General features: G+C 38.2%; 1 long non-coding RNA gene across 1 annotated transcript; it reads right to left on the bottom strand.

Annotated features, from left to right (window-relative positions):
* Nucleotides 1-30,127: 30,127 nt before the first annotated feature.
* LOC106027078 (uncharacterized) lies at nt 30,128-70,154 on the bottom strand. Its single transcript, XR_010045831.1, has 10 exons — nt 69,590-70,154; nt 69,268-69,398; nt 67,491-67,690; nt 65,240-65,417; nt 61,585-63,257; nt 59,349-59,427; nt 53,032-57,751; nt 50,555-50,625; nt 45,177-45,303; nt 30,128-32,177 (listed from the first exon to the last, which is right to left on the bottom strand). It is a non-coding gene; the product is annotated as an uncharacterized LOC106027078 (long non-coding RNA).
* Nucleotides 70,155-72,089: the final 1,935 nt, after the last annotated feature.

Raw genomic sequence — 72,089 nt, 5'->3', positions numbered from 1 at the left:
ATTCTTGTCAAAATACCACTGATATTTTCCTAGAAATCAAAATACCACTGGTATTTTCCTAGAAATCAAAAACACTGTATGAAAATTCACAAGGAAGTACAAAGTGTCATCCTCTAGCCATGTAAAGTACATTAAACATAGAAGCACAAAATCCCTGTTTTCCAAATATATTATAAAGTGACAGCAGTCAAAAGGGTCTTATACTGAAAGAATAGGACCACAGATTAAAGTGACTAGCCCAGAGACAAACCAACTCATAGAGTCACCAGGAATTTGGATTTGTTTCTTCATTCCATTCCTGTCCTTTCCTATATTTTCCTTTGCTTTTTCTTTCCAGGTTCTCCCTCTGTTGATCTGCCCTGAGCTGAAATCAGAGTGTGTTGCAGGCTTGTTTGGAACTCCCGGTAATCTTGCTGCCTCAGCGGCCTGAATGCTGACATTGCAGGTATTTTCACCATTCCTTGCTCAGCCAGTGAGTTTTTAATAGCACCATAATGAAACCACGTCTCTTGGTGTGTCTTGTAATCCTATCACTCTGGAAGGCTGAGGCAGGAACATCTTAAATTCAAGGATAGACTCACCAACTTAGCAACTTATTGAGAAACTCCTCAAAAAAGGAAGACTTTTGGGGCTGGGGATTTAGTTCAGTGGCATAAGCACTTGCCTTGCAAGCAGGCCTTCATGGTTTTATCCCTGTTACCGATAAAAACAAAAAAGACCAAAAGGAAAACTTTTAAAAGTGGAATGTAATGGAGCTAAATGCAAAAGCTCTGTATTCAGTCTCTAGAAACTGAATGGAAAACCTAAACCATACCCAAAACAAAACCTTGGAAAGTAGAAGGGAAGGCAATAATGTTTTATCCTGGCCTGGCCTTCTGGAGGGCAGTGCATCCCAAGTAGCTTTAACCTTCACATCTTTCTTGGGATTTGACCCCAATCATCAATTTCCATGAGTGATCAGAGAAAAAGAGAAAGTGCTTTGGGGATACCAAGCCTCAGTCCCCCAGAAGAAGGCATTTGGAGTGATATTCTTAAGCGCATGGTGACCACAGTTACAGTTAAAAAGCAGTGACCCTACCAATATTGTTAATAGGATATTCAGTCCTACTCATTGTAAAAGAAACTACAGATTAGGAAGGTGGTAAATAGCTTAACTAGATGGATTCTTTCTACAGAGAGTTTAAAGATCAAATTCAAATATTTTATTCCATGAATACACAAAATTACTGCGAATTGCTGACTCAGGATAATATGTACACCTGTAATCCCAGCCCTCTGAGAGGGTGAAGAAGGATGATGAAGGATTTATGCCTAGCATGGGAAATGGAGAAAATTGGTGAGACCTTGTCTTAAAATCTGTAAAAATATATTACAAATGTATGAATTTATTGATCATTAAGTAATCCTAGATATCACTGTGCAAGGTACATTAACCACTGTTATTCTACAATTATTTTTATCTTTCCATAGACTTAAGAAGAGTATCTTTTGTATGGTCCTTATAATTATTTTTAAAATAATAGTAATCTCTTGATCAACACTAAATATAAATATAGGAGAGGTAAAAAAAAAGCAATGATCACACTTTTTTCATACTGAACTACCCAAATCCTAAGAAGGTATATTCAGTAGCATATCTGCAGTCATTTGGTAAAACATTTGAAAAAAATGAAACAATGCAAACTGGCAGCACATCAATGTCTACATGATGGTAAACCTTATGCTAGGTGCACTGACTAAAGTACACTTGCAAGAAAAACTCACATATGTTTTTATTCTGAATTCACAGATGATATTTGACTTTGTATTTTTAATCTTTTTTATTTTTCTCTTCTTTTCTTTTTCTCTTTCTTTCATTCTTTTTTTCTTGAGATTGGGTTCTGCTATGCAGTTGAGGCTGGCCTTGATCTTCCCTTGCAGCCCAGGATGACCTCAAACTTACAACAATCCCTTGCCTCAACCTCTGAGTACTGAAATGAAAGGTATGTAGCAACACCGCTGACTGTGTTTTTCTTTTTAAATTTTCTCCAAAAAAAAACTTACTCAGAGTTATGTAATATTCTTTTATTTTCTCAGGTTGAATATACAAAATCAAATCAGAAACCACAGAAAATACAGTTTCAAAATTCTCACCAACATATATCACAATGTAACATAACATAGCATAGCACAGTATACCATAATAAAACAAAACAAAAAGCAACCACCTAATACTGCTTTAAACAACTGCTTCCATAGATACTTTAAGAATTTCTAAGTTATCCATAAACCAGTAATATGATCTAGTAATTTCACATTTAAGTAGATTTTCTTTAAAATGAAAGTCTGCATCCACTCAAGCCCATGTAAAAGAATGGCTGTGGCAGTTTGCTTTCAAGGGTTGACCCAGAAACAGAAGAAATGGCCATCAGCAGATGGGTGAGGGGTGCACGAACAAGTCAAAATTGATTTCATTCAGGCCCCAATGGCATGTGGTGGCAGCACACTGGGAGCCCAGCATGGAGACTCTGCTTGAAGGAGACCAACCAAAGAGCAGTTTACCTGATCAGCCTCAGGCCATCACCTCTAGGAAAGGCAAACTATCCAGCAGGGACACAAAGGCCATGGTCTATTTGGGATGGGAGGACAGGAAGTGATAGCAATGGCTATGAGACAAGTTCCCCAGGAGTGATATGTGTCCTTCCTCAGCATGGGGTGATGATGTCTATGGCCTTGGAAAGCCCCCCATTGCAATCACCACCTGCTCTCCCCTCCACAGGATGTCAGAGTATGGAGCTACAGTATGTGGCTGAGTTAAACATCTAAGGATGAATAAGTAATCACTCATAGGCCCATGAGAGTACAACTTGTTAGGAATCCTCATTCCCAGAACATGAGGAAGTTAGAAAATGAAACATTCACATCCTTCAAGGAAAATTATTATGGGTATTCTGGGGACATCTCCATACTTCTTAATGGAATTGAAAGGAAACTACCATAAGACCAGGAAAGAAACTCATCCTAAGATTTGACACATCTCTAAGTAAAGCCTAATTCTCAATGAAAAGAACTTTTTGGATGGAAATGCGCACTTGACAACCAGCCTGCCACTTCTTAAGCATCTCCATGTTTGTTGTAGTAAAAATTTCAAAGTGAAGAAAAGTGTAAAAACACACTCCATTTTCTAGTTTTTCACTTGCCATTTCTTTTGTGTGTGTGTGTGTGTTTTTCATCTTTATCGCTACCAGGGATTGAACTCATGACCCCCTGCTTGCAAGACAGGTGCTTATGCCACTGAGCTAAATCCCCAGCCCCCCACTTGACATTTCTTAGAAATACAAATTTGTTCCACAATAAAAAGGGGGCACTGAAGGGGGCAGCCCAGCTATGGACCCCAGCACATGACACAACTTCCTTGGCAACAGCTCTAAACAGAACTTTGATGAAGGTTCTGGTCACCAGGCACCTTTGTCTGGTAACAGTTGACCTTCACAGGCACTTGGCTCATGAGAGTGAGCAGTAAACATTCTGTACTTCTTTCTGAGGCCTTGAAGCCCCCGCCTCAAGATCCTGTATGGGAAAACCACGTGGGAATGATTGAAAGGAATATTCACTGGGCCAAGATGCTTCAGGATGCTGACAAGGAACCACTTAAAGTCAAGGGCAGCACAGGGCAGGGCTCACGAGCCCCAACCCCCAAGAGACCAGTAACAAGAGGGAGCCCAAGACAGGTGTCCCTATGCTCAGCCACCAGCCACTCAGAGACACCAACTAGAGGATAGTACATTAAGGCCTGGCCACCTCTGTAAGTTCTCCTAAACAAATCCCATCCTAAATCATCAGTGTAAGGGCTCTGAGGACAGGCAGTGAGGGCAGATGCTCTGGGGCAGGGGCAGGTGCTGAGAAGGGTGAGCCTGTGTTCCTGTCATGTTCCCACCGAGTACAGGGCTGGCAGGAGGAGAAGGGCAGTGCTCACGTGTATCCAAAGCCTCCAGAGTCATCTCCTCTCCTCCTGAGTAGAAGTATGGGACAGAGCTGTTAGTCTTTGAGGAACATAAGGTTATCTGAGTTCACAAACTGAAACCTGTGGTGTCTCAGAGTCTCAGGCTTCCTGTTGGCTGCTGGGCACTACCCCAACCATGCTGCACACAGGACATTGGTGTGGAGGTGGATGCTGGGCCCTGTGTACCACATCCCTGCTCGAGGGAATGGACCCACAATAACAATAGGTGTGTCAGCAGAAGGGACTGTATGGAGGCCCACACATGACTGAGAGGAACTTTGGATCTGATTAACCCTTCCAACACCTCCCTCCAGGGCTTGTCAGACACTGGGCCCATGGTCTTGCTCCAAAGGAATCTGGACTGCAAGTGCTAAACTACCATATTCTCTCTACTAAGCCTCTACCTTGTCATAGGTGAGATCACTGTACACATATTGGTGGGAGAAGGGGAAAGGGAACAGACACAAAGTCATTTCATTTCTTGTCATTATTAAAATCCTCCATTGTACCTCATTGTCAGTACTGGGCCTTGTGTCTAAGACCATTAGTGAGCTGTCTTCCCCCCCTGTCCCCAGCTCCTGCACAACATCACCTCACCAGAGATGTGCTCACCTCAAATGTCAGTCCACTCTGTCCATTTCTCTGGCACTTGTCTCACAGGAGTTTTTCAGGTACTGCAGTTCCTATTGCAGGAGCTTCTGGGGTAGCTGAGCACAAGAAGAGAGCAATGAACACAGTGGCTCAGCCTTCCATGGCTATGGAAGAGGATCTTAATTCCTTCCAAGGACTTTTCATCAGAAGCCTGGGAACATTCTGGGAACATTCCTCATTAATGGACCTGGACATCCAGAATGAGCCTCCTTTTCTCATCTCTAAAATGGGGGCCCGTCTTAGGACTTATAGGTTTTGTTCATGAATAGACTTCTATTCAATCTCTCTATTGAGGATATCTGAGCACGCTAGTATTCTTAAGTGTCCCTTGTGAAATGTAACTTTTAGTATGAGAATTCATTTTCTGCAGGGGGCCTCCTGTGAGCCCTTTACCATGAGCCTCTGTGGGCCAATTGGAGTGTGGGCTTTGCTTCAGCCCCAAACCCTCCTGAGAAGCCATGTGAAGGACACCAATTCCATGTCTACACACAGCCTCAGAAGTCAGGCAGCAGAGAGCCTGGCAGAGGTCTATACAGGAAGCACGGTACAGGTAGATGGACCACACAGCCTGAAAGAGCCTATGGAGCTGGCCTTCTGGATTGCTCCCCCAGGCATAGCCACTCCTCCCTGGACTCCTCCAGGGCTGACATCTCTACTCTATAGGCACCATAGCTGAGAAGGGGAGTTTTACCTTAGCCCAGTGGGACTTGGCCACTTGTGTATTCAGGTCCTGGCCATATACAAGGGCCTCACTCAACCCTACTTTACATTGCTGAATGGGTTGGGACTGGGTGGATTGAGAACTTATGATCACTGAGGATGAAATGGGGGCTCCATGCCAAATGGTTAGCTGTGTCCTTGGCCCCATGAAGACCTACTGTAGAGGCTGGGATGATTCTGGTGGATGATCTTTGATCCCACTCACTGACTAACACTTAGTGAAAGCAATTCTGTTCATTGGAAAGGAGATGGGAGAGTCACTCTGTGGAATTCATGGTTTGTTCAACACAGAAAATCTGCAGAATAGCAAATTGTCCATGGCTGTCAGATGTCATGGAAGAGCAGATAGGTGTCATAAACCCACAAACATACATTAAGACACACTGTGTGCAGATACTTTACTGGGTATTCACCATGATTCTGTCAGCAGAGCCAGTGCAACCACTGCCCTTTTGAGTTTCAATGTTCTTTGGAGGCAACAGTGTCACCCTTGGCAGAAGAAAAAAATGTAGCTCACCTCAAGGCCATTATTGTGGTCCTAATCCCTCCCTAGATGTGGGGACAGACCATGCACAAGGAGTTTTGCAGAGGTAAAGAGGACTGTGCAATGCCTCATTGCCTGAGCTAGGGACTGCACAGACACAGGACAGACACTGATTGATCCCTGACTTCTCAGATATTCATGGAATGGCAGGCCTGAGCCCTTGAGTGCAAAGACAGGGCAAATTCCAGTCTCTGCCTTCTCCAAGCTGACTTGCACTGGGGAGGGGCAGGGAGATACTGTGTCAGGATTCCCTGAAGAAGGCAGAGGTGTGATACAATTAAGCAAGGTCTCCTTCCCACTGAGACTTCTTTCAGCCTATAAGGGCTCCTTGGGCCCTCATTGCCCAATTGTGGTGGGTGAGGTTGGCCCTGGACATTGTACAGAGTGGGAAGGAGGTCCAGGAACCCCTCTCTACAAGTGAACAGTGAAGGGATTTTGGGAGACCTCACTCTTCTGTCTCCCTTTCTACCCCAGGTCTTCTGTGCTTGGTGCCACATTGGAAATTTATTCCCATGTGGATCCCCAGGATGAGCTTCTCCTGGACCAGCAGGAGCCCCAGAGACTGAGCCCCAGGGTAAGTATCCCTGGAGTATGGGATGTGGTCTTGTGGGGAGGTGATTGACTTTGTGTTCAGCAAAGTGCCCAGATGCTGGGTGACCCAGGAGCATGAGACCCCCAGCAGTTAGTGTGGGGATGCACTCCAGGAGGCTTTTCTGGAGCTGTATTGGTGCACATAGCTGCCTCTGACAGGCAGCGAGAAGGTTCTGCCCCGGAAGCCCATGGACAGCTGGCGATCTTTTCACTTACTACAACTGCAGGGCCAGGTTCAGACCATGGAGAAGTTGTACCTGCAGACCTTGTGCCAGCTCCACCTGCAGCTCCATCACCATCTATGATCTCAGAGCAAGAGCCAGCACCTTGATTCCTTTGTCCAGCAGCTGGAGATCAGAGCCTCCTGGTGTCTCCACTCAGGAGTCATCTCTTGAGCTTTACCTGCAGGCAGCTCTTGACCCACACCTGCCATTCCCCTCTCTTCCAGGTTTACTTATTATTGTATTGACTGTTACATTTACTTACCAGAGATATGTTAGTGATAGAACAAATATAGATAAAATTTAAGATTTTAGTGTTGTTTAAAATAATCAGCTTGCTGGCATTCAGTGCATTCTTAATGTTGAGCAAATTTCCCCAAGTCCACTTCAAGAATATACTCCTCACATTTTTACACAACAGTGTATTCTTTTCTTTCCTCTTTTGCTCCATCCCAGCAACCACTGATTGAATGTTCTCATAAGTAACCTATGTTACATTTTCCACATCAATGTCATAAAGTTTTCTTTGGCCAGAGAATGTTGGTAGCGACTTTTAGGATTAGAGTTAGGTTTAGGGGTTAACGTTAGTGTTAGGGTTAGGGTTAGGCTAAGTTCCCAAATTGCATCATTATCCACTGTATTGGTCATAAAGAAAGGACAATCAAGACAAAACAGCACCTTGTGCTGGCAATGTCTTGGCCCTGATCTGTGTGCTCAATCCAGAAAATTTTGAGAACAGTCACTGGTTGTTGGAATGCTCCATTGTGCATGAGATAGGGCCCAGTTTCCATTCTATGCATCACATGTGCCATGGACATATCACCAACATAATCAGTATACAGCAATTAATAAATAGTAAATAGCTACTAATATAAAACATTCAATAATCTGTCAACAACACACAAAAAAAGAAAATCTAATTCTAACATGTGGGGAGAAAAAATGCAAATGATTAAAAAACTCACACAGGAAGGACACGCTCTACCTGGCCAGCAGTGGGTCCTTCATGCAGACACAAACATGAAGAGCAAAGCATCAGCTGTCTTCAATCTAAGGCCTCTCTAATGGAATTTCGAGGGCCAATTTTTCTATCAGAGGAGCATCAGTTATATACTTTGCTCTACCCAATCCTAACAGAGACACAGGCAAATCTTCTGGAGGTGCCCTCAGTCTGGCTCCCAAGCCTTGCCTCTGTAGCTCTGCTCAGATTCCTGATTTCTAGCAAAGTGATCAAAAGTGCTGTCCCCTGTCTGGCCTCTGGATACAGACTCATTAATGGGTCTAACAGTGACAGCTGGACATGCTCTTTGCTTCTCTGTAACTGCTGTCTTGGAGGAGAAAGCCTTTGTCTTCCTCCACTTTCCTCCCCTGCCTCTCCCACTAAGTTTCAAATGCTGAGCTGCTGTCCCATGGTCTCAGTGAAGAAGCTCAGCAGGGCCTTCAACATACTTTTGTATGTGATATTCTGACAGCTTTCCAGAAAATGGTCATGAGATGGAAAGATGTAGTAAAAAGTGACAGCCAAGTGGAAGGAACCCTCCTCTATACATCAAGATGCCAACATCAATGTGGTGGGGAAGGACATTTATGGGATTCTTGCCCCACTCCACAGCCACTCAAAACACTGCTGGCCCATTGCTGATCGCAAGGACTCTTGCCTCACCCCACCACATTAGGGTCAACCCTCACTGACACCAGGACCCGAACACTAGGTATTTGCCTCTGGAGCCAATGGGCAGGAAAGTGAGAACACAGAGCCACCTGGCAACTAGCTGGCCAGACTTAAAAAGGAAATGACAGTGGCCATGAAGACCTTACCTGCAGGTTGGTCACTGAGACAGTGGCACATTACACACAGGTGAGCCTTGGTTCATTTCTTTTCCAGGTTCTGTCCACCCTTGAGAGGCCCAGAGACATACGAATAGCAGGGTGATGAAATTTCCAGGCCTTATAACACAGTCAGTTGGTCTTTGGACAAAGCAGAGGTGCATAGTAACAGTTGGGAAGAATTCGTCCCCAGACACAGTTGGCCTGGGGCACCCTTATTTCCCTTCCTTCCAATGTGTGGTCCAGATCTCAGGGCCCTCCTTCAAAGTCCGGTGCACATAGCCTTTGTTCCTTCACCAGATCCAATTCTGCCATCCCACAGAAGCCATTTCAAAGTTACTGTTTCTACTTGGATTGTGCCAGAAAGGAGCATCTGAATTTGTCTCCCACATATCCAGATACACATGCATCACATGGTAACCCACAGCTTAGAGCAGCTCCTTTAGATGCTCCACAGATAGGGGTTTCCAGACTGACCTTGAGACCTCACTTCTAAGCACTATGTTCTGAGGGGAACGTCTAGAGCTGGAACTAAAATTAGGGGATCCTAGTAACCTCAATCCCAGGCCCTGGCCTAAACACAACACAGGTTGGATTAAGTTTTTTCTAGCTGATATCCAATCAGCCATACCTGTGGGAAAGGATTCTCTCTGGGACAGAAAGGGATAGGAGGGGCACAGAGAAGCCCCAAGGCCAGCCAAGGCTAGCACAAGCCCAGCTGTGTGCTCTTAGAGAACAGAGTATAGCAGGAGGAGGGAGGGATGCCTGAGGAAGGAGGGAATGGAAGATGGAAGAAGAGTACAAAAAGGCCCCAAGCTACTCAATGAAGGACACCTGATTTTGTTACCCCCCATACTTTTTGGGTGACTCCAGACAACAGTTACACTGGACTTTGGGCAGCTACATGTGCAGTGCCTCCCGCTGTGATTCTATTCAAAGGTCCAGGGTAGATTGGAGTGGACAAGGGGAGCCCTGGGTAGAGAAATCTTGTAGGGCAACAACAAAACAATGACAGTTTGGGGGGATGTCCTGGGCATGTGGCAGTGGTACATGCTCTGTGTTGCCCAACGTGGCTGCCAGACACAGCCAGTGTCCACTGACCCAAAACCACCCTGACCAAAAATCACCAGCCAGAGATCACCCTAGCTCAAATTAAGAGGGAAATCTTTATATCTTGACAGGCACGGGGGTCTACACTCATCTGAGAAGGCCTGCCCACCTCTGTGGGTTCCATAGCACCTGCTCCTGCCCTTGTTCTGCACTCTTCCTCATGGCAATCAGTTCCAACATGGTGCCACATGTTAAGAACGATGGCTTGCAAAGTACATGGGGAGCCACCTTCAGGAGGGATTGTGCTGGGCATGGGTTCTCCCTACCACGCATTAATGCTGTGCCTGGTTTTAACACACTATGACACACAGGAAAAGTGAGTCCCCATGGGTTCAGGGATCAAGGGAGGCTAAGATATTCTGGTAAGAAGCTCCACTGTGTGAGAGTGGGGCCAACAGACACTATAGTCCTTGGCCTACAGCCTGGGACTGACTCACCTCAGACCATAGTCTGACCAGTCTGCTTGAGGACTGCACGTCTGCTGCTTGGGGAGCTGTGTTCCAGGTCCAGGTCCAAAAATCTGAGAACTTTAGTGCCCTGTGGCGTACAGAAGAGGGATGGAAGTGGGGCAAATGTCCATCACAGGGCTTAGGAAGTGATCACCAAAGTACAGGCATAAAACTCGGTCTCCTTTCTAAAGCTGTACCCCAACACAGATTTGGTCTTTAGGATGTGATCCATGGCTTGGAATAGGGCAGAGGGACTTTAGTTTGTTTGGCTTTTTTTGTTGTTGTTGTTTTGTTTTGTTTCTTTTTTTATCGGTACCAGGGATCGAACTCACGACTGCCTGCTTGCAAGTCAGGCGCTTATGCTGCTGAGCTAAATCCCCAGCCCCGAGAATTTAGTTTTGTGGGGCATTAAAGTGCCCTTTGTCTGTGGTATGAGATTTTCTCAGAGTTAAGGATGTGAGTGGGTATTTTAGTGCATAAGATCCCAAGTGAGAAGAAACCACACTGAGCCAACATTAGCAACAGTAGTAAACAAGGGTCTTTATTATCCAACCTGCATATATCAGCCATCATCAGGCATTACATTCTTGCATAGTGTCACAAGCCTGAGCACATCCACGGCTGTCCATGTTATCTCATGCTTATATAACTACGTCCATGGTGTGCACAGGCTAATCAGTTGTGTCAGGTCCTACAGGTCCTCATACCCTTTGGTGTTGAAGCAGTGTGCACTGGTTTCTCACATTCCACCACAACAAAGATCAGGGAAAATGTGCTTATTGTAAGTGACCCATAGAGTGGATTCATGCACATAAAGACCACAACAACAATAAATGTAAAGCATTCTACCACCAATCTCACCGCAGTGCAGCTTATGGCTACCCAGAGTCAGGTGGATGCCAAGGATTCCCACCACTGCATGAGCAGGTCCTGGTGCAAGACATTAAGGACACAAAATTCCACCTCCATTCCTTTTTTTAATTTTTTATTTAAAGAAAGAAAGCAAAAAGTTATAGAATATGAGACTCAAAAAATTAACATCATAAAATGACTAGTTGATACATTACTATTGTCATCTTAAAACTAGTTGTTAACCTCCCAAAAACAAAGCATAAAAATGGTTGAACACTGCAACACTGACATGCAAACCCTTCAGTTCAATGATCTAGCAGACATTTAGTAATATGGCCATCTATCTTAAACACTATATATACTGTTGTATCCTTTAGACCACTTTTCTTCCCTTTTTCTTTTACAGTATCTACTACACTTTTTTGGATCCCATTACTTTGTCAGTTTTTATTGTTTTTTACTCTAGATAGACAATGTGATATTTACTAATGTGAGTCTTATTTATTTTACTAATGAGGATATTCTCAAGTTACATTCATTTACCTATAAAGGCCTCAAGATCATCCTTTACTATACCTGAGTAGTATTCCATTTTGTAAAAACACAATTTTTTTCATCCCCTTGCGGTTGATGGGCAGTTTGGATGTTTCCAAGATTCAGCTATCTCAACTGTGCTACACATACAGGTGCACATATATCACTATAACATGATATTTTTAATTTTTCTTGGAAAATACCCAGGAGGCGAATAGCTGGATTGAATGAATCTTCCAATTCTATTTTTTGAGGAATTTCCACACTGATTTCCACAGTGCTTTCCCTGTCTGCATTCCCACTAACAGTGGACAAGTGTTCCTTTTCCCCTTCATGCTTGCCAATAAATTTTTCAGTTGATTACTTGAACACAGTTGTTCTTTCAGTAGTAAGATGAAATCTCAGTGTTGTCTTAATTTGCATTTATCAAAAGTCCAGTGATGGTGAACATTTCTTCATGTATTTATTTGCCATTTGTATATCTTCTCTGAGAACTGTGTGCTCATCTCTGACACCCATTTTTGGAAAGGGTCTTTGAATTTTGGGGCTAGATGTTTTTCAATTCTTTATATGTTCTGGATATAAGTTTTTTGCCTTATATCCAGATTCTTTCTCACTCTGTAGGTTTTTTTTCACTTTGTTTGATTTCTTTTGAAGTGCAAAAACTTTTCAGTAATGAGACCCCAGTTGTTGATTCTGTGAAGTATTTCCCATGTGGTTTGCATTTTATTCATGAATTCTCTGCCAGCCCTTATGTCTCTAAGATTTCTACCTAACTTGTCCTCCAGTGAATTTCTGTTCCTTTTTCAATATGTAGATTTGTGATCCACTTTGACTTTAGTTTAGTGTACAATGATAGGCATGGGTCTAGTTTCAGTCTTTGGCATGTAAAGTCAAGTTTGCAACACCATTTATTAAAGAGGTTATCTTTTTCCAGTGATCATGTTTAGCCCCTTTGACAAATATAAGGTGGATATATTTGTAGTAATTTTTGCATCTTCTAATCTGTTCTATTGATCCTTAGGTCTATTTCTCTGCCAGTATCATGCTGATTTTTATTATTGTGGCTTTGTAGTATAGTTTCAAGTCAGGAATTGAGATGTCTCCTGTCTTGCTTTTGTTGTCCAAAATCACCTTTGTTATTCTAGATTTCTTCTGTTACCAGATGAATTGTAGGAATATTTCCTCTAGATATGAATATATGTCAATGATATTTTGATTGGGATTGCACTGAATCTGTGCAACAGTTTGGGAGTATGGCCATTTCCACAATGTTGGCTCTTCCTAGCCAAGAGCAAGAAATGTCTTTCCATTTTCTAATATCCTCTTGAATCTCCATTTTCTGAGTAGTATAATTTTCAGCAAATAGGTCTTTTACATTCTTAAGTTGATTCCTAAGTATTTCATTTTTAGATGCTAGTGTGAGAGATTACATTTCCATAATTTCCTTCTCAGTGAGTTTTTGTTTGTGTACAGGATTGCTATTGATTTTTGAGTGTTGACTTTATATGCAGTTATGCTGCTGAATTTGTTTATTACCACTCCTAGTCTTTTAATGAGGTTTTTGTCATCTTGTATGCAGACTATCATGTCGTCTGCAAATAATCATAATTAAACTTCTTCCTTTTTTATTTTTATTTCTTTAATTTCTCCCTCTTATATGATTGCTCTGGCTAACATTTGCAAAACTATATCTAATAGGAATGGTGATAGTGGACATCATTGTCTTGTTCCTAATTTTAGTGTGAAGGTTTTCAGTTTTTGTCCATTTAGTTTTTAGTATAACATTGGCTGTAAGTTTGTCATAAATGGTCTTTATGATATTGAGGCACATAAAGTCTATTCTGAGTTACTGTAGGGTTTTTATCATGAACAGGTTCTGTACATTATCAAAAGCTTTTTTGCATGTATTGAGATGATCATGTGATTTTATTTTTGGCTCTGTTGATGTAGTGTATTACATTTATTGATTTGTATATGTTGAACCACCCCTACATTCCTGGAATAAATCCAACTTGATTATGTTGTATAATCTTCTTGATGATTTGCTGCACTCTACTTGCCAGTATTTTAATGAGATTCTTTGTGTAGTTCTGCTTTTTGGTTGGATCTTTTTCTTGTTTTGGTATCAGAGTGACACTTGTTTCTAAGAATGAAATAGGGAGGACTGCTTCTCTTTCAATTTCATTGAAGATTTTAAGGAGTATTGGAGTCAGATCTTCTCTGAATTTCTTATGGAATTCAGCTCTGAATCCAGCAGGATCTGGCCTTTATTTGTTGGTAAGTTTTGAATCATGTTTTTGATTAAAATAGCTGATATTGGGTTATTCAAAATTGGAATATCTTCTTGATTGAGTGTGAATAGTTCATGTGTTTCTAGAAATATATTTCCTCTTTTTTCCATCCTATGTGAGTAGAGATTTTCAAAGTAGGTGCTCATGATGTTTTGAATTTCCCTGGGATCTACAGCATTTTCTATCTTTTCAGTCCTTATTATTTAGTTTTTTTTTTCTTGATAAGCTTGGCTAGAGGTTTATTAGTTTTATTCTCTCAAAAAGCCAACTCTTTGATTCATTAATTCTTTCTATTGTATTTATACTTCCAATTCCTTTTATTTCTGCTCTAATCTTTAGAACTTCCACTTTTCTAGGAACTTTAGATTTGACTTACTCTTCCTTTTCTAGAAGCTTGAGATGTACCACTACATTATTTATTTGTGCTCATTCAATTTTCTTGATGGGACTACTTATTACTATGTATTTCCCACTTAGGACTGCTTTCATTGTGTCCCATAGGTTGTGATATGTTGTTTCTGCATTTTCATTGTATTGCAGGAATTGAGTTATTTCTTCTTTAATTTCTTCTGTAACCTACTTGTTGTCCAAGTAGGGTTTAATTTCCATGCATCTATGCAGGTTTTGCAGTTTTTTGCCATTGATTTCCAATTTTAGTGCACTATGGTCACATAATATGCATGGAATAATTTTGCTCCATTTGCATTTACTTAAGAATGTTTTATAGGATAATATGTGGTCTGTTTTGTAGAATGTCCCATGTGCAGCTGGGAAAACTGTATGTTCTGATGTGGTTGGGTGGAATACTATGCAAGCATCCACTAAGTCCATTTACTCACAGGTATTATTCAGTTCTGTTTTTTGTTTGCTGACTTTTTGTACCAGTTGACATATCTCTTTGTGACAGTGGGGTGTTCAGGCGTCCTATTACAATTGTGTTCATGTCCATTATTATTTGTCTTACACAGTTGGGTGCCCCTGAATTTGGTGCATATATATTTATAATTGTTAGTGCTTCCTTTTGTAGTTTTCCATGTATAAGTTTGTAGTGGCCTTCATTATCTCTTTTAATCATTTTAGGTTTGATGTTCACTTTGTCTGAAAACAGTATATCTAGCTCTGCTCTTTTCTGGGTTCCTGTTGTGTGGAAACTGTTTTCCATGCTTTGACTTTTAATCTGAATTTCTTTTTGAGTCGGATGTGTTTCTTGTATACGGCATACTGTGGGATCCTATTTCTTGATCCATTCTGTTAACCTGTTTCTTTTGATAGGTGAGTTGAGCACATTTACTTTTATGGATATCACTGATACTTACTGGCTTGATTTTGCCATGTTGTGTTTCTGTTGTTGGTTTCCTGCTTTGCTCCCTTGTTTAATTTCTTGTGGTTTCTTTCTGTTCTAGAGATTGTGGTCATTTCTATCTCTATCTAGCATGTCTTTCAGTACTTTTTCTATGATTAGTTTGGTGGACATGAATTGTTTCAGTTGTTCTTTGTCATGGAAGTATCTTGTTTCTCCATTAAATTTGAAGTAAAATTTTACTGGGTAAACTGGTCTGGGTTGAAAGTTGTTTTCTTTTAGGGCTTGAAATAATTCACTCCAAGCGTGTCATAACCTGAAGATTTGTGCTGAAAATTCTGCCGAGATACTAATGGACTTCTCTTGATGTGTGCATTGTGTCTTTTCTCTAAAAGCTTTCAGTATTCTGTTTTTATGCTGTATATCTCAGCTCTTAATTATTATATATCTGGGTGCAGATTTATGTTGCTTGTGATGGTTTGGCATTCTGTGTGTCTCACTTAATTGTATATCAGACTTTTCCTGCCTTTGGGAAATTTTCTGCTATTACTTCTTTAATAGTTTACTGATGGCATTAGTATTGGCTCCTGCATCTTCACGGTTGTCTACGACTCTTTTAATATTTCTCTTGGCATCCTCTTGAAGCTACTGAATTGTCATTTTATGTTACTTTATTATTTTTATAAGTTCTAAACTTTCATAATCACTATGTGCGACTCTATCCTCAAGCTATCCTCAGCTTCATTTAAATGGTTTTGTGAGCTTTCAATAGAATTTTTTTTTTTGTTTTGGATATTTCTTTGAATTTGTTTCATGGATTCTGCTTATTTTCTACATTGTTCATTCAAAATTTCAATCAATTTCCTATGCTCTTATGGTTTTTTTAATATCTATTTCTTCTCTAGCTATGCTGAGCAACTAGTTTAATAAGGTTGGTATTTCTGTCTTTACATGGGTGATTCTTTCTAATTTGATTTCTGCTACAGCCTCATGGATTTGTTTCTTTAGTTTAGTTGGTATCTTTTCAGAGATTCCTGGTGTATGACTTTAAGATCCTCTATTTCAGTGTTGCCTGTACTTGCTCCTGATGGACTATATGTTTGAGATTGCATTTTGCCAATTTGTTTTGTCATTTTCACTCTTTGGGTAAATATTTGGTCTTTCAGTTCCAACATAGTGTGAATTTTAGGGTCCTACTGTGTGGTTTATGCTTGTGCAATTGCTGGGTACCAAAATGAATAGGAGAGCCAGTCACCTGTATTTCTCCAGCAGGGCCTGTTTTGTGAGTCCTATATTCTTCTTGGGCTAATTAGCCTAGAAGTATTGATGTAGGTCCACTCTCAGTTCCTGCTATTCCTATGTATTCAGGTTGTTGCAGGTCACCAGATCTACTTGTCCACTGTATTTGTGTCAGCTGAGGCCCTACTGTGTCCTTGGTTGTTTTATGAGCTCTTTTAATTTTCTCTAAGTTGGAGGAGGCCTCATTGGCACACCACTCAATTTGTCTGATGTTCTCTATGTGGAGTGTTACTCACTCTCTTGCCAGGTTTCCCAAGGGCTTACAGTTGGAGGGAGCATCACTTCTGCTCCTACTACCCACTGCAGATCTCTATTTTAGGGATAAACTAACCAAACTGACTGGAGCCTGATGATGGTTTCTGTTTGCATGATGGGTTCCCGAATCTCTCATTGAGCCAGCATGGTAATCCCCTATAGTCCAAGGTTTTGGAAGAAAGGGTTGGGCCCAAAGATCAACTGCAATACTGAGTCCAGGAGGTGGGGGAGTTCTGCAAGGAGTGGTCCTGAGTGGTGGTCCAGGGTTTCCTAGGTTGCTGGTTCAATGGGCAGGCATATGGTGGCAGTTCAGGCTTCTCAGATGTACATCCATTTGTTGCAAGGCCTCTTGTTTCTGTCTCTGCTTGTCAGGGATATAAATGCCACATGCTACATGCAAGAGGATGCAAGGACCTCCTTGTGCTGTGATTCACAAATAAAGGCTCATGTGGTTTTGCAAAACCACCTTTCACATTTGAGAAGTTTCATCCATGAGCAACACAAAGGCTAGCAAGTGAGGCTCACAGCTTGGGTCCTTCATTGACAATAGTTTCAATCTGGAGTGTTAGGCCCATGATTCCTGCTTTTGGTAGCAACACAACCACCAGACAAAACTACCCAGCTACCTGTACAATATGGTGGCACCTGCTGAGTATTGTGGCACCTATAGAACTGTTTCAGAATATTGTGAGGTGTCCATAATGATGGGTTTGATGGTGTCCTGGATATATGGCAATCCCCAGGTTCAGTGTCCTGGTCATTGTGTGGATAGTTATTGTCAGCCCATTCTGACATAGACCTATGAGGCTTCCACAGTAAGCCAAGTGGTGGGCACCACCCTGGGGAGCTTGTTTGCCACCCCAAATGTTTGTAACATTTGTCAGTGATACACAGTTACACAAGTCAAGTGGTATCCACTCCATAATGGGGTTCCTCAATGCTGCATTTACCTGTTGAACACAAAGTGGGTCTGCACCCAGTTATGCTTCTTAGTTTCTGTTTATCCAACTCAAGACACTGTACATAACAGGGCCCAGTCCCTGTAGTGTGGTCATGTTCTCCAAATCAGCACCTTGATGCCCTGGCATCTCTGATCCCAGGGTGCTGCTATCAACAAGTTTATCAAATTCTGCCAACTGCTCACAGGCTGTCACTTGCACATTCTGTAGAACTTGCCACATAGAGGGAGTGCTGGCTGGAATAAATTTGGGACACCTCCTGTGGGCTCAACTTTGCGTTATCAGCCCCACTTTCCCAAAGCTATACCACCTATGTTGGGACAATTTCACTCACATTTTAATTCAACTGCTTTGCCAGCTCCCCTATTCCAGGGCTAAACAGATTTTATACATGTATTATGGGTAAAGAGGAGCTGTCCCTCAAGTCCCCATCTTTAGGCTAGGGGCTCCGCCTCCTCCACCTTCTGTCAAGTAGCAGGTCTGTCATGCAGTGCCCGGGAATGCTCACAGAGACTGTCCTGGTCATGGGACAGAAGGAGGTGGTGCTCCCTGGGTCATGCAGTATGACTTCAGCAGGAACCAGCAGTGGTTCCAAGGCCAACATGGGATTCATGTTTCTACCACTTTTAAAGCTTTCAACTTGCCCCTGGGAGTCAGATGGACCCTTAAAATTCTGTACATGTCTCTTATCATTATCAGTAATCAGGTAAGTGAATATTCATCACACAAGGAGAAACCCTGCTTATGTTTTGAGAACACTATGAGCAGACTTTGATTTTTAGGTCAAAGTACACTGGTGTTTGTGAGGAAGTGCAGGAAGGAGACTCCTTCTACCTTACTAATCATACATTCACTTCAGAAATCATTTTGGTAGTATGTTTAAGAGTAACACATCTGACTACCTTAACATTCTGTGCATCTAATCCTCTCTATGTCATGAAGAGAATTTTATAAGATATTCTAATCAATTTTGTTTTCATTAACTAAAAACTACCATGTGACTACCCAATAACACCTGAATGAATAAACAAACCACAGCAAGCTATGCATTGAAAGTTTGCTAAAAAAAACATAGAAAAACACTATATAATAACCTCAAAATGATTGATTGGTGAAAGAAGGCAGAGAGGTCAAATTTTGTCCAGTCATTACATATATTTTCAAAATATGACAAGACATATGTATGATAGAAGGCAGGTCAGTCTGTGCTTATCTGATACAAGAGATAACACTCTGTTCTATCAAGAGTTGCTGTGTATTAGGAATCCAGGAGGCTTTGTTGGGGCTGCTACCATAGTAGCTTGGTGCACATGGCTACACACTTAGTGAATATGCTACTAGGGCAGAATATACTCTCAGGCTTGGTCCCTTGCCTACAGGCAAGACTCAGGACAAAAGCCTCATGTCTCTTCTGTCTGTTTCCACTTTTCTTGCTCAATGTTCATCAGCCTCTCCTCAGTGAAACTGCAGAGATAGCAGTGACTTCTTCAGAGACAGAGATCCAGAGAAGGATAAAAAAAAGACAACCTAGGATACTAAGTAGAACACAGGAAAACATCAGGAGAGGTTGGTCAAAGTTATTTGTGTGAACCTTAGTAGACTATCACATAACCTCTGCCATATTCAGTTATTTAAGAGTGAGTCAGGAAGTGGGGAGAGAGCTCAGGATACACTTGCTTACCATGCATGAGGCTCTGGGCTCAATTTCAGCACTGCTAATGCAAAATAATAACACTAAATAATAATAAGCTAGTAAGTTAGGCCCATAATATAGGGAAAAGGCTTTTCAGGAAATGGGCACCAGAAGATGAGCTCTCAGCAATTGAGCAGGAACCTAGGTCATAGGCCTGGTGGCTCACACAGGTGTGAATACAGGAGCTATGGACATCGATTTGGGGGTGTAGCTCCATCCATAATGCTTGCTTAGCCTGTGTGTGAGGTACTGATTTGAGGCCCCAGCACCAATACATAGAAGAAATTGAGATGCTTAGGGAAAATAAGGATGGCTGAATCAAGGCACTTCCACCCCCTCATGAAGGCCCCAGGGAAGCATGTGCAGGAGGTAAGTCTCATTTCTACCACCACACAGCAGGAGCCAGCATTGTGTGCACTGTATTCTCCCTCTATCCTACCCTTTGCTGGATTTCACTTCTAATTCTGTGCTCTACATGTGACACCAGCCGACAGATTTTACAAATATCATCACACACCACTGATGATATCTCCAGGTCGTAGATGCCAGGATGAACTCCATAGAGCTGAGGAACACATTGGGAAGGTCCTGAGAGGCATGGTGTCTTGTGTAAAATTACACAGGAAGTCAGAAGGACAAGTTGAACCTAAACCCCTATCTCTTGCCTCAAAGCAAGACCCTGCCTGCACTGCTATTTTTTTCTCAGCCCTCAGAAAGCTTTGCATCCTGCCAAGGATCCACCACTTGGTTTAAGAAGCTGTTGTTTATTGTGAAGGACAATGGGGAGTCATTCTATGGGCTTCCATGTTATCCAGAGTAGGAATCTCTGCGATCTATCATGGAACCAGGTTCACAGAGAAATCATGGAGAGAGCTGGTGGGTGCCTTTAATCATCAGTTTACTAGGGTCTGACAGATGTAATGAACAGATTAAATATATACACTGCTCTCTTTTGCTTCAACATTGTGCAGGCCATGCAGTCACTCTAGAGAGCAGACCAAGTAATACCCACGCTACTGTGAATGTGCCTAACTTCCTGGCCTCTGTACATGTGAATGCATAACAGGGTAAGAGGAGTTCCTCTAAGACATACAGAATGGGGTGATGCATCATTATATAAACTGAAGATGGAGGAAAGGTAGGCAGAATCCACACTCTCTGCCCACTAACTTTGCAGATATTTATAGCACAGCATCCCTCTAGAGTGACTATGACTAGAGTAACAATACAGATACCACCCTGGATCACAGAGATGACAGGCCACAAGGGTTGGAAAGGGAGATGTATGTCAGGCTTCACTAAAGAATGGAGGAAAGGTGGTCACAGCACTATTAGGGACTTCTATCAGCACATGAGGACCACCTGGGCCAGCACTGCCCCATTCAAGGCCAAGAAAAGGCTGGGGCAGGGCTCTCTGCCACTGGATCAGGAGGTTGATGCCCAGCTCTATAAGATGCCCCGTTGAGTTGGACCAACCTGAGTTCACTGAAAATGAGTACTGCAGTCAGGGAGTTTGGCCTGGGTCTGTGGCCTTCTAGGGAGTGCATGGGACACTTTACACAGACAAAGACTCCAAGACTTGAGACCTCCTACAACACTGAGGCATGCACAAGTGAGTGGGTTGAAGAAGAATGGGAAGCTTTCCTGGGGTGGATTTGTGCACAGAACTGTCTGTGACAGGCACTGGGAAGTTCTAGGGCCTGCAAGGAACAAGGACAGTTGGTGATTTTTCTCTTTCTGCTGACACAGGGTAGTATCTAAATGAGCTCAATCCAACATACAGAGTTTATAGTAGATCCACCTCCAGTGACCTCACAAACTTTGGGATCAAAGTGAAAACTAAGGCCAGGTACTCTGTCTTGAGGAATTCTGGAGCTGAGGCTTTTACTGGCTCCACAGCAAGCATCCTGAGCTCCACTTAGGGCCAAGTCCTGCAAAGCACCTGCCTTTCTTTCCTCTTTCATTGCACTCCTGGTTTTATTTTCAGTTTTCATTTCTACTCATAAGTCTGTAATTCTTTTAAACATTAAATTCTAGGACAATTTAAAATAAAAGTTAAGATACCATTCATTTCATCATGTTCAATTCAGTAACATATAAGCACATCATCAATTTGTACAATTTCCACATCTGTTGAGTTCCAGCTTTCTGCTCAGTTTTGGACCCATCCATACCCCTGTCCTCTCCTGCTATACCCCACCCACCTCTGACCTTTTTTCACTGTGATTTAGTACTCTGGATCTTTAATAGTCATGCATTAGATTCTGTTCAGTCAAATTTTATTGGATGACACTGGCTGCTATTGCTCTTTGATAGAAGAGAGAACCCCAGATAGTCAAAATCTATCAGGAAAACATAGAGATCATTGTGTGTCTACTCATGTTTTCATGTTGGAAAAGCTTTCCCATGATTTCAGTGATAGAGCGGAGCTAGAAAGGTCTGATTCATTGCATTTGAAAAGCAGAAACAAGTATAATATAGAAATCACAAGAAAACTTTCCTTACAAGCCATATTCAGACAGATAGTTTGTGATACAGGTGTGAAAGAGGTGTCATGAGTCCATTCTGTGAGATGTGAAAAATTCTTGTAATTCAAAAGAGAATCACCACATGTGGCCAACAAATGCAGATAACACTAAGCCTCCCAAAACTGATTCATGCAGGCACACATCCCTGAGATGTGCTGTGTCTCCATGTGATGGCAGATTTTAAGGCAGGTGTTGAACAGCACTGGGGAGAATATGGAGGTGGAGCAGAGCCCTGTTCTGCAGCTCCCATCAGAGCACTACACAGTGTCCCTGGATCTGGCAGGATTAACAATAGAGGTTTATCCCTCACAGAGAGCTGCACAACTTTGCAAGATTTCTTTTCAAGAGTTTGATTCACAGCTGTTTGAAGAGGAAGGAATTGGGACCATCCCTATCTTCCATGTAAAGGGTGTGGGGCATCAGTGTGAGCCACAAGAACCAGGGAAAGAAGCTAAGGAATCTGATCATGAAATAATACATGGATGTGAGAACAGACTCGGTTTTGAAAGTGAAATGTCTCTGATATCAATGTGCATCCACACATAGACATGTAAGAATCTACAACCAAGACGGTGTCTCAGCAGTGTAGTTACTTATGATGACACTGGCTCAAAATAAAATAATTTTAGAAACAGAATTTAGCATTGTTCAGTGCAAGGCCCTTGTCATAGTTTATGTCTGTGGCCCCCAGGCCTCATGCCTTTACATTATGCATCTGTGACTGGTTCATTGTTTAGCATTTGGATTAGGGGTGTGAGTACTACACAGGCCTAGGCATGGAGCCAGAATGTGATATAATTGCAGGAAATAGGCCTGTCTTGCTCTTTTGCCTGTTTCCTCCTTGCTGTTTGCAGCCACCACGAACTGTGGCCCCGCCAGGCCAGCCTGCCTTGGAGCCAACTGAGTATGGACTGAAAACTCCAAATCTGTAAGGAGTAAACCTTTCCTTTCCCAACTTTTGGTATCAGGTATTTTTTCTCAGCAACCCATAAAGTGTAACCAAGACATCCCTGCATTGAATACCCAGAATTCTGTTAAGGAAAAAACAAACAAACAAAAAACTGGGAGCCACATGAGGGGCTTCAGAGTACCATTGCCTGGTCTTTCTGAAGAGGTGTGTGCCCCAAGTAGCTTGAACCTCCACACCTTTCTTGGGCACTTTGATTTTAAAAAAGATCAGTTCCATGAGGGATGGAGAAAGGAGGAAGTTCATCCAAGAATGCAAAGTCTTAGTGACAATGGAGAAGAAATTCTCAATTCTCTCCTAAACTGCATGGTGACCAGTTAATAAAAAGGATAGCTTTCAAAACTGCTCCACAATGGGATTATAGTCCCAATAACTCTGAAAGAATTAGTAGATTAAGAAGGTGGTATATACTTTATCTAGAGTGATCCTTTCTAAAAAGGAGCCATAGGTCAAAAGCATATTTTATCCCATAAACATACATAGTCATTGTGAGTTTCTAAGAACGGATAGCCTGTACCTGTACTCCCAGAACTCTGGGAGGTTAAGGAAGGAGGAGCAGAAGTTTAAACCAAACCTGGGGAACTGAGTAAATTATTTTCATTATCATACTTTACGTGGGCCATTCTACTCACCTACCCAAATGAAGAAGACTGTAAATCATCAAAAATTCAGGTTCCCATTATCAAAAATACACAATGTTTCCCAGCTCCAAACTACAGGACAGCTCACACCCTTGATGGTCCACACACAACTCCTCAATAGGTACTAAAATTTCAGCCTAATGAACACTTTCTGTACCTTCTATTTACATATTCTCAAAATTCTCCATTTGTGAAAGGACTCATTGAACCTCCATGCCTTCCAGATGTATGGAACATGAAGTTGTCCTAAGACCAAGTTCAGTAACAAGACAATTACAGATGAAAGTGAACACCAGGCAAGAAGAGAGTGTAAACAGGGGCAATGGCAGGATTGATATAGTCACACTACATTGTTTGTAATGTGTATCAGTAGAAACAGAAAAAGATCACATATTCATCTCAATAGATGCACAAAAACCATTTCACAAAATAGCACACATTTATGTTAATTTTCTTTCAAAGTTGGAAAAGATGGTTTTTATCTTAATCTGAGTAACACAGCTATGGCAAGCAATAGCAAACATCAATCTAATTGACCCAAACCTGAAAACAGAAATCTGAAACAAGACAAAGGTACCCATTATCATCAATTCTATTAAATGTACTTCTGGACACAGTAGCCAGAGAAATTGAACTAGAATAAATTACAGCAATAAGGAAGATAAGACAATGAAAAAACTGAAAAGAAATAGTTAAATTATCATTATTTGCTGATGACATGATACTATGCTGAACATGGTGCTGTATCTGTAACACCTCACACCTTCCAACAAGGAAATTCTAGACACAAGAAACCAATTCAGTCACATATCTGGATGCAAAGTAAATACTAAAAATCCAGTAGTGTCCCTGTACACAAATAAACTCACTGAGAGAGGAATAAGTGAAAAACTCCCCTTCATAATGCATGAAAAATTGAAATACTTAAGATTCAATGTAACAAAAGGCAGCAAAAGAGCTCTACACTGAAAACTACACTCTGGATAAGGAAATCTAAGAAGATATCAGAAAATAAAAAGACATTCCTTGCATATGAGTAAGAAGAAACAATGTAATTAAATTGGCCCTATTTCCTAAAATTTTACATGGATAGAATGCAATTCCAGTCATATTACAATTATTATGTCATCCAAAAACAGAGAAAAGATTCCTAACATTCATACATTTGGACCAGAAATGATCTAGAATAGCAAAATTAATCCCAGATGCCAAATATGAGGCAGGGTGCATCACAGCCTCTGACTTGCAACAATAACAGAGAGTCACTATAATAAAATCATTAGATACTGGGAAAATAAAATGATCAGTGTAGTAGATTAGAAGATGCAGAAATGACTCCAATAACTGACAAGCTCCTGATGCTTTACAAAGGAGATAAACACATTACTTGGAAGAAAGGTAGACTGAGTAATAAACAGTACTTGAAAATCTGGATTTCCACATACCAAACAATAAAGCTGACTCATGTATCTCACCATGTGCTAAATGAAAGTACAAATGGGTCAGAGATATAAATTTTTAAAAAACATCTAATTATGAAAACAGAATCACAAAATCATTTGGAAGGACAGATAGGCAGAACAGTTGAGCACCTAGTGTAGGCAAAAACTTTATGAGCAGAACCAACAACACACAGAAGTATCACAAAAAATCAACTACTGGGATTTCATCTTATTAATAAGCCTTTGTTCAACAAAATAAATTGCTAAAGTAAAAAAAAAAAACCCTATTGACTGGGAAAATAATTTTGGATCTTTACTCTCAAACAAAGGACTAATATCTGGAACATACATAAAATTGGAGAAAATCAGAACATCCAAATTTAAAGACTGAATCAAAAAATGGATATCTGAGATGAATATGCCATTTTTTAAAAAAAATTATTTAAGGGAAAAAAACACAAAACAGTATAAGGGTAAAAGTAATATAGAATTTCAAAAAAATAAACAGTAAGAAATCAGTAGTCAATAGTTTACAAATTTTCATCTTAGAAATAGTTATTTAAGTCACAGGATTAAAGCATACAAAGTGGACATTCAAACAGTGAGACTGCAGGTAGTTGTATTCAACAATCCAACAAACTTAGTAATATGGTCACTTGTCTTACACACCTAAACACACTTGCATTTGTATCCTTTAGAGCACTTTCTTTTCCTCATTTTTTTACAATAACATTTATACATTTTGGGTTTTATTACTCCCATAGTTCTTATTACTTTTTTAGGGGAAGAGAATAAATTCAAATATGACAAAACGAAGCAGTCTGTCAAAACAAAGCATGGATATAAGTACATGGTGTAAAAACAGAATACAAGGTAATCAACAATGGTTATCATAATGCCTCTTGCAACCTTAAAAAGAATTGCCTATATCACAAGGTATAATAAAATTGAACAAAACAGTACAGAACAAGACCAATACAACCTAAAGATTGGAGACATTACAGGACTTCAAAAGAAGATAATAGTCAAACCCGAATGGGCATCATAGTTAATTTTATCACATTCAAAGTAGTTGCCTATACCCTCAAACTTGATACTATCAATTCTCAGCTGACAAAATAAGACTGTCAAATGAGTATTTGCAGAGAAGTTCCATGTATTTGCCTTTTAAATGCAAATTAAAACAACTCTGAGATTCCATTTAACACCTGAAAAAGAGAAATGATCAAGAACACAACCAATAAATGAAGAATGTAGGAAAGAAAGAAATCCCTCTTCACTGTTGATAGACTTGTAACCAGACACACCACTTTGGAAAACAATTGCACACATTCCTAAAAACAAATCTAGTACTACAGGACTCATGGCAACTGTTATCTCTCTTGGTATCTTCCCAAAATAATTTAATACATTTTACCACAGTGATGTATATGTACCCATATTTATAAGACAACATTTTATAATACCTAAAATTGGGAACACCCCAAATGCACACAAACTGATGAAGATATAAAAAGACATGACTATTTTATAAAATGGCCTAATGCTTAGCCATTAAGGATACACTTCAGACATTAAAAGCTACAATAATGGACCGTTTACAATGTCTTTCAGTGAAATAAATGACAAGAACTTGTATAAAGCTTACAATGTCTCATTGGTGAGAGGATTTGCAATTGTAAGCAGAAAGCAAATGCAAAATATATATAATGAAATAGAAACAGTTGTTCAAAAACAAAAGAAAACTAGAGAAGAAGAATGGGAAAGAAACAAAGGAGAAAAATGAGAAAAGATGGAAAAAACCAGAACAAATCATTGACAATAAGAAGGAAAAGAGCAATTGTAGAGAGTAAAAGGCAATGAAAAAAGGAGGAATCAAGATACATCATGTACAGGAACAATCTATCTGTGATGTACATGATTATTAAGTATAATTCAATTGTAAAAATAAATAATATTGTAACTTCTATAAAAACCAGTGTATGTTGTATACAGGCTAAAGGCATCAAAATGTAATACAATATTCTGTGTAATTTACATGAACTTATAAAATCATTTAGAGGTTCTATGTATGTGGAAAGATGTATTAATGATCTATTTTCTTTTCCTTTGGTACTGGGGATTGAACTCATTACTACATGCTTGCAAGGCAGGCATTTATGCTGCTGAGCTAAATCCCTAGCCCTCTGTTTTAATTAGCTTAATACTGCCATTCAGCTATCCATCTAGCAAAGATTAAAAACTCCAGTTGATTTTGGTTTGGAGAAACAAATCATTCCCTACTAGAGTTAGATGATAGTTAGATGAACACACACACACACACACACACACACACACACACACACACACACACCATTCTCTCACATCTGGATTTGTGACACCCAGGTTCTTTCTTGCCAAAATTCAACTGTTTGAATTCAGCATTGTGAATAAAATGATTGAAGGATTGGTATCCCCTAAATTTCCATTGGATCTTCAGATGTAGGGACTATGATCTCTTCTCATCATGAGTCATGTCAAGACCCAATGTTTATTTTCACCCTAGAAAGGCTGACCTGAAGAAGACCTTCCTTGATCCCAGAGTTGATATTGCCATGCTCCATCATTCCCTATGTCCTACACTATTGTGTTCAAAGTTCTTTTGTGCTTATTTTTGCCTATGATAAAGATGCTACTACAGTACATATTCTGTGTATTTCCAAATTTCTGTATTATTTCCACTGAATCATTTTCTAACTCAGCCAGTATTCATGTTTGTGAAACAACATTAAAAAGCACTCCATGGCACATATAGAGTCAGAGAAGGAAACAGTCTCCACAGTCTCTGGAAACCCAGTCACATGTGTTGTATATGTCCATGTGGAAATGATCTAGAAAATAGAAATTTAACTCCTACCTTATAAATGCTTGGTTGTGTATTCAGTTCATGAACTTGACATTTTTGTTTCCAAAATATTCAGTAAATGCAGAGCAATCAGGACAGATCTTAGACAAGAGTGACTAGGCATGGAGAAAAAAAATACTTTTTTATGTAGAAACTGCAGATGAACCTGTAGACTCCACATGTACCAATGAAGTCACCATACAGAATGTCAGGACACAGAGCTGCAGGAGAATTTGCTGAAAGGGTGCCAATTTGCATGAGGCTGAGGATGAAGCAGGAAAAGGACAGGGCACTAGGGTCTCCACTGCCAGTCAAGCCTCATGGCACAGATTGAATCTAGTACAGAGGTCAGATCACAAACTTCACAGATTTCATGAGATTCCAACTTCATCAGATAACACATACTCAATCCTTATCCAGCTCAGAATACCTGGCCCCACACTTACATTTCTAGCCTCTAGGTTGTTTGCTTCTGTGTTTGATTCCTGCTCTCCGAGGAAGTCATCCAGAAGCCAGGCTCAAATTCAAAGGCTTTTCTTCAGCACATGCCTCTGGGTCCAAATCATGGTGGCAAAAATAAAAGGAAGACTCCACATAATGAATTGTCCTGATATCCCTGTGCCTCTTTCCAGTTGACAATGCACACAGCCTTCCTGAATCACCAAATAGCTAGTGAAGAAAGACCAAATATTTGAGACTCAAGGCAGAGGGAATTGATCCAAAATGTGTACTGATTAGCAAAGTGATGGGTTCCATTCTTGGATGACATATGGAGTGCTGAAATGCTCCACAAGGACTTACTGCACTTAAAATGAGGTTGCTCTTGTCTTTACATAGCAGGGGTTGAATAACTGTATGTTTTGCAATTTTATACCTACGTACAGTAAGTAGGGTGGAAACTGTATTCTGGTGATTTGAGGGTATGTATTCTGAAATTTACTCCTAAACTCTTAGGTGGGATGGTAAAAACAGGCCAGGTCTACTCAGAGTGTGAGATGAGGCCAGTGGCTTTACTGCCCTATCAGGAAATAAGGCCTATTTTAACTTTTCATGGATGATACTGGAATCCAGGACATTTATATTGATCTATCTCCCCAGCACTCTTTTTTATTTATAGACAAGTTTTCACTATGTTTCAAGTAGCTAAGCTTGGGTTTAAATTGCAAAGTTGAAATTCTCTTGCCTCAAATTTCCAGATTGCTTAAATTATATGAAATCTCCACCTTGCCTATGTTTGAACCATTTCATTTAAAACATGATAAAATTCTAAAATAAGGAAATAAAAGCAGTAACTACATTGTAGTAATTTGTCAGCAATATTTAACCTCAGGATTGAGTATGCAGAAATGCCAAGTACCTTAAAGTATATTTTGAATAGGGAGAGTTATATATTATTAACATGGAAAGTTACACAAATAACTATATATTGCTACAACCTAGGCATGGTGGTGCATGCCTGTAACCCCAGGACTTGGAAGGCTAAGGTGGAAGGATTGCAACAAGTTCAAGATCAGAGTGAATTACAAAGTGAGCCTAAGATCATTCTAGATACAAAGTGACCCCAAGATCAGTCTAGATTTAAAAGTGAGCCCAAGTCCAGCCTGAACTTCATAGCAAGACTGTTTCACAGAAAAAAATGTATTTCTATAATTCTCATGTATTTAATTTGCATACTTGTGATTATCACCCTTATTTATTGCACACTGGTGACTTTCTTTTTGGTGTCATGATATGACACCATTACTATCCTGGGAATTATATTTCATTCATTTTCCTTTGAACCTTAGGAACTTCTGTGAAATCTTGATTCACTTGCATATTTGGGATTCTGCTACTCATAAGTGACTGATGTAATACAAGATGGACAGAGTTTAAATTTGTATAAAAGTACATGATGTGTAATAGGAAGTAGGAGCATACATCATTCAAAAACGGAGATGAGCAAGAAACAGAGGAAAGAACTCATTTCATGTACAGGGTTATAATATTGACTGAAAGACTTCCCACATTGTTTACCTATATAAGATTTCTCTCTATTGAGAGTTCTATCATGTATTTTAGAACTTTTTGTGTACTGAACATTTTTGCATATTTGTTGCACACATAAGATTTTTCCCTAATTTATGTTCATTCTTATTTCTAACAGTGACTGACTCTGCTTTAGATCTTGTATTGGTATATCTTACGATAAGCATGGCTACATAGATACAGGCCATGAATAGAAGCACATTTTTGTATATGAATGTTTCCATCATTCAGGGTATACTGACACAAGATTTACAGATTCTGGTAGGGAAAACAGTCATGAGAAAATTGGGTGTCATTCAATAAATCAAAATAACGGTGGATCAAAAACATGGGAAAAAAGTTTCAGCATACTTAAATTTCCTTTAAACACAGGACTTTTTATTAAGACTACAAAAACAGATCAGATATTTGTTTGATTTGTAAAAGAAGAAAGAATACATTTTTGGATAACTGTGCTGGAGGGTGTTTTCAAAAGAAATCAGTGAACATGTATTTACAGCACTAATTTTATATTATTTTTTATAGCTCTCCTCTCCATGAGTAATTTATGAATTATTTTCAAAATGGTCACTTATGTACATGATTTCATTTTATTATTATTTTCACAGGATTGACAATTACCATTTATACTGAATGCTTTCCCACATTGCATACATAGGCTCAGGCCACAATATGACATCACTCAGAAAGTAAGCACCTATGTCACCTCAACTTTTTCCAAATATTTCTTATGTGCAGTTACTCCCTAGTGTGAAGGAATCTTATGTTTGGAAAAGGGAAACACTGCAACCAACATATCTTTTCCACACTGCCTACATACATAGTTTTTTCCTTGTGTGCATTACTCCTCTATTTGATGGCATTTTTGTGCACTAAATCCTGTCAACCACTGTTGAAATGCATAGAATTACTACACAGATGGAGTTGTCATGTAGCAACAATGTCTCTAGTTGTGGAAAGTTTTCCTACACTCCTTATTTTCATAGGTTTTTTCCCCAGTGTGTGATCATTTATGTTTATGAAGGGCAAATTTGTCAACAAATCTACTTACTCATTTCTCACATAGCTAGGGTTTTTCTACAGAGTGAATGGTTTATATACACAAAAGCTACTACTATAGCTGAAAGACATCCCAAATTGCTTACATAGATAGTTAAGGTTTATGTATCACCTCTTCGTACTGAATGCTTTACCATAATGGTTGTATCCATACAGCTTCTAGCCAGTTTGAGTTTTTTCATGAAGAAGGGTAGAAGTCTGACTGAGAGATTTGAAACACTGCTCACATACAAAGGGTTTCTCCCCAGTGTGAATTCTTTCATGTATACTAAGGTTACCACTTTGTCTGAAAGATTTTCCATACTGTATACACACATAGGGTCTCTCTCTACAGTGAATTCTATCATGTAATTTACAACTAGTCACTATAATAAATGTTTTCTCACATTTGTTAGATAAAAAGTGTTTTTCACCCATGTCAATTCTTTTTTGAGCTTTGAAAAAAGAGGCTCTTCTGAGTGCTTTCCCACACTAGGTGGATCCATAGGGTTCCTCCCCAGTATGAATTCTTTCATGTCTAATAAAACTATATTTTTGATTGAAAGATTTTTCCACACTGCTTACATACAAAAGGTTTCTCTCCAGTGTGAGTTCTATCATGTGCTTTACAAGCAGAGGCTTTACTGAATGCATTCCCACATTTGTTGCATACGTAGTGTTTCTCTCCGGTGTGAATTCTTTCATGTAATAAGACTAACTTTTTGACTGAAAGATTTCCCACATTGCTTACATACAAAGTGTTTCTCCCCAGTTTGAGTTCTATCATGTGCTTTGCAAGCAGAGGCTGTACTAACTGCTTTCCCACATTTATTGCATGCATAGGGTTTCTCCCCAGTGTGACTGTTTTTATTTCTTTGACAGCTACTGTGTTTACTGAATGCTTTCCCACATTTCTTGCATTCACATGGTTGCTTTCCAGTGTGAAGTTTCTTATGTTTTTTAAAGAAATTACTGTGAGATACTGCTTTTGCACATTTCTCAGTTATATGATGTTTCTCTCTACCATATTTTCTAACATGATTTTCAATATTGGATGAAGAAACAGAACTATATTCATAGTGTTTTTGTACATCCGAGTTTCTCAAACTGTGGTGTGTCTTGTTGATTTGAACACTGTTAGGTGTTTTGTGGGCTTTCACACTTTTACCTACAAAGATTTTCTGCCCAGTGTGAGTTTGTTCACTAAGATCACATCTGACCGCTTCATATTGTCCATATTGACAGAGTATTTTTGTAATCTTCCTCATTTCATGCTTCTGAAAGGACTGGAAATCACTGCAGGTCTCTACATCTTCATTACATTTATATTGCTGTTGTTCAAATCTTATACAATTGTCTTCATCATATCTGTAAAAAATACAAAGAAAAATATCAATCACAATGGGAAAAGCTCCTCATTAACAAATGATATTTATGATGACTAGTCTGGTTTGATGCATAAGTAATTCTGACAATTAACTGACTCACTGTGCTGCAGTACTACTTTCAAAGTACTATTCATTCTAAAGAGGATGGTTTTCATTGGAGAATTTTAAATTGGTATACCATTTTGATACATAATATCATTTAAAGATTGGTACAAATGACTACCAAATATTTATCATTTTTTTAGCTCCTCATGTCTTCATTCTCCCCAGCATCTATTTAGCCTGATCATTTTTCTTTTCTATAGAAAGTAAGGATTTCTGGTCTTATATTATCTCTCTTTACTTTTACTCCTCTTATATGCTATTAATTTCCCATTTAAGAGCAAACCTGTGATATTTCTATTACTGTGTCTGATTTCTTTCAATTAAGTGCAACTATTTTTCTTCCTTGAGAAACAGAAACAGCCATATTGTTCCTTGTATAGCATATTTTTTTCAGTGTAGAGTTTAACACAGGTCTTAGACTGAAGTAAATTTGCTGATGCATTATTTCTTTTTATGAGAAAGATTCTCATTGATCATGAACTTTCTCAGCCTGAGCATCAGGTGGGCATCCTGCTGATTCAGCCTCCCAGAGTGCTGGGATTGCAAGGACATACTACCATTATGAGCTGACTCCACATTTTCTTTACCTTGGCAACCAGTGATGGGCATCTGGGCCCATACCATAGCTTAGCTACTATAAATTTATTCTTTTTTAAATTATTATTTAAAGAGAAAGAAACAAAAAATACATGGAGAAAAAAAGGGATAGAAATAATACTGAATTACAGAAAATAAATGGTAAGGAATCACCAGTTGATAACTTACATATAGTTATCTTAAAAATAGTTGTCCAGGTTACAAAATTAAAGTATGTAAAGTGACATTCAAATAGTGACACTGCCAACAGTTCTGCTCAATGACCTAACAAAAACTTAGTAATATGGTTATCAGTCCTACATACTTGATTTTTATATTAAAGAGGGTAAGATTAAACATATCAAAACAGTTCAAAAATAAACAATTAAAAGAAATACAGATTTCAAAGCAAGTCCACTGGAAATCTACACTGTTTATCTAATTGTCTCTAGTTTCTTACCAAATAATTGTCCCCATCTTTGCACACTTTAAATACATACTGCATATTATAGAACTAATCAAATCATTAAAAGATGATGAAGGCTTTTTAGATCTTCAAGATCTGACATTGGGGGACACAATAACAACTACCATAGTGTCTCTCATTCTCTTCATTGTAGCTGTCCTGATCTTTACATATGGTGAAATTCAAGTTAAGAGACTAGACTAATATCACTCTGGACAGTGAATAATAGTATTGCTAGATTTTATATCATAATGGTACAGAATTAACATTGTGTTTCTTAGTGTCTCTTCTCCTTCAGAGTATCTGTTCATTACATCTTGCATTATATAATATGTCCCTGCATATAGTTTTAAAAAATCTTCCCATGTGTGAATTTCTATGTGTATATCTATCCTGTCTGTATTACAGGGAAAGACAAATCATAACAAGACAGCAAAACAAATTCCTAGAAAAACATGCAATGAAAAGAACACATAAGACCACAATATTAGGTGATCTACCATAGTTACTGTTCCTCCCCTTGTTATTTTCAATAGATTTGTCCACATCATCAGGCTTAATATAGTTAAGCAGAGTATTACATAGCTATTTTTCTAAAAACACAATTTGAAAACATTGTAAGACTTGAGAGCTGTTAATAATCAAAATCAGTGTGGATATCTTTTACATTTTGTCATCTAGAGAGTAGTTGCCTCTACGGTTATGGTTGATACATCAAGCATACCAAATTCAAATAAAATCAGTCAAGATGAAACCACAGTCTAACCAATCAGATTCAAATAAGATTCATCATAGTAAGACAATGTAAGTAATACAGGGTTTCAGTTTAATGTAATAGGAAATTAAGAATAGTTACCATGGTATAACCTGCTATTTTTGGGTCAGATGTCTGTGCCCTCAAATCTGATATGAGTGGACATACTGGGACAAATTAATTCAAGCTAAACAGAGTGATACGACTACTGTGACTTTTAAATCCTGATACACTATTAAAAATGACCCCTGTCTTTTTTATATACGGTATCAAAGCTACCTATACTAAAGCTTATAGCGTACTGTTTCTGCCTCATGTCTGCTACTCCACTTTACTGCTATAATTTGTCCACCTTACTCCATCATTCCACTGCCTACCCCATTAATTGAGGCCTCTCTGCCACTGTTGTTGGAATTCTGGTATTCCTTCCTCTGTCTAGAATGTGCTTCAGTAGTCTCTATAGGGTTGGGTTGGTGGCCATGAACTACCACAGTTTCTCCTTGTCTTGGAAATACATTATTTTGGCGCCTGGCCATAGGTCTGCAGAGGAGGAGCTGGGCAGATCTGGGGGGCCCTCACCGGCCTCTCTGCGTGTCTGGAGAACTCTGGATATCTGCGCCCAGACTGCTGGAGTTCCCCCAGGCTTCCAGGTGCAGTGAAGGGGAGAGGTGGGTTTGAGGCTTCCACATCAGCCTCCCGATTCCGGCTTCACTTGGAGACCTGCTGAGCTCCCGATAGGTGGGCTGGCCCACACTACCAGCCTAGCCCAGCCTGTTTAGCTGCCTGCCGCGCCTGGCCATAGGTCTGCAGAGGAGGAGCTGGGCAGATCTGGGGGGCCCTCACTGGCCTCTCTGCCTGTCTGGAGGACTCTGGATTTCTGCGCCAAGACTGCTGGAGTTCCCTCAGGCTTCCAGGTGCAGTGAAGGAGAGAGGTGGGTTTGAGGCTTCCACATCAGCCTCCCAATTCCGGCTTCACTTGGAGACCTGCTGAGCTCCCGATAGGTGGGCTGGCCCACACTACCAGCCTAGCCCAGCCTGTTTAGCTGCCTGCCGCGCCTGGCCATAGGTCTGCAGAGGAGGAGCTGGGCAGATCTGGGGGGCCCTCACCGGCCTCTCTGCGTGTCTGGAGGACTCTGGATACCTGCGCCCAGACTGCTGGAGTTCCCCCAGGCTTCCAGGTGCAGTGAAGGAGAGAGGTGGGTTTGAGGCTTCCACATCAGCCTCCCGATTCCGGCTTCCCTTGGAGACCTGCTGAGCTCCCGATAGGTGGGCTGGCCCACACTACCAGCCTAGCCCAGCCTGTTTAGCAGCCGCGCCTGGCCATAGGTCTGCAGAGGAGGAGCTGGGCAGATCTGGGGTGCCCTCACCGGCCTCTCTGCGTATGTGGAGGACTCTGGATATCTGCGCCCAGACTGCTGGAGTTCCCCCAGGCTTCCAGGTGCAGTGAAGGGGAGAGGTGGGTTTGAGGCTTCCACATCAGCCTCCCCATTCCGGTTATACTTGGAGAATTGCTGAGCTACCGACTGGTGGGCGGGCCCACACTATCAGCCTAACCCAGCCTCTTTAGCTGCTGTGCCTAGCCATTGGTCTGCAGAGGAGGAGCTGGGCAGATTTGGGGTGCCTGCATCGGCCTCTCCATGTGTCTGGAGGACTGTGGATATCTCTGCAACCAGGGAGGGTCCACAGGTTCCTGAAGCACTGCGACCTGTGGTGAGTACCCTAACCCGGCTGCGATTGAAGAACTGTGGAGCTTCCAAGGGGCAGGTGGGCGCACAGTGTCCCTGAGGCCCAGCTTGTCTGGAACTGCGGAGCGGCAGAGGAGGGCCATTGGTTCTGTAGGCCCAATGGCTTGGAGTAGTGTGGCGCCAGAGTCTCAGTAGCTCCAAACATAGAAGGGGATTTTCAACAGATCCTGAGGAAGCTTTCAAATAACACTTGAAACACAGAAATATAGGAAAATGACAAAACGAAAGACCAAATTACAACCTCAAACCTCCAGCCCATCTCAAGAAACCCTAGGAGCGATGTATATAGAAGAAAATATATCCCATCCACCTCATATATCGGACACAATAGCCACTGAAATTGACAAGCAACTCCAGGAAGCTTTAAAGAAATTCAAACTCGAAATAATCTCCCAGATAAAAGAAGAAATGATAAAAGAAATGAAAGAGATCCTAAATATATCTAAAGAAAACACAGATAAAAAATTGGAGGAACTAAACAAAAAGATAGAATCCCTAGACGAGCAATATAAGAAACAAACAGAATACATAATGCAGATGCACAGAGATATACAGGAAATAAAAAACTCCACTGAAAGTTGTAAAAACCGCCTTAATGAAAGTGAAGATAGAATTTCAGACCTTGAAGACAGGATTGCAGCTAGTGAACAGGAAAGGAAAGATCTTTTAAAAATAACAAGGAATCAGGAAACAACAATTCAACAACTGCAAGACGATGCAAAGAAGAATAACATAAGAATGATAGGGATTAATGAAAGAGAGGGAGACAACATGAAGGATGTCAGGAGGATATTTAGAGAAGTAATAGCTGAAAATTTCCCAAGCATGAGATCAGAAACTGACATCAGGATCAGTGAGGCATATAGAACTCCAAACAGTCATAACTGAAATAAAACTACACCCAGACATATAATAATCACCATCCCAGAAATCCAACACAAGAATAGATTATTAAAAGCTGTCAGAGAGAAAAGACAGATCACTTATAAAGGAAAACCTATCAGAATCACAGCAGACTTCTCAGCACAGATGATAAAGTCAAGAAGAGCATGGAGTGAAGTATTCCAGATCCTAAAGCAAAATGATTTCCAACCAAGACTGATATATCCTGCAAAACTATCATTCAAAATAGATGGTGCAATACGATACTTCCATGACAAAGAACAGCTGAAGACCTTCATGAGCACCAAGCCAACCCTGCAAAAAATATTGAAAGACAGTTTAGATACACAAAGGAAAAAACCACTAAGCAAAGCAAATAATTAAACAGAACAGAAAGATAAAGATGCAACAGCAGAGAGATAACATTCCTACAATTAACCAGCATTTAACAGTAATAACCATTAATGTAAATGGTCTCAATGCACCAATCAAAAGAAACAGACTAGCAGAATGGATCAAGAAACAAAATCCAACCATATGCTGTTTACAGGAAACCCATCTAACCCAGAAAGATACTCACAGACTGAAAGTCAAAGGATGGAGAACAATTCTTCATGCAGCAGGAATCCAAAAAAAGGCAGGAGTAGCCATTCTGTTTGCAGACAACGTGAACTTTAAACCAACAATGACCATAAAGGACAAAGAAGGTCACTACATACTCGTAAGGGGAAAACTCCAAGAGGAAGAGATAACTATCTTTATACCAAACTCCAGAGCACCCAGTTATATAAAACAATTATTAACAGAAATGAAAAATCAAATTATCAGTAACACAATTGTAACAGGAGACCTTAATACACCACTGACACCAAGGGACAGATCAACCAGACAGAAAATGAGCAAAGAAATAACAGAACTGAATCACACCTGTGAACAAATGGGTTTGATAGACGTATACAGAATGTTCCACCCAACAACATCAGAATACACATTCTTCTCAGCAGTACATGGATCATTTTCTAAAATAGACCATATATTAGCTCACAGAACATATTTAAGCAAATGCAAAAGAGTTGAAATCATCCCTTGCATATTATCGGATCATAGCGCTCTGAAATTAGAAATTAATGACAAAGGATACTGCAAAAATTCCGCAATCACATGGAAACTAAATAACACACTCTTGAGTAATCAGTGCTTCACAGAAGAAATTAAAGAAGAAATTAAACAATACCTAAAAGAAAATGAAAATGCAGATACAACTTACCGGAATCTGTGGGATGCAATGAAAGCCATTCTGAGAGGAAAATTTATTGCACTGAGTTCCCACATCAGGAAAACAGAACGAATACAAATAAATAACTTGATGCTACACCTCAAACAGCTAGAAAAAGAAGAGCAAGTCAAGCCCAAAGCCAAAAGAAGAGAGGAAATTATACAAATCAGAGCAGAAATCAATGCAATAGAGACTAAGAAAACAATCCAAAGAATCAACGAATCAAAGAGTTGGTTCTTTGAAAGAATAAATAAAATCGATAAGCCCCTAGCCAACCTTATTAAAAAAAGGAAAGAAAAAGCTCAAATTCATGCAATAAGAAATGAAAAAGGAGAAATCACTACAGACCCAATAGAAATATAGAGGATCATCAACACCTATTTCGAAAACCTGTACTCTCAAAAGTTTGATAACACAGAAGAAATAGACAGATTCTTAGAAGCATATGAAGTGCCAAAGCTAGATCAAGAGGATATAAAAATGTTGAATAACCCAATCTCTGCTAATGAAATTGAAAATGTAATTGGGTCCTTGCCCACCAAGAAGAGCCCAGGCCCAGATGGATTCACTGCAGAATTCTACAAGAAATATAAAGAAGACCTAATGCCGACACTCCTCAAACTATTCAATGAAATTGAAAGGGAAGCAATCCTTCCTAAGTCATTCCTGGAAGCAAATATTACTCTAGTACCAAAACCTGAGAAAGACCCAACTATAAAAGAGAATTATAGACCGATCTCCCTAATGAACACAGATGCAAAAATCCTCAATAAAATATTGGCAAATAGGATCCAGCAAATCATCAAGAAGATTATACACCACGACCAAGTGGGATTCATCCCAGGAATGCAAGGATGGTTCAACATACGCAAATCAATAAATGTAATCCACCATATCAATAAAGCCAAAAATAAGAATCACATGATCATCTCTATAGATGCAGAAAAAGCCTTCGATAAGGTCCAACACTTATTCATGATAAGAACTTTACAGAAAATTGGAATAAATGGTCTTTACCTCAATATAATAAAGGCCATTTATGACAAACCAACAGCCAGCATCATACTAAATGGCCAAAAATTGAAAGCCTTTACTTTAAAATCGGGCACAAGACAAGGATGTCCTTTATCACCACTCCTATTTAATATAGTACTGGAAGTACTAGCCAGAGCAATTAGGCAAGAAAGAGAAATAAAAGGGGTAAAGATAGGAAAAGAAGAAGTTAAATTATCATTGTTTGCAGATGACATGATACTCTACATAGAAGACCCCCTAAACTCCATTGAAATACTCTTAGATACAATAAATAAATTCAGTAATGTGGCTGGATACAAAATCAATACTCAGAAATCAATAGCATTCCTATACACGAACAACAAAATTACAGAGAGGGAAATAAGAGAAACTGGACTATTCACATTAGCAAGCAAAAAAATGAAATATTTAGGAATTACTCTTACGAAAGAAGTGAAAGACTTATACAGTGAAAATTATAATACACTGAAAAAGGAAATTGAAGATGATCTCAGAAAATGGAAAGACATCCCTTGCTCATGGATAGGAAGAACAAACATTGTGAAAATGGCCATTCTCCCAAAACTGTTATACAGATTCAATGCAATCCCAATAGAAATACCATCAACATACCTTATAGATCTAGAGAAATCACTCCTAAATTTCATCTGGAACCAGAAGAGATCTAGAATCGCAAAGGCAATCCTAAGCAGCAAAGACAAAGCAGGAGGCATCACAATCCCTGACTTGAAGTTATACTACAAAGCAACAGTAGTAAAATCAACATGGTATTGGAATCAAAACAGAGCCGAAGATCAGTGGAATAGATTAGAAGATACAACCACAACTACGAACACACTCAACCACCTTATTTTTGATAAAGGAGCCAAGCAGGTTCACTGGAAGAACAACAGTCTCTTTAATAAATGGTGCTGGAAAAACTGGCTCTCCATTTGCCGAAAACTAAAGCTAGACCCATGTCTATCACCATGTACTAAATTAAAATCTAAATGGGTCAAAGATCTGAATATTAAAACAGAAACACTAAAACTATTGGAAGACAAATTAGGTAGAAACCTTGGAGACATAGGAGTAGGTAAAGAATTCATGAACAGGACTCAAACCGCACGGGAAATACTTCCCAGAATCAATAACTGGGACCACTTCTTATTAAAAAGTTTCTGCATGTCAAAAGAAATCTCCAGCATAGTAAAAAGAAAACCCACAAACTGGGAAAAGATTTTAGTGAACTCTCTCTCAGACAAGGGCCTCTTGTCTAAAACATATATAGAATTAAAGAAACTCAGACCTCCAAAATTCAAAGATCCAATCCAAAAATGGGCATCTGAGATGAATACGCAATTCTCAGATGAATAAATGCAAATAGCAAATAAATACATGAAAAAATGCTCATCATCATTGGTCACTAGAGAAATGCAAATTAAAACCACACTGAGATACCATCTCACTCCTGTAAGAATGGCCAGGATCAAGAAAACCGACAACAAATGCTGGAGAGGCTGTGGGGAAAAAGGAACTCTCCTGCACTGCTGGTGGGAGTGTAGACTGGTACAGCCTTTGTGGAGATCTGTCTGGAGATTTCTCAAAAAGTTGGGACTGGAAATCCCATTTATCCCAGCTATTCCACTTCTAGGCATATTCCCAGAAGAACTGAAAGCATCATACCACAGTGATATATGTGCACCTATGTTTATAGCAGCACAATTTGTAATCGCCAGATCTTGGAAACAACCCAAGTGTCCATCAACTGAGGAATGGATAAAAAAGTTGTGGTATGTCTATACAATGGAGTATTATTCAGCTATAAAGAAGGATCACATTGAGATATTTATCAATAAATGGGCGCAGCTTGAGACCATACTCATAAGTGAAATAAATCAATCTCGCATGTGTGAATACCGAATAGTTTCCCTAATGTAAATAATGATTCAAATATATAAAAATATGTGGTAATCATGATTCCCCATTAGGTGGCCTTGAAGCCTTATAAAGTTTTCACTCATTAATTAGAAAGGCTTTATTCTGGGCTTCTTGATATGGAAATATTTTAAGCTAGAGTATATAAAGTTTTATCCAAATAGTTCAAGGAAAAAGACATTATGGTAACTACTATTAAGTCGGGTTATAAGGTGGTGAAGTACTAGGTTGTTGAAACAGTCATGCTGTGACCTCTATTGTTATATTGTTATGTCCTGTTTTATCTCAATCTTCCCCTTATTGTTTTAAAAAAATCATTATTTAGTCATTTCTTATGTTTGTCTTAATTAAAGAAAAAATTCAAAAAATTAGGATATATAAATAGTAACTCTTTTTGATTTCCTATTAACTTGTTTTGAAGGCCTGTAGTACTCCCACGATCTTGTTTTGACTGATTAGACTCTGTTCCATTCTATATGATAGTATCAAGTTTGAAGACATAGGCAACTACTTTGAAGACAATAAGATTCACTAAGATACCCATTCTGGTTTGACTATTGTCTTCTTTGGAAGTCCTGTAATGTTTACAATGCCTAAGTTTTATTGGTCTTGTTCTCTACTGTTTTGTCCAACTTTATAATATCTAATAAGATAGACAATTCTTTTTAAGGAAACAAGGGACAACGTTGATAACCATTGTTGATAAACTTGTACTCTGTTCTACACCATGTGCTATGTCTATCCTTGCTATTGACTGACAGCTTTGTTTTGCCATATTTGACTGTATTCTTCCCCCCCCCCAAAGAAAGTAATAAGCACTAAGGAGTAATAAAATCCAAGATGTGTAAATTTTGTTGTAAAAAAGAGAGGGAAAAAAAAAAAAGAAAAAGAGCTCTAACGGGTATAACAGCAAGTGTGTTTGGGGGTGTTAAATAGCTGACTATATCAATGTTTTTGGATCATTGAACACAGCTGTTTGCAGTCTCCCTGTTTGAATGTCCACCTTGTGTTCTTTGATACTGTGATTTGAGGAACTATTTTCAAGATGATAGTGTGTAATCTACTAGCAGGTGATTTCTTACTGTTATGTTGGTTTTTTTTTTTTTTTTGTAGTTCTGTATTGTGTGTACCCTTACGCCGCTTTGGTTTGTTTTGTGTTTTTCTCTTTTTCCTTTTAAATAAAAAAAAAAAAAAAAAAAGGAAATACATTATTTCTCCATTAATTTTAAGAGAGTTTTTCTGGGTATATCAGTGTTCGTTGCAAATAATTTTCTTTCAGGGCTTGGGATATTTCTCCCCAGTCCTTTCTTGATTTGAGAGTTTGTGTTGATGAATCTATTATTTTGATAATTTTCCCACTGTAGGTTATCTGGTTCTTTTCCCTGGCTGTTTTTGTATTCTGTTCTTTTGGTGGATTTCTGGAATCTTGATTATTATATGTCTGGGTGTATATCTGTTTTGGTTGTAAGTAGCTGCAGCTCTGTATGCCTCATATATCTGGATATCATTTATTTTTCCTATACTTGGGAAGTTTTTCTTTAATATTTGTGTGTGTATTCTTTCTATTTCATTTTTAGCTGCTCCTGCTTCCTCACTCATATGCTTTATTCTTAAGTTATGTATCCTTTTGTCACCTTCTAGCCTTTGAATTGTTTCTTTCTGATTCCTCATTTTTTAAGGGGTATTTTCTTACATGATCATATATCATAAATCTCTCTTCAAGTTTCAAAAGGCTACCTTTAGTTTCTGTCAAGGCATTTTGCCAGTGATCAATGGTGTTTTTAGTTTCATGGTAATGTCTTTGGATCTGTTTCATGTATTCTAGCTTGTGTTTAAATTCTTCTTCTGAAGTTTCTCTTTCTGATTTCCCACATTCTTCCATCTGTGTTTCCTTGGGTGGGGCTTATCATTTAATTAATCTCATTATATCTTGCTTCACTTGGATCAGAAGTACAATTTTCAATTAATCTATGAGGTCATGAAGGTATTTCTTTATTTCAGCTGATGCTGTGTCTAGTATTGAATGGTTTCTGTGGTGTTCTCTTCTGTGTTTACTTCTCCTGGGCTCATTTTCTCACATACAGCAACAAGATTTTTTTATTTCTATCTCTTGTCTTGTTTCCGGTTTCTTTCAGACTGGAGTGGCCTGTGGGTCTCTGACCCTCTCTATATTGTTTAGGGACTTTCTGAAGCATGCTGACTTCAGTTTTGCTGCCCTCCCCAATTTGTTGTTATATGAGGTAGGCAGGGATGCAAGGATGATGCAGACTAGCTTCCTGCCTCTGTGCCAGGCAATCTGCAAGTTAGGCTGTACCTTGTGGACATCACAGTCACAACAATTTTGTATCTGCTTATTGGGTCCCAACCAGAGGCATGGTTCAGCCCTAGCAGATCCTGCCAGTTCTCTCTGTGCCAGAAGCAGCTGACTAATGTCACCATAGCACAGGGCTCTGCCCAAATCCCAGCTGTCCTCTACCATACCACTCTGACAGGAACAACTATCTAATGTCACTGCAGCGCTGGGTCTGCTCAATTCCAAGATGTCCTCCACCAGTCCTCTCTGTGTCACTGACGATATCATGGTGCAGGGCTCTGCCCAATTTTAAAATGTCCTACACCAGACCTCTCTGCACCAGGGATGACTATCTGATGTCACCACGGTGCCAGCTCTGCCCAACTCCAAGATGTCCTCCACCAGACCTCTCTGTGTTACTGATGCCACCATGTGGCAGGCTCTGCCCAATTCTAAGATGTCCTCAACCAGCAACAGCAGCTGTGGGACCCAGTCCTTAGTACTCACTGGGACTCAGCGCAAATCTTTCTCCTGAGTCCAATGCAAATTGCACCACTTTTCTTCACTGCATACCCTGGTACAGCATGGATCAGTCAGAAAACTATATGGTGTCTGGCTTCAGAGCTCTGAAGCTTGCAGTCTTCTCTGGCACAGCCAGCTGGCCCTGGCTGCTTTGCAGGGTCCTGGTTATCAATTTCCAACAGTCTCCAAAAGCCAATACAGCTTTTCCTCTTGGATCCACTGGTCAGTGTGCTGCATTAATGGTGCAGGGTTTGCAGCAGCCATGGTCATGGCACAGCCTTAAATCCTCTGGCCATGCCAAGTACAGTGTGGAACAGGGCTCCATGAGTACATTGGGCTTCAGCTCTCCATCCATGCTTTTCCTTCCTTTTCCCAGTTTTATTTTTCCCTTCAGTTACTTCCTTGGTTAATAAGAATCATTATCGATTCATCTGGCCCGCTCTATATTGTCATATTCTAGTATTTAATATGAAACTCTCCCTCAAATCCTCTAGCAAGCTGCCATTTGTGAAACTCCCCTACAAATTTATTATTATATCAGAGATTGTAAATGTCCTTTCATGTGCTGCATTAAACAACACACTGTGTGGATCATTAACATTTGATGATTTTAATATTTTTGACAATATACTGAAAACCAATGTACATAATGACACAGTACAACTCACTCAAAGGTCATGAGGTAGAGGCAGGAGGAAGCACTGACCAGTATGAGATACACTGTAAGTTTAAAGTCAACTTGAGCTACAGTACAAAATCATGGCTCAAAAGTACAAAACAAAAACTGATGAATGTACATGTTAAAAAATATGAAACATATTATAACTTTGAGATCTCTGAATATTTATTACTATGTTTCTATTTTATGTATAAATCAATAATGTATGAGGAAATTTAAACATGAAAAGCTAAACATTTTATAGGACATTTTCAAAGTACTTATTGTAAACAGTAACATTCATTTGCATTTTGAAAATTCAATCTTTGTAAAACATTTTTTTACATCATGAAAGCCTCAGTATTCACATGAATACATAAATGGTCATTTTGAAGATGAGTTTCTATCAAAATTCACAGTTATCTGTATTTCTTACATATTAGAATATAATATTTAAATTTCTCTCATACATTTCCGTGAGGTTGATCAGGAAGGAAAATTTCAAACTGATATATTAGTGTTTTTTGTTATATACTATCAGCACTACCTATGATTCCTATGTTCAAATACTTTTCTATGGATTCCCAAATAAAACAAAATAAAAACAAGTGTATCTCTTGATATTTTTCTAAGTTTAAATAAAGTGTAACATGATTTCATTCCTTCAAGTTCCCTTGTTGCAATATTCATGCTCAAATACTGAGGAATTACTAATGCTCTTTGTACAAATAAATAAAACATCATACTTACCTACTGCAGTAATATTCATATATGTTTTCCTCATCACATCTCTGTAGAGCTTCTTTTGGAATGGAGACAAAAAATTCCACTCTTCTAGGGTAAACTTCACAGCCACATTCTCAAAGTTCACTGTCTCCTACATAATAACAAGAGTGCTCAAGGTTAGAAACATAACTAATATATTTCAGCTTCACTTATAAAATGTCTAACTGAAGGACATTCTTTCAAGAATTGACTGCAATGTCAAGGTCATCCAAACACAAGTGCATTCAAATATTGTCACTCAGTAACACTGATGCCAAACTATAACACAATGCCAAAGCACCACAGAAATGTGGCATGGCTTAACTTGCAGAGCTGCTTATATTTTAATTTTTACTGACTTTAAAAGAAGAGCTCAAAGAGGGACCCTGCAAATGCACATTGACAAAACACCTAGTTATTCATAACACTGAGTTCATCTTTCTTTCTAGATGCATTTACACTCTTGAAAATGTTTTCCTAGATAAATATTTAGTTGAATATGAAAGGAGGTCTATGAAGTACTAAAATTTAATGAAAATAAAGGTTTATTTAACCATTCTTTAGGCAAGGAAATTAGGGAAAGTTAGTCATAATCTTATAACCCAGGAACACCAAATTATCTCCTTGTACATGAATACTAGAAAATCTACTTGGGTGTAAAGGAAGACAATGTGGGAAAAAAGATTTTGGAAGTGCAATGAAAATGGAGGTTTAGCAAAATAACTGGTCACTAAATACAGAAGGAAGAGTTCAGCCCACTGGGGTGGCACAGGCCTGTTCTCCCTGGACTTGAGAGGTTGGTGTAAGAGGATTACCAGGAATTTCAGCAATGCCATGTGTAGTGTCCAGTCTGGGCTATGTAATAAGGACAGTGCAGACTACAGAGTGAGGCAATGCATCAAGCTCCATCACCAAATAAAAATTAAAATTAATTCAGTAATTTACCAATCACAGCCTTGTACCAGGGATACATCTCGGTGGTATGAGCAACTGACTGATATGTGCAAGGCCCTGAGTTCAATTTCCAACCCCAAATAACCAAACTAAACACACCTTTGATTTTTTCAACAATTATAGATGAAAGTTAGAAAAAAAAGCCTACAAATGTTCAATACTTTTGAGCAAGGAAATATTTTGCATAATAAACATGAAAAACATTCAAAGTTCAACATTCATATCACTGGACAAATGGATCTCAGGAAAGGGTGACAACTTTCAATGCATCTAAATGGAAGTAGAATATTCTTGCACAATTCAGCTCATGTTGTGCCTCTCAAGAAGAAAGCACAATACATTTCATTTACATTCAGAGAGAAACAGGTATGTCCTAGAATTCTGAAATATGCAATATCCTGGCCTATGTGCATTGACATGGGAAAGAGAAATGTGAATGACTATGAAATTTATACTACAAAACACAGAGTTAATGAAAAAGTTTCCTGAGGAGAAATGCAAGCAGCCAAGGAAATCAGAAGAAACTGAAATCTATAGAATGGGAATTAAACAAGAAAATATTTATGAAAGGAAATAACAAAGATTTTACATTCAGAGTAAAGATGAATGAGCACAAATCTAAAAATAATCAAAAACTTATTGACTCAGGAGAAATACTGAACAGAAAACAAAATCTAAATCACATTTATGAAAATCACCAAATATTGAAGTGTGTAAGAACAAAATATTTAGATTTACTAAGTCAACACTCAACTCCTAAATTCCACAAACACCTTTACTATGGAGTTTATGAAAATCCACAGAAAAGGTACTCCTTTATAATGTCTAGAAAATAATTTGTGCAATTATTCCTGGAAATACATGTGATTCTTTTCAAGAGAAATTAAAAAGTCAGAAACTGTGTCCAAAAGACTAAATGAGAAAGGCCTTGATTTTTGGCCTTGATTCACATACCAGCCATGGTGAACAAAAGTAAAAAATGATTACATTGAGAAATACCACAAAACCTAACACAATATTTCTTTGTGCACTTTTTAAGCAGTTCCTGAAAAGTAAAAAGGAAGAAACTAAAAAAAAAAAAAAAAAATCCAAAACAACAACCACAACAATGACAACAAACAGTCTCCATGAAAAAGCACACATTGTAAATTTTGGAAAATTTCCAAAGAAGAGTTGTCATCAATAATGCAATAAAACTTTCTGATCTGAAAGGATTTTATCACATGGTTACTTTCCTTTCTTCCCTAAGATCCAATGGTAAAACACTCTGAATACATGTGGGACACTTTCATTGTTATCACTAAATCTAAACAAAAACTTTTGAGAATAAGCTTTCTTTAAATGATTAAAACAATAAATTGAAATTCAGGTATTTAGTCTTTTATATCTGCCAAACTACAGTGGCAATATCAGTGCAATAAATTCACAGCTAACAGTTGTGTAATGGTAAATTCACCAAAAGGAGAACAGGTCAGCCTATCAGGGAGCAGGTGACATTATCAAGAGAACAGGTCAGATTAAAAGGAATGGAGAGAATATGTGGCAAAGCTGATGGATAGGTAGAAAACTACATAATGGGCAAATACACCACCTGGAGAGCAGCAGTTATTATGTGGATACTGCTGAGGATAGATTAAACAGAAAGCTGTGAAAAAACACATACCTGGGTGGCACTGATTCAACAAATCTACTGAAGCTACATTAGTTTGACTATATTCCATGTGTACAATCTGCATTTCTTTAAAAACTAATATCATTCCTTAATACATATCCCACTACAAAGAGCAACTAACTACCAAAACAGAAACAGGATTGGAAGAGAAAAATCAATCATTTATAAGAATATATTTAAGAATTCCTAACAAATCTATCAGTGAGTGACAGCTCAGGAAGGCAGAGCAGTATTTAAAGTCACCATCAAGTCAACATGATAACAAATCAAAGCACCATATCAGATGGATTCTAGTGAATATTTTATCACAGAAATACATGGCACACAGTCATCAAAACAAGTCAACTGTTTGCACATGTGGCCCAGGTTGAGACTAGCAGTACAGAACATAACATAGTGGAGTGGAATCAAAGTCATGAAAAGAAAGCTCTTACAAAATGCTGGAATGAAATTAGAAATGAAAAGCTGAAACAAATGAAGAATACTTTTAGAATGAGAGATCAAACCACAAATTTTAAATTACATGCTTCAAATAAACAGCTTAAATAAAGGATTTCATAATCTATGACAATGAATGTACATTTTTTGAGTTATTTCAGTTACTCAAAATCAGTGCCTCAAAACATATTAACAAGAGTGGATAAAGGTACTGGAAAAGAACAAACACTTCAATTTCAGAACATTACAGAACACAAGGCAGAACTATGAGGTGAGTGCATGGCATTAATCTGCATTGCAGTCTTATGAAGTCTTACAATACGGCCAACAGTGCCCATAACAGGTCCATCCCTGAGCAGTGGGAGCTGAATTCCCAGAGAGAAGTAGAGATAACTGCTGAAATATGAAAATGTTAATTACCCTACAGAAAACAGGATATTTCATTGCTCTATATTTGTGCATATTCTAAAGGACAATAGAGAATAAACTCTCAAAAGTATTAGTGGTGTTATTGAGTAATTAATATAATTAAACACATTAAAATATAGAGAAAAACATCCTATAATGATGTCAGTGGACACAGAAAAGACACAAGAAACAAAATAAAATTAACAGAGAATCAGTTGGAATTCATACAAATGTATCCACTTTCAAATAACAGTGTATATGGTGGAAACATTAAAGTTTCATCAAAAATTAATAAAATTTATAAGATAATGTACCGCAGACAACATCTCTGGATTGAAATACAGATATGTGCCATCTAAAAATGGAGCAGGTATAAACAAGTGGATTGAAATTATGAGCACATACCACATGCAATTCACACTGACATAATTTCAAAAATGTAAAAACCATATTTGAAGGAGCTATAAAAAATCACAAAATGTGTCATTTACCTTGTCCTTTTCAGCAAAGTTCAGTAACTGACAATGAATTAGAATAGCTACATGACCAATGTTGCTTCTGTCTCTGCACTCAGAAAAAAAAAAATCTTTTACAATTCATGGAATATAGCTCAGCAGCACAGTATCTGCCTGAAAATGTAGAATTTTGAGTTTGAACCCCAGTTTTTAAAAAATTGCATGTACAAGTGAATTTCCTAAGTCTAAGAGATCAGTTTGGGTGCTTAATAGCCAGTAACTTTGCAAGTTGTCCTTTACAGCATTATTTCACCTTCCACTATTTAAATTCCTATCATAAAATCCAACTATTATCATTATAAGGTATAGAACTAAGGTATTCAACAATTTATTCATTTATCACATGACTCTAGATATAAGACAGTAGTTTACACATGCCTGGCAAGGTCCTAACAGTTATTTTAATCATAACCAATGCTAAAATGTATATTAAAATTTACCTATGTTAACTTTTTTAATAAATCCTAATGAGGTTTTTACACATCCTAAAATGACTTTGGAATTGTGAGAGTGTGCTCATTTATTTTGCAATTCACCTTCATGACAATGAAGCTCAATATTGAGGACATAATTGTCTGTTTAACAACACATATATAAACTGTCATTTAACTAGCACAGTTAGATGTCTCCAGCATTATGACTTTTATAAAATATCCAACTATGTCACCGAACTTTACCCTACATCTCAGGGGAATCCAGACTTATCAAAATTAATCCTAGCAGGAGGTTTAGGGTTAGGGTTAGTGTTAGGGTTAGGAGGGCACAATGAGAGCAGCATGGGGCCCCACCCTCAACCCTTTCCCTGTGAATAGACAAGGATTTAGCGTGGTAAATTTTCAATAATAGCCCTTTCCTTCTCAAGGGTTGAAAATTAATCACTTGTGGCTTATTATATTTTCGCAAGTAATGTACACAGCTTGACACCTCTGATGCTTAGACTTCTAGTGTCACATTTTGTGAGTGTGAAGGCACCTGGGTTATCAGGAAAGACATCTGCATGTGGATTCATGTGACCAGGAAGCATGACTTATGAGATTGCATTTAGTACATGGCCCTTGCCTCTCTCTCTCTCAGTGCTCAAGTATCTCCCCTGGAAGGTTGAAGATTTTAATCTGATAGCATGAGCAAACCTGAGGCAAATAACCTAAGGCAATGGCAGACAACTGTGCTCATGTACAGGAAGTGAGGAGATTACTTTCTCCCTTATTATCCAACCCAGGTTACATGGTTGTTGCCAAGCACATACAAAGTGAGTCATTTGAGATGTGCTATAATCAAGTTAGTTATCCACTAAGAAGTGCAGGGCTTTAAAAACAAGTTGGAAGATTCATACTCATCATGAAAAACACCACAGGTAATCATCACAAAACACTAACCTTTGTTTTGGTAAGAATTCCAGTCACAGATATTCTTCATAGGTAGTAATTGTCTTCTGATTCTCTCAAAACTTTTTAGGAGAAAATAAAAATATTTTACAAAAAAAAAATTCCATAGAAATCAAGTTACTTCCTCAGAAAGAAAAGATTGGCAAAATCATCTGTACATGGAATGAAATCTTTCCAGTATTCTGTAGCTTGTCATATTTAAGAGTACTAGATCATATTCATGGAACTAAAGGAATAATTTGTATCTTGAAAAATCAAATATGCCCAAATCTTATTTTTAAATGGAAAATTAGTCACAAAATATCTATTGGGAAATTTTTTCTTTTCCAGTGCATTTTCTCCTTCCCCATTCCACTTGAGTATAGCCCCAGGTGCTCTATCTAGTGATTTTCATGGTCTTTTCAACTTTTAGAACTATTTCTGTATGCTCACACAGCTGTGCATGTAGTCAGTACTCTAATGAGTCCTAGGTGCCTTAGAATCTTCTCTCTTTAGAAAGGTGAAAGTGCCAAGAGTTCAAATCCTTCTGAAGCTGCATGACACCACTCAATTGAAATTATAAACCTGAAACTCTATTATAGAGATGACATTAAAAGATATATTACAGAAATACTTGTTATGTCTCATCCTAACCCTAATGGCTAACCACTCACCTTGGTTTCTACCAATTTAAAATTTCCATTTTATCTTCTTGGCTGGAGGATACATGTCAAGCAGTTTGACCAGATTGGGCCACATCAGTAAAAATAAGAAAAAAAAAATCCAGGGAAACAAAGACACAAAATGCCCACAGTACTGTTCACATTTCCAAACAGGATTGCACTGCTCTCCTGATAGAGCTGCTCAGGAGAAATAGGTGAATACAGCTCTCAAAACTGGAAACAACTGGGTAAGGCCCATGTTCTATATGGGATAACATGAAGGAATGACACAAAAGTGCTATTTGAGTTTCAAAATTAAAATGACTTGATCTACCAATGAGTAAATGACAACAAAATGCATTGAATATGTAAAAATAGAAACCTGCTATTGTAAACCTCATGCTAAGTATTAGATTTTTTTCAGCCTGCTGAATACAAATGCCTTGAACTTTTTTTCCGATCTAACAGAAAGACAAATTTATAGTACGACACTAAACATCACATGTACCTCACTGAATGCAGGACACTCTAAATCACTAGTTGTTCATCCATGGTGTCCTTCTCCTGAGACCAAAGACTCATTTCTGGATTACTGACATGAGCATATAAACTTTGCATTGTGCCATGAATCACTAAAAGAAACTTTGTGTCAACTTACAAATTCAATATAAGTTTAAACTGCAAGCATTTTCTCCTCATTATCTAAGTTAAGGCACTTTAGTTAAGGTAATTTGGGGTGGACATAAACCCTAAATGTGCATCTCTTATTGAAAAAGCTCTTGCTCAGTTATCCAGGGTAGCCTTGGTTTTGGGGTTATTTTGTGCACCTCTATGGCTCAGTGCTGTTTACTTTGCCCCAACACTATCTGTCAGACAGACCCTTTCTTTCTCTCTCCCTCCACATGTCTATGCCCTTCCATTTCCTTTTAATCACTTGGCTTTTCTCATTCAAAAAGTACTTTCATTCCTATTCTTTAATACTCATGCAGAGCCTGAATATTTGAATACACCCCTACTTCAGGAAAAAGTTCACCTTAGAGTTGCAAATTCTTTACTGTCTTTTTGCGACAGGGTTTCACAATGCAGTACAGCATGTCCTTGAGCTCACTTCATAGCCAAGGTTTGCCTTTAATAAACTTGCAAGAACCCTTCTGTATCTGATTCCTGAGTGCCAGGGTTAAGGGGATATGCCACCACGCCATGCTCAGTGTTTCAAATTTCAGGTTAAAGTGTAAGCACAGCCCTAAATCTATAGCCATTCTTTCACAGGAGACACATTTCCCTTGCTATTCTCACATTAATCACATCTCTATATCCCTGTTATCACCAGTTGACTGTTTTTTCAGTGTGGGATTAACAGCATGTCCTACAGGAAGTTGTTCTCTGCAGGAACTTTCCCCTCAGGGTCTAGTGCATCGCCATCCCCCAAATACTCCACAGCATTCTGAACTCTATGAAATGGCTTGCTTCAGCAGTTCAATTGTAAAAAAAAACAGTTGTTTATTTACTTGGCTTTTAAATTAGACACTAGCAAAGGTAAGGGCCTCTTTTAAAGTTGCAAAATTAGTGGCTTTGATAAGAATTACAATGAGAATAGCCAATGACCTTGGACTTTGAATAAGCAATGAATTTTCTCCCCCACAATAAAATGCAGATTTCCCTCTGCTATGGTGACTTGCAGTTGCTAATTACTACACTCCTGAGATAACAGAAATGTAAATACAAACAGCCAGTTTATCTCTAAACCCTCTTTCCTGTAGACCCCACAGTCTGAAGAAATGGGATAGAGAAACCGGGCTCAACGTTCTTTTTTCTGGGTGCACTTACTCAGGACTATAATCTCCTCCCACTGGAGGCTGATAGAGGAGCATGGCCAAGAGTTCAAGGCCAGGTCAGACTACACAGAAATGCTCTGTATCCAAACATAAAAAATAAAAATAAATGAGAAAAGGAAAGATAGATAGATAGAAGATACATAGGTGAAAATCTATTTCAAATCCACAGAACCACGTGTAGCTTCTGGCCAGCTGACTATCCATGTAGGAAGCATTCTGAATTTTAAGGATCTCTAATTTCTTATTTTGGATCAATAACTCTACACTCAGTGTGGTGAGATTGCTAGTTCTGTTTATGTGGTAACATCATTGTGAGTAGCAGTCTCACAGAAGGAATTCAGATGATAATTTTTTCTCACTCTGAGGACAGAACTCAGATTTGCCCCAAACCATTACATGCCTCAAACACAGCTTTACGCAGGGCTGCTCAAAAAGACCTCCTGGACTTACAGTGGTTCTGCCTATTCCCTTCCAAAACTCACACAATTGTGTCCCATTCCCAGCGCCAGTACCATCGTTACCATTGTGATGCTTGAGGGTGTCCGAGGATCCTTTGCAGAGCTCAGTAAAAATTCACTGAAACTCGATATGCAGCCAGTTCTGGGCTCTCAGCATCAAACTCACAGTAAGCCTTTCCGCGCCAGGACAGGGAAGAGCCCTCCTACCTTGGCCCACCTGATTGGGTATTAACTCACCCCCAACATTATTAATGATTGGCTCCTGGGCCCATCTCTCTACTGTGATGTCATCTGCAAAGCAGGATTCATACTTCCATTTAAGGATTTTACTCCTGGCTTTTCAGAGCTGCCCTGGGTTACCTTAAGGTCTCAGTGCAATTTCCTGAATTTGAGTCCTAAAAGTTCCCAGGTGAATGTCCTCTGGAAGAACCAGTCCGTTGAAGACAGAAAAGATAATTTGGCCAGGTCAGATCAGGACAGATTGGAATGGGCAGGGACTGCTGTCCAGAATGAGACCATAAGTCAGGCATGGTGGCTCATGCCTGTAATCCCAGTACTTGGGAGGCTGAGGCAAGAGAGTTGTTGTGAGTTCGAGACCAGCCTGAGCTACAAAGTGAGCTCAAGGCCAGCCTGAACTGCATGGCACGAGACCCTGTCTCCAAAAAGACAGAAAAAGAAATGAGACCATAACCTTTGTTGCCCTGATTTTTACAAGGTCTCTCACTGCTAATTTGCATTGACTAAATTAATATGTGTCGCAAATAGAATTCCATTACAGCTTTAATGAAGAAACTAGACATATACAGTAACAAGCTTCTGAGAAAAAGTAAAGATGAAGGAAAATCGATAGTCCAACTGTTTCAGAAAAACTTTGTACTGTACCCAGTGTGATAAATCATACCTACATTTTAAAGATAAACCTAGTCAACCATGAGTTTCTCAGTGATTGCTGAAACAGAGTCTTGCACTTGATCCACTAGATCATTTCCTGTCAATCAAATGTGGGATAAAAAAAACACTTTAGACTGCGAGTGAAAACATTTTTGGCATATGTGAATACACTCCACTCTAAGGTCATTGTATTAGTGCATTATCCTGTTGCTTATTGTTGACTTCACTTCATATCAAAGGTTGCTTTTAACCAACCCATAAGTTTTAGATATAAATCACTGACAGCATGAAAGAAAATCTAATGAAGCTGATGTGGAATTTGCAGGCAGGCAATGGCTCCTCAGCTGGGACCTCAGGGCCTGACACATGTTCCAGGGAAATGACATTTTTGTCTCTTTAATCAATGCAGCCAGGAACAAAGGCAATCAGTTATCTGGCCACTACCTTCTCACAGGTAGCTGTCTGACCCTCATTTATTTTCTTTCTTCCAAGTGAAGGGTTTTCATTTTCTATTCAGTCTTACTATCTCTAAGCCCTTATTTTTATGACTGTTACATTCATTTCCTGTGGTGCAGTGACAGCAGAACACCCCAACCTGTGACTAGGTCAGGTAGAAAATCATTTTTCTTCTTTTTACAGATTCCCCTTATTGAGAAGTCAAAACTTTTTTTTTCTTTTCTTTTTTAATTTCTAGTAAAATAAGAAAAACATCCCTTGAAGTTCCTGATTTTGTCCACAGCTATATTCCTGTTCCTTGTGAGTCCCTGAGCTCAGTTTCTACCAAATTAACAGGTTCAATAAATTTCTCTCTATTGATTACAGGTTGGCTGTTTTGTAATAGTATTGCTCGCTACCTAATAAAAGTGCCTCTTGCATAGAGATTATCTTATAGATGTGCTGATAGAGCTTATAATTACCAATCATGTGTCTAACAAGATTTAATGTGATGGGTATATCTGATGTCAAGTGCATAATTTTCTATTTCTAAGCATCAAGCTTCTGACTTATCTGAGCCAGTGATTCACTTCTTTGAAAAGATTGATAACTTGGCAATTGCAGGTTCCATATGAAATTCCTGCAGAATCATTGGCACACTGTCTTTGTGACCACCTCCACAGTGCACAGGCACTTTATTGTTTAATATTAAATAAGTTCTGTTATTAATGCATTTTGGATTCCTGAGAGTTTTTGTACTTCAAGAAGAGATGGTAACTGAAATTTTGCCATTCTGTGTTTGTGTTCCTGAACTTTCTATCATAGTGATAAAGTATATGAAAAATTCAGACACTGGAAATGGAACTTTTACTGGGGGTGTATTTTAGCCCATTCCTTCTGAAAATCAGACCATGGTGGGAAAATGAGACAGTGCATTGGAGCCCACCTCATACTGGTCAAGATGTACAATAAGACAAGAAGCAGCTACCTCAAAGGAGGAAGTGTCCAAGGTCATTGTGTGTGTGTGTGTGTGTGTGTGTGTGTCTGTGTTCCTGTCTCTGTGTGTGTGTGTCTGTGCATATTTCTGTGTGTTTCTGTGAACACACAAGGATTCATCAATCCCACCAGCAATCCCCCCCAATCTTTCTCTGCACAACTTCTGACCTGTGTCAAAATGCCGCTCAGTCCCTCAGTGCCCTAAAGCTCAATTTTTGTCTCTACATGGTAATTCTATCTCAGTGCACATGGATCTCACTCCCTGTGTCTCTCACACAGTGATGCACAGCAGAGTCCTAAGGGTTACAGAGGGCAGCTGCTACAGAACAGGCTGGGACCAGTGGGACTGGTCTTTGGACTTAAAAGCAGTGTATTGGATTAAAGCCTGTAATAAACACAACCTTCAGATGCTTGCTTGGTTTCCCAGGGTCCTGAGTTCCAATATCTAGATTTTACTTTTTAAATTATAGTATATGCCACTGATACATGCAGAATCACCTCAGAAAGGAGACTGTTATAAAATAAACTAAATGTGTAAGGTCAGATTTATGGAAATCAGTTTAGAAAGGAAATTCTGAATATATGAAATTGCAGTATTTGTTCTTACATATTCTCCATTATTTAACTGATTTAAATGAGAGGGGTAGAGAGAGTGAGAGAAAAAGAGAGGTGGGGATACAGAGAGGGGAGAGATTGTTTACAGTTTAGCATGCTTTAATTTATGAATTCCTAACTTGTAAAGTCCAAAAAGAAATTGCAGGCTGAAGTCCTGCTAGTTCTGTTGGACAGAAAGTGTTCACTGTCTCATTGGCTTTGTCTTGAGTTCATCGAGCTGCCCTCCTCTCTCTCCTCTCTGAGCAAAGGACTCCTAATGGGGCTGGGGCTGAGCTTAGGAATCAGGTATTCTTACACTACATTGCATTACATTACATTTTACCATCCAAGATGAGGATTGGGCCATTTATTTTTGAGATTTATAAACATGGACATCATAGATTTAATTTTCTCCTCTGAAGCTTTTATTTTAGCATTTGAGAACATTTCATCACAAGAATAAAACTAGCAATTTTTTTTTTTTGCATGATGTTCAATCGACTTTTTTTGTCTTTTGGAAACATGGTTCCACTATGCAGTTCAGGGTGGCTTTGGGCTCACTTTGTAACCTAGGATGGTCTCACATTTATAATTCATCCTCCAGCCTCACCCTCCCAACTTATAGGATTACAGTAATGAGCTGCCAGGCCCTGTTAATTTGACATTTTAAAAAAAGTTCATTGCAGAAGATTTTTAAGTTTTTTTGAGATGGCAATGGATAACCATTTAGTGAAATTCCTAAAAAAAGATGAATAAAGTAAGTACATATATATGTACTTATGCAATTAATTTTGATGAAGAATGTTTACTTCACCTAGGATAGGTAAACTATCAAATGAAGGCTATGTATTTCAGGGTTTCCTCAGGTCACAGGATGTTAAAATAGAAAAAAAAATCCTAGAGGCCAAATGAAAGCCCTCACATGCCACTTCCTTTCCTGCACCTGCTCCTGGAGCCATTTTTCCCCCACAGAATGTGCACCCCCTACTGGTTCCAAGTCGGGAGAGTTTTGTAGGAGCTCTCAATGATGTCTCCTCACTGTGTGCCACTGCAGGATGATAGAGTCATGTTCCCATGTCTTAGGCTTCTCATTTGCAGGTACAGCGTGTTCTTGCCATTCTCTTGGGAGATGGTGAATCGGCCCTTCATGGAGTCTGCGTACTACTATCATGATTGATGTATGCGATTCACTCTAGCCCCTTTCCTGGAGTCTGGAGGAAACAGTGCAAGCCATAGCTCATGAACAGGAATCTAGAAGCTGCTCAGGAGAGTTCCTGGAAACACGCAGGCTGCACCAAGCCTCCGCGGACTCCAATAGCTGCTTCTCAGCCTAGACATCTGAAAACACAAGGACATCTTAGACAGGAAACTCACACATGACCACAATCATGTCCACTTACCCTTCCCTTATTGCTTGTTGTCCATAATTTACCTTTCATAAGTGCAAACAAGAAAACACAAGTCAGACCCAAATCCATAGAGATTGTCTGTGCTCAGCCCTCATCTCTGAGTGGGAACCTCTGGGTATCCAGGGCTGGGTTCCTCAGCAGATCTGCAGGGTGAGGGCTGGGCTGATTTTCATGAGCACAGGGAGGCCCTATTTGCCTTTCTTCTTGCTATATAAACAGAGTTGTGATTAGACCCTCAGACCAGGCATTGTCCACAGCAGTTGTGAGTGTCCTGAGTAAATCTGGTAACATAGATGCGTTAAAGAGAGTCTGATAGCTCATGTAAGAGTGCTCTGTTGTCTTTTTAACTTCATTTGCTTTCATTTTTGTCCATATACTCAGATCATACTTTTTATATTAATGATGCTTGCTTTATGAACCTGTCAAATGTTGAGTGTCATGAGCAGTTGTGTTCTCCACAAAGAATCTGATGCTGTATGAATGTCATTCCCACTGTCTAGGTCTTTGCTCTCCTGGTCAGCGAGCAGATTGATTCCTGCTCCAGCTCCTGGACATTCCTGTTGCAGTTGGCAGACCTCTCTCCCCGTGGTGGGAATGGGTGTGCCTGTGCTGTGTTCTGGTCTTTTTTGAAAGACAATAGCATTAGCATTCATGTGGCTCCTCTTAATGAGTTTGTCAAAGTTACTTGTGATTACCTTCCTCTGTCTCAAATTTTTCTACCTCCTTTTTAAAAATTTTTGGTTGTTATTCTTTTTTATCAATAGTGTTTACATTATATAATGGATGCATTTGTTGTAGGTCCTTACACATGTGCCTAAATCCCTTTAATTCTTGTTTCACTACATTTCCTCTAACATCTCTCCTTTTCTTAGTTCCCTTTAGTTTTTCAAAATATCTTTGTTTTTACCTCTTGTTTTTGCCATTTAACATATTTATATTCTTACTTTCTTACATAAAACAAACTATGAAATATTTAAGATTTTCTGATTTATTTCACATATTTAGTGCAACAATTTTTCCCAGCTATTTCTTTGGCAGTCAAAGACTATCAAGAACATAGTGCCTGGAGAACTCAAAAAATTGATCACCCTAGAAAGAGATAGTTTTATGGTAAATACTGCTTTCTTTTGTAAACAGGTTGTTTTTTTTTTCTTTTTTCGAGATCAATTTTAACTTGTCCTCATGAAAACATTTATGGGAGTAAGTAGACAAATTTCTGGAGAAGAAAATAATTACACATCATTTTGAGCAGAGATAGGTTCGTCAAATTTTATCTTCTTAGCTCATTTTGGATGGTGTTCACCTTCCTTGCAGTGGAATTCCCTTAAGGCATGATTTGAGGATATAAAAATAAATAGAATTTAACACAAATGCCTGATATTTTTCCTTTTTAAACATGAATACAAGATCAAAATACCTTGATGTTTTTGAATATATGCTTAAGCACTGCAAAGTGTTTTACTTTTTAATGTTGAAAAAGTGACTTTTGAGGGCCAGTGTTTTAGCCTGATAGCACAAGAGCTTACCTGGAAAGCACAACGCCATGAAGTAACAAAAATAGTGCCATTTGATATTTCTGGAACCTTCCCAGGAAAAACATGTATTCTAGAACCAAAATGGAATGCACAGAGAATTATTAATCATGGTTCTCTACCATTTCAAGGACCATAATGAAGAAAAGTTGACAAAAGGTCTCAATACACTTATGTTCCAACTTTCTTCAGAAAAGAAGTGATTTTTGTTTGCACTCCAACTATAATTATGTCATAAGAAACTATCTAAGTTCAGGAGTCTCTTTTTCTCACTAATCTAAAGAAGATTAAACTTAATCCAAGAAAGTTTTCAGATGAAACTAAGTGCATTAAAGTATATAGATGACTTGCTCAGTCCGATGAGATAGAGTGGAAAGATTTAATAAAACTCTTAAATCAAACATTGACTTGCAATGAGAAACAGATGGAAATACAGGTTGCTATTATATCTGGGATGAATATTGGATTGTTTAGTTGAGAAGACCAGAACATGGACAGCCAGGGAAATACACAGTTCCAACTTGAGCCAAAACAGTACCTGTCCAAGACACTTGTTTGCCTAGTAGCAGAACGGGACATCAAAATAAGAGATGTTATCATGTATACCTGCTTTAACATCTAAAATCACAAAAATCAAGTGCTTCAACTATTTTAAGTTATGTTATTCAATAATAATGTTACATTAAATAAATAATAAAAACACTTCTTAATTTTTAGATTTTTTACAGGAGGCACTGGAAAAATTTATGGTAATAGCTCCACACAAGAAAAGAACATACATGGGAATAAATCTAACAAAGTAAAAGACCTCTTCTTGAAAAGTATTGCTTTCTAAAAGATTGATTGAAGTGGATAGCAGAAAATGTGTTGATATACCTTATTCTTGTGGAAGAATGAATTCTGTAAAAATGTCCATACTTTCAGAGTTATTATACAGATTTAATGCAATCCATAGCAAAATTACAGTAGCATATGTCACAGATTTAGAGAAAACTATTTTAAAAATTTATTTGGAAGCAGAAGAGACCTAGAATACCAGAAACATTTCTTGGAACAAATGCAGGACAAGGAACATCACAATCTCTGCCTTGAAATTGGGCTGCAAAGCTACTGTGATTTAAAAATACAACTTGCTACTGGAGAAGAAGATGAGAATGACCTGAGAACCAGTGGAACAAATTGAAATATTCAGAAATACCTACAAGCATACTCAGCCAATTCAATCTTTGAAAATGGAACCAAACACATTAACTAGAAGAAGTAAACCTACATAAATGGAGTTGGAAAATCTGGCTTCCACATACCAAAGGGTAAACTAGACCCATGATTTCACCATGCACTGAACTATAAGTGAAGTTGATCAAAGGTATAAATAGTAAAATAAAAAATGTGGGGGAAGATAGGATAAGAAGTCTTGATGACATTGGTTGAGGCCAACTTTATGAACAAAACTTCAGTTGCACAGAAAACATAACAAAGAATCAACAGCTGTGACATTTTACTACAAAGGTTTTACACTGGAAGAGAAGCCGGTCCTAGGATGAAGAGACAACACATAGTGAGGGAACTACTTTTTGCCAGTATTTTATCATAAAAGTACTAATATGTAGGACACATAAAGAAATGAAATAGAAATGAGATCTCCTAAATTTAAAGATGAATAAATGGGTATCTAAAATGAATAGACATTTGTCAAATGAAAGTTGGAAATGTTAGATTGTTTCTTGCCAAAATTCAACTGTTTGAATTCACCTTTGTAAATACAATGTTTGAAGGGTTGATACCAACAGATTCCTCCATACATTTCCATTGCATCTTCAGGTCTAATGTTCTTTGAACTTCTGTCATACTCAGTAGGTCACAGCCCAGTCTTTATTTTCAACCTATGACAATCTGATCTCAGGGAGTCCTTCCTTGGTCCAGGCGTTGATATCGCTGTGCTCCATCATCCCCTGTGTCCCACAATATTAGGTTTTTCTTTCATGCTAATTTCTTTCCTATGATTGAGATGGTGGTAAAGTACACATTCAGTGTATCCCCAAGTTTCTGTATTATTTCCATGAAACATGTTCTACCTCAGTCAGGATACATGTTTGTGAAACAAGGTTTAAGAGCACTCCATGCCACAAATTATGTAAAAGATGGAAACAGCCTTCAAACCAGTCACATGTATCATGTATTGTGTATGTCCATGTGGATATGATCTGGAAAATGGAAATTTAATTCTTACCTTATAAATGCTTGGTTCACTCTTCACTCCGTGAACTGGACTCTTTGCTGCCAAAACATTCAGTTAATGCAGGGCAATCAGGACTGACTTTTGAGACAAAAAACTGACTGGGGATGAAGGAAAAAATATGTTTCTATGTAGAAACTGCAGATGAACCTATAGACTCCACATGCACAAATGAAGTCACCATATAGTGTCAAGACACAGAGCTAAAGGAGACTTTGTGGAATGTGTTCCACTTTGCATGTTGCTGAATTTGAATCAGGAACAGGACAGGGCACAGGGGTCTCCATTGCCAGTCAAGCCTCATGCCACAGGCCTGAAGGGATCAGGTTGAAGGCAGTACAGAAGTCATGTCACAGACTTCACAAGTTTCATGGGAAGACTCCAACTTCAACAGATAACATCTAGTCCATTTTTATCCAGCTCAGAGCCCCTGGCACCAAACTTAACTTCCTAGCCTTTAGGATGTTTCCTTGTGCATAGATTCCTGCTGTCTGCAGAAGTCACCCAGCAACCAGGCCCCAAATTCTAGGGGCCTTCATCAGCAGGGGACCCTCAGTCCAAAATATGGCAGCAAAAATATAAAAGAGGACCCCATATAATTAAATGTCCTGATCTCCCTATGCCTCTTTCCAGATTACAAAGCAAAAGCCTTCCTGCATCACCCAATAGCTGGTAATGAAAAACCAAATATTTGAGACTGAAGGGAAAAGGAAAGTGATCTAAAATCTGAACTGATGAACAAGTTGATACATGCCATTTTTGTTTTACATATGGGCTGCTGAAATTCTCAAGGGCATTACTGCACTTAAAATGAGGTTGCTCTTGTCTTTAGAGAACAAAGATTGATTACCTGTAATTTTGCAAATTTACTCCTATGTCCATTAGTAGAGTGGAAATGTACTGCTGTGATTTGAGGCTATGTACTCTGGACATGATTCCTAAACTCCGAGGAGGGATGAGTGAGAACAGGCCAGGTCTTCTCAGAGTTTGAGATGAGGCCAATGGTTTTACTGCATTATCAGGAAACAAGGTCTGATTGAAGTTTTCAGGACTGAGATTGGAATTCAGCATATTTATACTGAGCTATCTCCACAGTGCCATTTTGTATTTGCAGACAGGTTTTCTCTGTGTTTCCAAGTTGCCAAGCCTGGGCTTAAATTGAAAAGTTGAAATCATCTTGCCTCAGGTTCCTGGACTGCTTAAATCACATGAAATCACAACCTTGCCTATGTCTGAACCATTTTATTTTAAAAAATGATAAAACAGTAAGATAAGGGAGTAAAATTAGGAATTACATTGTAGAATTTACCAGCAGTATTCTACCTCGGAATCAAGTGTGTAGAAATAACTGCCTCAATGTATTTTTCCTATATTAGAGAGTAATATTTTACACACAGTGAAACTTATACACATTACATTTAATATATATTTATGATTTTGGAATACACTTAACTGTTTATGAATGTGTTTACTAACAGTGCTACTAATTACAGACATTTGAATAATAACCATGGTAAAATCAGGGTCTTGTGAACTTCTTGTCTCTCTTCATTTCTCATCATTCCTTGCACTTAACCTTCTTGTCAGGTTGTCACATCATATGATAGCCCTCTGATGAAGGAAACTGAGATCCATGATGAATCCAAGTGACATTAAATTCATGAATGCTACAGAGAATGGAACATGATTATGACTTGGTCAACATTTATTTCTGAATTATATTTTAATATCATAAAATGCTGCCAAAATGCCACTGTGGAACATGTGCCTAAATGGAGACTATGAGAGTTAACAGTGCCATGCACCAAAAACTGGACATAGAGGGGCAAAAGTGGTGTATGAAATTCCTTGCCTGAAATTTTTTTGCTAGGTAAACTTAATGCTAAAACCTGGGCATGGGTGTGTATGCCTGTAATCCCAGGGCTCAGAAGGCTAAGGCAGAAGTATTGCTGCAAGTTCAATTCAGCTTGGACTACAAATTGATCCCAAGGCCAGCCTGAACTACAAAGTGAGCCCAAGACCAGCCTGGACTAAAGTGAGCCCAAGGCCCACCTGAACTTCATAGCAAGACCATTTCAGACAAAAAAAAATCTAATGTTACAATGTGAGAATCACCTTATTCATTGTGCACTGCTGACTCTGTTTTTCTGGTGTCACAAAGTGACATCATTTCCATCATTCATTATTTCTATTCTGGCAATCGTATTCCGGAATTATCCTTGAACCTTAGGAATTGTATGACATCCCAATTCACTTGCATATTCAGGATTCTGCTGTTTACAAATGACTGACTTAATATAAGAGGAATGGTATTTACATTTGTATAAAAGTACACAATGTAGGGGCTGGAGATTTAGCAAAGTGGCAGAAGTGTCTGCCTTGCAAGCTTGCAGTTGTCAGTTCAATTTTTGGTACCAAAGGGGAAAAAAAAGGTACATGATGTGTGATAGGCAGTAGGATTATACATCTTTCAGGAATGGAAAGAAGCAAGAAATAGAGGAAAAATATAAATAGAAGATGTTAAGGCAATAATAAAGAACTCAGACCCATTATACACATAGATGCCTTCCAAAGATGAACACTTGCATTATGTGCTAGAAACAGGAGCTAATGCAATTATACATATTTTAAATTTGCTCTTGTAATTATCTTATCATAAGCACACTACATAGATGCATGTCATAAAAACTGGTGAAGGACACTTCTGAATGATCGTTCTAGAAAAAATAAAGACAGATCCAAGTGGAAAAGAATGCTTTTGTGGAAAACAGGTGTCATCTATGAAGACAGTATCAATGAATCTAAAATGTGGGGAAATATTTCAGAATCCTTGAATTATCTTTAAAAAGTGTGATGTTTTAAAAAAGTAACACTACAGACAAATAGATCAGCTTCTTATGTGTGACACTGAAACACAAAATGAATATGATTTGGGATATCTCCATTTTCAAGTGTGATCTCTGGAATATCTATGAATATGTATTGAAATCAATTTTCTATGGTATTTCTACAGGTTTCAACATGAATAATTTACAAAGTATTTTCAAAATAGTCACTTACATAAGTGCAATTTTGCTGCATAGTCCTGGTTTTCACACACTTTACCATACCCACGTTTACTAAGGACTTGCTCACCTCACATACATAGGCTGTGGCCACAATAGGACTTCCTTTTAGAGGTTGGCATCTATCAACAGATTTTTTGTTTTTTTTGTTTTTTTGGTACTGGGGATTGAACTCAGGTCCTCTCATTTGCCAGGCAGGTGTTTATGCTGTTGAGCTAAATCCCTGGCTATCAGTGGAATTTTTTAATACATGTTTTTCACAGTTACTCCACAATATGTAGGAAATTTAGTATTTATAAAATGAAAAATCTTCAAGAAATCCTTCTTGCACTGACTGTATGAATGGGCTTTTTCAACTGTGTGTATTGTTTCCTTAATTGTTGACATTATTTTGCATTGAATGCTTTTCTTCATTTTTGGAATGCATGGAGTTGCTTCCCTGTGTGAATTTTTTCATGTCATTACAATCACTGGAGCTGGGAACATTTGCTGCATTGCTTACATGCACACATTCTCCCCATTGTCTGTTCTTTCTTGTTTTTGTCAGTGACTGTGTGAACTTAATGCTTTCCTAAATTGCTTACCTATATAGTTTTCCCACTGTGAATTCTTTGATGCGTTTGCAAGCTATGGCTTTGGCTGGTAGATTTCCCACATTGCTCACATACAGAAGATTTCTCCTTGTGTGGGATCTTCTATGTCTAGAAAATTTGGATGATCAGCAGAACCTTTCACAAATGTCTTCCATAAGGTTTCTCCTAACTGTGAACAATTTTATGGACAAGGTAACAATACTGACCGGAAGGTTTTCCACAATGTTCACCAACATTGAGTTTCTCCTTAGTATGAGTTCTGACGGTATTTTATAACATGTTTATGTACTGAATGTTTTTCTAAATTTCTTGAGTACAAAATATTTTTCCCTAATTTAAACTCATTCTTGTTTCTGTCAGTGACTGGTTCTGCTTTTGCCTTTGTGATGGTATATCTTACCATAAGCATGAATACATAGATACAGGCTATAAATATAAGCACACTTCTGAATACACACATATAGATCCTTCTTGATAAACTGATACAGGAGTTATAGACCATGGTGGGAAAAATGGTCATGAGATAAGTCAGTGTTATCCATCTAGACAAGACATTGATTTATCAAAAACATGGTAAAAAAAGATTCAACGTATTTAAATTTTCATTAAAATTGTGATTTTTCATTAAGACTAAAGAAATGTGATTTATTAAAGATATTTAAGTGTGATTTATAAAACAAGAAATAAGAACATTTTAGGACAATGCTATGTTTGAGGGTGTTTTCAAAAAAATCTATGCATATATACTGACAGCAATAATTTTATATTATTTTAACAGGTCTCCTCTACATGAGCAATTTTCAAATATTATCAAAATAGTATGTATGATTTACATATGTATGATTTCACTTAACTATTATTATTTTCACACATATGACAATAACCATGAATACTGAATTCTTTCCACATTGAATGTATAGACCTTGGACACAATATGATATCATTTAGAAGGTTAGCTCCTCTGGCAGCTGAACTTTTACCAAATATTTATCACATGTAGTTACTCCCTGTGTGAGGGGAATCTTATGTTTGCAAAAGGAAACACAGTTGCCAATCTTTTCTACACTGCCTAAATACATATGGGTTTTACCTTGTGGGCCTACTTCCTCTATTCGATGAAATTTTTGTGCACTGAAGGCTTTCCACCACTGTTCAAATGTATAGAATTACCACACAGAGGAAGTTCTTTTATGTAGTGACAATAGCTCTGGTTTTCCTATATTACTTCCATTCATAGGATTTCTTCCCAGAAGGATCTTTTATGTTAATCCATTTATTCATTCATCATATAGATACTGTTTTTGTACAGAGTGAATTCTTTTATATATACAAAAGCTACTACTAAGGCTGAAAGACATCCAAAAATGCTTATGTAAATAAAAAGGTTTGTTTTCAGCACCTCGGCATACTGAATTCTTTGCCACATTGTTTGTATCCATTGTGGTTCTACCCAGTCTGAGTTCTTTCATGAGTAAGGGTACCATTTTGACAGAAAGATAAGCCACACTGCTTACATACATATGGCTTCTCCACAGTGTGAATTCTATCATGAGCTTTAAAACAATAAGTTGTACTGAATGCTTTGCCTCATTTGTTGCAGAAATAGGGTTTCTCCTCTGTGTGAGCTTTTTCATGTATAAGGTTACCGTTTTGACTGAAATATTTCACACACTCCTCACATACATGGGGTTTCTACCCAGTGTGAATTCTTCCATGTACAAGAAAGTTACAATTTTGACTGAAAGATTTCCCACATTGTTTGCATATCATGGTTTTCTCCACACTGTGAAATCTTTTATGTCTACTTAAGAATCTTCTGTGTCTAAAAGATTTTCCACACTGCTTACATACATATGGCTTCTTCTCAGAGTGAATACTATTATGTACAAATCAGAGGCTCTACTAAATGTTTTCCCACATTTGTTGCATACATAGGGTTTCTCCCCAGTGTGAATTCTTTCATGTACAATAAGATTACCATTTTGACTGAAAGATTTCCCACATTGCTTACATACAAATGGTTTCTCCCCAGTATGAGATCTATCATGTGCTTTACAAGCAGAGGCTGTACTGAATGCTTTCCCACACTTGGTGCATATATTTTGTAACATTTTTTCAATATAGTATGAAGGCATAGAATTATTCTCTTAGTATTTTTGTACATATGAGCTCCCTGAACTGTGATTTCTCCCATGGTTTTGAACACTGTTAGGTTTTGTGTAGGTTTTGACACTTTTCTTACCTGAAAAAATTTTCTTCTCAGGGTGAGTTTATTCCCTAAGATCAGAGCTGTCCTCCCCACATTGCCCATATTGACAGAGTCTCTCTCCGGTCTTTCTCATTTCATGCTTCTGAAAGGACTGGAAATCACTGCAGGTCTCTACATCTTCATTACATTTATATTGCTGCTCTTCAATTCTCAAATAATTGTCTTCATCACATCTGTAAAGAAATACGAAGAAAGATATCAATCACAATGAAAGAAGCTCTACATTAACAATTCAGATTTATGATGACAAGTTTCTTTTGACGCCTGCTAAGTAATTCTGCTGGTTAACTGACTCACTGCCCTGCAGGACTTCTTACAAAGTAATATTCATTCTAAAGAGGATGGTTTTCATTTTGAAATTTTCATTTATTGTATGATTCCACTACATAATATTATTTTAGGAGATTGGTAGAAATGACTATCAGATATTGATCACTTTTTAGCTCTTTGGGTCTTCATTCTCCCCCTTGTCTATTTAGCAGATCATCTTTCTCATCTATAGAATGTACAGATGTCTGGTCTTGTGTTATCTCTATTTCCTTTTTCTCATCAAATATGCTTTAAGAGAAAATCTGTGATATTTTCATTTCTTTGTCAGACTTATTTCACTTAAAGTCCAACTCCTTTTGTTTCTTGAAAAATGACATCATCTTCCTTGTATAATATATTTTTTTTCAGTGTAGAGAGTTAAACACAGGTCTTCTAGGGAATTACATTTGCTGATCGAATATTTGTTTTTTGTGATAGAGATTCTCATTGATCATGAACTTGCTCGGGCTGAATTTCAAGTTGTCATCCTGATGATTCAGGCTCTCAGAATACTGGGACTGCAAGAATACATCACCATGTTGAGCTGACCCTGCATTTTCTTTATGCAGGCATCTAATGATGGGCATCTGGGCTCTTCACAGAGCTCAGTTACTGTGAGTCAATTCTCAGATACTCTAAATGCCTTCTCATATGCTGCACTGAACAAAACACTGGATTGACCATTAATGTTTGATGATTTTAATGTATTTCACAATATACTGAATCACTGCACATAATGACACAGTACAATCCTCTCAACAGTCAGGAGATAAAAGCATGAGGATCACTCTGAGTTTCAGGTTTGTATAGGCTACACAGTAAGTTCAAAATCAACCTGAACTACAGTCTAAAATCATGGATTAAAAGTAAAAATGTATATATGGATGGATGTATATGTGGAGTAATATGAAACATTATTGTACTTTTCAGACACCTGAAATATTGATTACTATTCTATTTTATTTTATGTATCTATGAACAATGTATGAGAAATCTTTAACATGAACAGCTCAACATTCTACAGGATATTTTCAAAATACCTGTTATAACAGTAGCATTCATTTGCATTTTACATCCTGATTTTATGTAAAAAATTTTTAGATCATGAAAGTCTCAGTATTCACATATATACATAAATGGATAATTTGAAGATGAGTTTCAAACAAAATTCAAAATTTGTTTATTTGCTACATATCAGAATACAATATTTAATTTTACTCCCATACAGTTTCATGATATTGAATGTGGAGGCAATTTTCAAACTGATATATTATACAGTGTCATTTATTACATACTATCAGCACTATGTCTGATTCCTACATTCAAATACTCTTCTATGCACTCTATCTATTCCTAGATAATACAAAATAAAATCAAGTTTTTCTTTTGATATTTTTCTTAAGTTAAATAAAGTATAACATGATCTCATTGCTTCCAGTACCTTTGTTGTAGTAGTTTGCTCAAACACTGAACTTAAGGAATGTTCCCTTTCTCTTTTGTGTGTCGATCAGCTTAGATTTCTTGAGCCATTTTTGTCCTCTTCTTTAATTTGTTGGCTACACCATATTCTTCCTGTATTACAGACAGACATTTTACAAAATTCACTATAAATTTACATTAAAACATGACTGATTCCAATTATACTCATGGTATAATTGGGCATGAGATTACAAACAAATGTTATAATTATCAATTATATAAAACTATATTACTCAGAAATAATTATTTCTGCTTATATAAATAAACAAAAATATCATCCTTACCTGTAGCATTAATATTCATAGACATTTCCCACATCACATCTCTGTAGAGATTCTTCTGGGATTCATTCAGCAAATCCCACTTTTCTGGGGTGAAGTTCAGAGCTACATCTTCAAAAGTCACTGTCTCCTAAATAATGACAATTGCCCTGAAGTTCAGACACACTCAACCTGCTTTTTCACAGCTCCTGTCATAAACAGTCTAACTGAAGGTCATTATGTAGTAACTGCATGTCATCACCATCAATCCTCAAGTACATCCAAATATAGTCACTCAGTAACATTCATGCTAGACTATTACACCCTGTCAAAATGATCACAGAACTGTAGCATGGATTGTCCTGCAGGGCCTCCTATACTATACTTTTCTCTTGCTTTAAAGCAGAGCTCAAAGAGGGAGCCTGCAAATCGTCACTCACAAACATCTGGTTATTCATAGCAATGTGTTCATTTTCTTGCATACAGCATTTAGAATCTTGAAACTGGTTTCATACATAAATATTTAGTAGAATATAAAAGGAGGGTTATGAATTACTAAAATATAAATGAAAATTAAGGTTTATTTGAGCATTCTATGGACAAGGAATTTATAAATTGTAATTATAAACCTATAGTTCACAGATACCAAATTGTATCTTTTTACTTGAATACTAGAAGTTCTATTAGGGAGTAAAAAAGTTAATGTGGAAAAGAATATATATGAAATATTTGAAATGCAATGAAAATTGAGGTATAACAAGGTAACTGGTTACTAAATACAAAAGGTAGAGATTCAGCCCATTTTTGTAGTACAAGTCTGTTACCCCAGCACTTGAGAGGCTGATATAAGAGGATTACAAGGAATTTCAGGATTTCCCTGTGCACAGTGTCCAGGCTGGTCTATGCAATAAGGCCAGTTCAAAGTGAGGCCATTGATCAAACTCCTTCACTGAATGAACATTAAAATTAATTTATAGCAATTTACCAATTACATCTTTGTACCAGGACTATATCTTGGTGGTACGAACATCTGGCTGACACATGTAAGGTCCTGAGATCAATTTCTAACACCAAAAAGAAACAAACTAAATGTACCTTTGATGATAGGTGAAAATTACAAAAAAAGCCTACAAAATTTCAATACTTGTAAGCAAGGATATATTTTGCATTATAAATATGGAAAATGTTCAAATTTCAACATTAACATCAGTGAAAGATTCACGGAGAATAACAAATGGGTTGCAGGAAAGGAAGAGAACCTTCAATTCAAGTAGAACATTGTTTCATGATTGAGCCAATGCTATGTGTCTCAGGAATAAAGCACAATGTGTTTCATTTACATTCAGAGACAGACAGGCATATCCTTATACATCTAGACTGTACACTCTCCTTACATATGTGCATTGGAGAACACTGAAAAGGGATAGATAAAAAGGAATGATTGTATAATTTATACTAAAAAACACTCAGTTAATGACACAGTTTCCTCAGAAGAAAATCAAGCAGCAAAGAAAATGAAAAGCAATTGAAATCTATGAAGATGGGAATTAGTCAAGAAAACACTGATTGGGAACACAATACAAAGATTTTACTTATAGAGTTAAGATCAGTGAGGACAAGTCTATAAATATCAAAAAGTTATTCGACTCAGGAGAAATAGTGAATAGAAAAAAAATGTAAATCACATTTGTAAAAATCACCAAACAATATTGAAATGTGGAAGAACAAAATAATTCATTAACTCAACACTCAGCTCCTGAATTCCACAAACTCCTTTACTTATAAGGTTATGAAATTCCATAGACTTTTTTCTAAAGTCTAGAAAACACTTTGTGCTATGATGCCTGAGAATACACACTATTCTTTTTGTATTAGTTACTTTTGTGTGCCATGTAAATATGTATCAGATATAAACAAGTGGATTGCAAATTATGAGTATTGTACCAAGTACAATTCACATTGACATAATTTCAAAAATGTGAAAACCATTTATGAAACTGCTATAAAAAGCATAGAGTGCATCAATTAGCATGACTTTTTAAACAAAGTCCAGTAACTATCAATGGATTACAATAATTACATGATCAATGGTGATTCTCCCCTCTGCACTCAGAGCAAAAAATTATTTTACAAGGCCAGGGATATAGCTCAGCAGCACAGTACCTGCCTTGCAATGTGAGATTTTGAGTTTGATTCTCAGTTTAAAAAATTGCATGTACATGTGAATTCCCTATTTCAAAGAGACCAATATGTGGGTTTAACAGGCACAACTTTAAACCCCTTTGCAACTAGTTCTTTTCAGCATTATTTAACATTCCATTATTTAAATTCTTATCATACATCCAGCTTTTAGCCCTATGAACTGTAGAAGCTAATGTGTTCAATAGTTTACTCATTTATCACATTACTCTAGATATAAGAGAGTAGTTTACACAGGCCTGGCAAGGGTCCTAACAATTACTTTCATAATAACCAATGCTAAAATGTATGTTAAAATTTTATTATGTTAAGCTTTATAAAAAAT

This window comes from Cavia porcellus, unplaced genomic scaffold (assembly GCF_034190915.1).
Source record: "Cavia porcellus strain 051 isolate PalLab524CR breed Dunkin Hartley unplaced genomic scaffold, mCavPor4.1 scaffold_42, whole genome shotgun sequence".
NCBI classification, from domain to species: Eukaryota; Metazoa; Chordata; class Mammalia; order Rodentia; family Caviidae; genus Cavia; species Cavia porcellus.
This window is presented reverse-complemented; position numbering and strand designations above follow the sequence as displayed.